Source organism: Pinus tabuliformis, chromosome 1_2 (genome assembly GCF_031772625.1).
Source record: "Pinus tabuliformis cultivar Carrire ecotype Pingquan chromosome 1_2, CPIR1, whole genome shotgun sequence".
Classification (NCBI taxonomy): Eukaryota; Viridiplantae; Streptophyta; class Pinopsida; order Pinales; family Pinaceae; genus Pinus; species Pinus tabuliformis.
Window position 1 is genome coordinate 332,534,355 of NC_142298.1, and position 72,089 is coordinate 332,606,443.

The 72,089-nt window shown below is 37.5% G+C and overlaps 2 protein-coding genes and 2 pseudogenes across 3 annotated transcripts; 3 read left to right on the forward strand and 1 right to left on the reverse strand.

The window, feature by feature from the left end:
* Window positions 1-12,531: 12,531 nt before the first annotated feature.
* On the reverse strand, window positions 12,532-42,055 carry LOC149205712 (aldehyde dehydrogenase family 2 member C4-like). 2 transcript variants are annotated; one of them, XM_089393534.1, is made up of 11 exons: window positions 42,039-42,055; window positions 32,742-32,800; window positions 32,286-32,428; window positions 32,034-32,187; window positions 14,671-14,900; window positions 14,484-14,573; window positions 14,223-14,396; window positions 13,775-13,912; window positions 13,214-13,351; window positions 12,994-13,055; window positions 12,532-12,805 (listed from the first exon to the last, which is right to left on the reverse strand). In XM_089393534.1, exons 1-11 carry the CDS (start codon window positions 42,050-42,052, stop codon window positions 12,532-12,534), a joined length of 1,476 nt encoding a protein of 491 aa, XP_089249660.1. In that variant the 5' UTR covers window positions 42,053-42,055. The 2 variants fall into 2 exon arrangements, with proteins under 2 accessions (XP_089249660.1, XP_089249659.1); XM_089393533.1 differs by lacking the exon at window positions 42,039-42,055 and having other exon boundaries at window positions 32,742-32,835.
* Window positions 42,056-46,026: 3,971 nt separating this feature from the next.
* Window positions 46,027-47,313, forward strand: LOC149205713 (pentatricopeptide repeat-containing protein At2g13600-like). The gene is made up of 2 exons (XM_089397488.1): window positions 46,027-46,210; window positions 46,298-47,313. The coding sequence occupies exons 1-2, from the start codon at window positions 46,027-46,029 to the stop codon at window positions 47,311-47,313; spliced, it is 1,200 nt and encodes a 399-aa protein (XP_089253614.1).
* A 3,014-nt stretch (window positions 47,314-50,327) lies between these two features.
* Window positions 50,328-51,026, forward strand: LOC149205714 (pentatricopeptide repeat-containing protein At4g02750 pseudogene; annotated as a pseudogene).
* A 2,741-nt stretch (window positions 51,027-53,767) lies between these two features.
* Window positions 53,768-54,346, forward strand: LOC149205715 (pentatricopeptide repeat-containing protein At2g33680 pseudogene; annotated as a pseudogene).
* Window positions 54,347-72,089: the final 17,743 nt, after the last annotated feature.

Consider the following 72,089-nt stretch of genomic DNA (forward strand, 5'->3'; position numbering starts at 1 on the left):
TCCAACTATAAAGAAACTTGAGGTTTTGACCAAGAGGTCAAGCTGCCTCTCCAAGGATAAAACCTAACTTAATAAAGATCGATTCTCCAGCACAAGAACACAATGAAACTCGAGTTGTGCCTTCCTTACAAATTTGAACTTCAGAAAAGTGAGAATCTTGGCTTGTGAATGATGAAACTTGTTCTCCTTGAGAGTTGGTGTCTGCAACATCCAATGGTCCCTATTCTCATTCATAAAACTTCTAGGATTTTCCATGGCCATCACTTGTAAGAGAAGATTTATGAGAAAAACATTAGTGAATAAAATTAACTGATAATGCCTAAAAATATCATGGGCCAAAGGAAAAACCTAGAGCTATGGAATGGTGGGATAATGAATCATGTCTGATAGTGCAAACCATACAGGACAACTTTCCTAGAACTCACCTAAATCTTGATATTTCTCTGGCAAAGAAACATTCCATGCAGACTTCCTTGAAAATTTCACTTAAAATATTCAACCACCCCTCTGTACATAAGCATGTTCGTAATTTAGTCCTTGGTGTTAAAGAAAGTCGATTCCATTGTTGTTGTAAGTAGACTAGTTAGGTTGGTTATTTACAACATATTTTGACATATTAAATGGGAAAGTCTGAATAGTTGTGTATGATTTTAAGTAATTTGAGGTATCTTAATAATTAGTTAAATTTTGACTCCCTTTAAACTCTAATACAAGAAACCACCCATTCCCTTGATCTACATGTTACTGATGCTTTTGTGATACCCTATTGTCCTTTGTATGAATGTGTTTTAAAAGAGATAATTGGTGGCATAATTGTATTAGCTACAATATTTTTGGGAGCTACCTTTGTACGACTCTAGATTCTGAGTTGTTTTCCTTGGAGTCCTTAGTTGCATAGAATCCAGCCATTGACATTCTAAATGCTCCATATTGATAGTTTCTCCACTTTTAACCATTAGAATACAATTTTGATTTGCACCCTGCCTAAAACAGATTGACTCAAGCTTCCCATTAGACATGTATTTTACTACAGAAAGTGAAATTCTTTTAGCCTCATAGCCACTTTCAATGTTATCCCTATATAATTCTATGGATTTTTAGGAGGCTGATGATTTTGTATGATTCAGTAAGACTGTAGGATGTTATATAATCCATCTTTGAGAGTATGTTGCACGTATTGAGTGGGAATTAAATTCAGGATGTAATTGGAACTAATTTGATATCCATTCAAAAGTGAACTTGATAGTTGAAATTATACTAAAATATGTGAACATTATGTGATTATTCTCACTTGTACACCAATTGGAAATGCCAAACTGTCTAGTATGTGAATATGGTTTGATGTTCGTAAAATGATGTTGAATTAATAAAATGGGGGAGAAAAATAGATTCATTCTTCTTGAAGTATGGAATCTATATGGAAAATTTCAACAATATTGACATTATCTTCTTTCTTATGTGTATTCGATGTGATAGTTGTAAATGGCCATGGAAGATGCCTCCAGATGTGAAATATCTAGTACAAGCAGAATGTCAGGAACAATCCTTGTGCTATATCGCAAGTAAGGAGAGCTCTCAACAAATTGCGTGGAAGCAAGAATCTTAGTACTACAATGTGAGGAAACAAAAATCATTAAGATACATTTCCAGCAAGGAATGATCCTTGCACTATATTGTAAGGTAGGAAGGTTAATCAAAATACATTACAAACTAGGGAGGCTAATTGTGTTAAATTACAAACTAGGGAGGATAATTGCACTAAATTACAAACTAAGGAATCTAATTGTGCTCAATTTCAAGCTAAGGAAGCTAATTGCACTCAATTGCAAACTAGGAAAGCTTATCACGTTAGTTCATCACAAGACAATTACATTTGGTTGTTCGTTTTCCTTGTAATGATTAGAGGATATCTTAAAGCCTAGGAAACTTGGCAGTTAAGAAAGGGTTTGATTGACAAAATGATGAAGTATTTATATTTTCAGGCATACATGTATGTATCTTAATTTTTTCCATTATGTGGCGAATTTAAATGAATAAAGAAACTTGGTATTTATGCAAAGGTTTGATTGACAAAATGATGAAGAAGTATTTATATTTTCAAGCTCACATTTTGTATGTACCTTAATTTTTTCCATTATGTGGTGAACTTCAAACTTCAATCTTGAAATTCTTCGAACCTAGTGACATAGTCATGCATAAGTTCCATTTACAACACTTGATAGGAATGCTTGAGAAAATAAAAGAGCATGTAAGTCTTGAATTTTAAAAAGGCCAATATAGTGCATGCCTTCACTATCATGTATTTGAAACTATAAATCAACACAACTATTGTGTGTCGAAGTTAATATGTAAAACATAATATTAATATTTTTTAATAAGTTAAAGCAATAAGTTATAGTTCGTTTAATTTCATTGTATTTTATACTCTTGATATGAAAGTATTAAAGAGGAAAATAAAGCTAATACTAATTGCACTTGTATTCTTGTTCTATTAAAATATCATTTTCATCTAAGGTTATAAATTTAACATCTTAACAAAGAGACTTAAAGTAAGGATGGGTAGATCATTTTCAAAAGGAGGGAGAACAAGGACCATGTGCAAGCCTATGAAAGACTAATACACTTTTTAAGAATTTTTACGAATTTTTACTTAAAAGTTTAACTAAATAATTTAATATTCTATTTGTGGAAGACCTTATTTTTGTGAAAATTTCAAGCAAAATGAACCTTCCATATCACAAAATACTAAAAAACATCTTGCCTCTAAAGCTCAAGAGAACGTGAGCATTACAACACAAAAGTGCATTCTCACCACACATGTGTTCACCTTTTTGGGTGGTGAGGGTGTTTCTAGACAACTAGATGCCAAATAAAGGAATGGAAACTTATGGAAAAATTGTATTCTTTAAGGACCAAGTGTTAGTATAGGTTAGGTTTTCGTGCTCATTTTCTTAAAAAATATAAAATGGAATGGTAGTAATCTCATTACTTTTATTAAGTGAATTATTTTCTAAATGGTATTTAAGTGGGAAATAATATTGTTCTAGATGAATCACAATGCAATTTAAATCTTAGATGAAAAGGCCAAGAGAGGAAATATTAAAATGGGTTAAACAGTAGAGTGAATCAGAGCATCAATGATGTATAGTGGATGTATACAAGTCTTTTTTTATTTGGAATTGGATATATATTTGATTGTTTTTTTCCTTAGGAAATTCACGTGAACATATCCAAGTGACAACACCATATTTGTGGATGATTCGAATAATAAACTTGTAACATTGATTAATGTGTTTCATCTAGGAAGATTTGATTTTGGTACCTATTGGCATAAAACTAGCCAAATGTCCAACAATATTGGAAACAACTAGTTGAGTTAACCTCTTGGACTCATATATTTTTGAAATATATTTTTATATGCTTGCACATTAGTCATACATACCACATTTGATTTACTAGGCAACAATGGAAATGGATTTTTAAGTGGTCACACATTAGTCATGTTGTGAATTCGATGGCTAGCTTGGGCAATTAGAAAGAAAGAAGCACAAAAGAAAGGTGAAGTTGCAATGGTGATTATTAAGTTAGTTGTTAGAAAGTTGCACACTTAATGAGATAGACACCTATTGATATATAAAGATGGGGAATCTATCATCCTTCCTTATTAAGTGTTCCCCACTTCCTTAGTGAGAATTGCAACATGATTTTTTGTTTAAAACTAAGATCAATTGATCAAAATATTATCATCAATGTCATAAATCTCTCACAAGAGGATTGCTAGTTGACATGAATTATGCACCGATTGCTTAACTAGACAGTCCATGCACCTAGTATAAATAAAACAAGTAATAGTTAATCCCTTGTGCACTTTACAAAATGGTTTTTTTCTTGCCTAAATTTTTAATTATAATCTAGTGTAGTAAAAGTTCATTGGAAAGCAATGCATAAATAGGGGTTGCATGTATGATAGAAAAAAAAAATTGGTTGAATAGCCAGTTACATAATCAACACTGATATCTAGTGTTGGTTGGAAAATATAAAATCTTTAGAGTGATTAGAGAGAGAGAAATTCATATGCCCCCAAGGAGACGATCCTTGCAAAAGAAACAATAAGAGGATGAGTTTTTTTTGCTACTTTCCTCTAGGCTCTAGAATGAAGGTCCCATAACAATATTACTTCTACCAGCCATGATAACATCTGGATTTACATGTCTCAATTTTTCATCAGTGCCATTGCATGGATATTTTTTCCTAATTAAATCTTCTTCACTTGACGTAGAGAGTGTCAAGAATGAAAACTACGTAAGCAATAAATAAAAGCATGGAGAAAGAATATGTAACAAACACATGGCAAATTTGTTATTTATGAATGATATCCTGAAAACAAAAAACAATTTTAATACTCAAGGCTTTATCATTTTACGAAAAACAAGTTTAATACTCAACGTTTTTTTATTTTATATTATTTGTTAAAAGATAAAAAATGTGAAAGAATAAAATTAATAGATGAGATATTTTAAAGCTAAAGTGAATTGGTTTGTACCTATACAATTCTATTGAACTCATTCATTGTTTAGAAATAATAGCGACATGATGGTATACCAACATGAAAAAACAAATAAACGAACCCCATCCTTATTCTTCTATTGCTAGTATTATGGAAACCTAAAACCCTTCTATTGCTACGGTTTTGACCTAGGAATATACTTGTTTTAGTTTTTTATGGATTGCTTAACAAGGCTTGAAGTCATTACAAGAAATACTCATTATGAGTTTTGTTAGACCTTACAAACTCTTCATTATTTAGTGATATTTGTAAGTTCTTACAAAATTTTATAATTCTGTGAAATATTCGCCTCGATTTTATAAGATAATATAATCTCGTGAGATATTTGCCAAAAAAATTATATATACATATTATATTATTGATAAAATCACCCTCCATTTTTCCTATGTATCATGGGGATTCACCCATTTATTATACCTATAAATTTAGGACGGTTCTTAAAATTTTCCCTAATGCCACTATTTGTGATGGTGGGACTATAGATAACAAAACCATACAAAGATCTATATTCCTTTGATTCCAAAAGAGTAAAGTGCTTGGGAATGATTAAGGATATAGTGGCTAATTTGGCTCAAATCCGAACAAAAAGTGTAGTAATGGATATTGTAGTTGTTGACATCCCTGCAAGATTTGGTGTGCTTTTCTCGAGGTCATGGGAGATGAAAATTGGGGTGTCCATCAAGCTATATCTAGCATATGCTACAATTCCAGTGTTTGGTGGGGAGGAGCATCGATTATATAGGGAATCCATATTTGTGAAGACAATTACAAAGGACAATAGTTCAAACAATGCTCCTGTGTATGGTAGGGAGAAACATTTTTCTTGTCTGTTATTAGAAGAATATGATCAAATCATGGGAAATAGATAGGTGCAATTTCCTACCCAGTTGGGTAAACAACTATTTCATCATGGCCAGGGATGGAAATTATACTTCGATGGTGCTTATTCTATGGAAGGGAATGGAGTATGCACGTTGCTGGTATCCCCAGAACGTAATTTTATTCCTCTTTCTTTCAAATTTGAATTTGAAGCCACAAATAATGTAGTTGAATACAAAGCATTATTGTTGAGGCTACAAGCTACCAAAAACCTTATTATTGGTTGCTTGTCTATGTATGGGGACTCAAAATTGGTGGTGAAGCAAGTAAAAAATAAATTTCAAACAAAACACCTAAGATTGAAGTCTTATAGGAATGAAGTATGGGATTTTGTGGAAAACATATTCCTTGCTTTCAATATCCATTGCTTGCCTAGAGAGTGAAATAGGATGGCTGACACTTTAGCAATCACTACTAGTAATTTCAAAACCACTCAAAACCCTTGCTCATATATGAATTTGAGGTTAGGTATAGGCCTTTACTATCAAACAATGTGAAGTACTGGTAGGTTTTTGAAGATGATGAAAAGATCAAATTCGTTATCAAGGTTATTCAAAAATTCACAAAATCAATGATTGATTAGAAGGATGTGAAGATAATAAATGAACATCAGGTCAGTTGGGAGGAATCTATTGTTAGTCACAAACTATTGCAACTAAGGTTAAATATTATCCCATATGGTTGGTTCCATTGGAAAGGTTGTTTAACTCAAATGATGTGGTTGCTAAGCCAACCAAATCGGAGCTTGAGGAAGATGTGGAAGATTGTAATGCTGGCACAAAAACGTATCCTAGAGTCATCAAGTTAGCTAAAAGAGTCCCAAAAGAATACAAACAAATATATCTTGACCTTTTCAAGGAATATATGGATGTGTTTTCTTGTTCATATAATGGTTTGAAGACTTTTGACCCTAGTTTCATAAAACATAGATATTCCTTTAAAAACTTGAGTGAAGCCATATAAGTATAAGCTCAGGAAAGTTAATCCTTTTCTACTCCCATTAATTGAAAAGGAAGCGAGGAAAATATTACAAGCTAATATTATTGTACCCCTGAGATATTCAGATTGGGTTGAAACTTTAGTCCCTGTTAGGAAGAAAATGGGGAAACAAGGAAATGTGTAGATTCTAGACATTTGAATAAGGTCTCGCTGAAAGATAACTACCCTTTTCCTCAAATGGATTATATCCTGCAGAAAGTAGTAGGGTATGCCCGAACGTCCATGATGGATGGTTTCTCTGGATAAAATCAGGTCGTTGTACACTCCGACGATCAAAAGAAAACAACTTTTACTACACCTTGGTGAACGTTTATGTATGTTTGGATGCCTTAATGAAATGAAATGGAACATTTAAGTTTTATATTTATAACATCAAATGAAATGAAATGGAAAAATAATTGAAAATATAATAATGAGTAATATAAATGAGATAAGAGGTTGAAAAATTGTATAAATGACTTGAAAAAAATGTTATCTCATAAAACCACCTACTTAACCAAACATAAATATATCAAACTTTAATCTCCATAAATGTTGATTCAAAAACTAAATAAGGAAAATGAAAATCATTAAAGTAACTACAAATGATAAATATAAAAGGGCTCTAAATCTCTTGGGGTGGGTCTAGCCCAAGGATGCTTAGTGCCCTTGATGTACAACCAATCTATAAATTTAAATGAGGAACGACTTGCATTAACCTAAAATATATATTACATTAGGAATTAAAATACTATAGGACTTGCTCAAAAGTATTCAAAGCCTAATATATGTTTAATTTATTCCTTTCCTACTTCCTCAACAGACAAATCGAATCTCTAGTTTATATGTCAGGTGGGGTGCAGACTTCTTGAGAGGAGGACTACATTTTCCTCCAAAAATCCTAAAAAGCAGGGAAAATTTTAAGAACCCTCCCTAAATTTATAAATATAATAAATGGGCGAATCTCCATGGTATATAGGAAAAATGGAAGGCAATTTTATCAATAATATAATATGTATATATAATTTTTTGGCGAATCTCTCACCAGGCATGGTGAATATTTTACTCAATTATAAAATCTTGTAAGATCTTGGCGAGTCTTTTACTAAATAATAAAAATTTGTAAAGTCCTAGTGAATCTTAGCATAGGCTACATGCTGGTTTAATTCCCCCATTTAAATAGGCTACATTCTAGGTGAATACCATGGGTCAATACCATGTGCATTTTTATTAATTCTAATATTAGGGTTAATAATGGTTTTTTGCATGGTATTAATAACAATCTAGCCCATGGTATTTGTCCCATAGTATTTTGGCCATAGGTTTCACCTCAATATAACCCATTTTTTGAGTGTTCGTAAATATAACGTGACTTATGGAGTAAATATAAAAAAATGTTTTATTTGTTTACCATACTTCTCGTTTATTTATATTTTTATTAATTTACCATACCTCTTTTAAAAATATGGTATTTGGCCCATAGGATTCACTTAAATAAAACCTCTTTCTTGAGCCTTCATAAATAAAACGAGGGTTATGGACTAAATATAAAAAGAGGTTTTATTTATTTACGATACGTCTAGTTTATTTATATTTTTATTTATTTACCATATCTTTTGAGTAAGTATAAAAAGACGTTTTATTTATTTACCATACCTCCACTTTACTTATATTTTTATTTGTTTACACCCTTACATGTATATAAGGTGACTTATGGAGTAAACATAAAAAATGTTTTATTTATTTACCATACCTCTCATTTATTTATATTTTTATTAATTTACCATACCTCTTTTATAAATATGGTATTTGGCCCATAGGATTCACTTAAATAAAACCTATTCTTGAAAATGGGTGAATGGATTCACTTAAATAAAACCTATTCTTGAAAATGGGCGAATGGAAGGTTGTAAGTCCTAATTTCAAGGGCTAAATTTACCTTTTTTACCCTCTCCCTTAAAATAAGGTGGCCTATTTGAGGTGATTTGTAAAAATGTACTATGATACAAAATATTCGCCCACTAAAAATTTAAAACCCCTTAATTTCGCCAAAGGGCGAACATTCGCCCCTAAAATTATCCTTGCTAAAAAGAAGGGATATTTCCCCATATCTAAATCATAGCAACAAGAGGAGGCATCAAATTCTCTAAGCTAGTTGAATTTGAGTATTCCAACTCTAGGGAGGAAGTCCCTAAAATCTCTTCAATGTTTGATTCTTCAATAATATACTCAATATCTTTATAAATCCTATGGAATAGACATATTAAAGCACATAAAGCATGAAAACCACATTGAATCCTATAGGAGCTCATTAATCTAGGAAAATATACCATTAGGTGCAAAATGTGGGCTCAAACATTGTTTTATGTACCTAGGAGTCGACGGATGGGAATTACAATTTACATATTTCGAAGGCACATCAAAGTGCTCAGGAAGGGTGTTGAAAAAGTTAATGTTGTCAACTATGATCCACTCACTGCACACAATAGTCCCTCCTCATAAAGCTTTGGATTTATGTGTCCAATCCTCGACTCAATTGCTAACCATATTATGCGTTTAATTTTTACATGTTTGCTAGTTTAGTTCTAGACAGTTTTGAATCTCATGCTCATGATGCATAGTTATGTCCACATGCATGGGGCTGAATAAAATGTGTCGCTACAAAGAGGTCGTATAATCCACTTCTATAATTTATATTAAGCATTGTTGCCCAACAATATGTAGAAAATTCCACGCTTACTCAAATTTCCAAGATTACAAATCAAAATACAAAGACAATGGAAGTCTAATATAATCCCAAGTACACCCCTAAGTGTTGAAATTCTCATTGATTGATATTTCATTAATGTGGATGAGTAGTCTTTATGACACCCACCTTATATCAATTTCATAAGTGGGATGCTTTTTGAGGCTTCATGAATTCACACCAATTGATGTTGGTGGAAGTAACTTATAGTATTGGAAATAAAGAGAAGTAGGGTATAATTTTCTACAATATCTTGAATTGTAGGTATGACTCGCCCTTAAATTTAACCTCCCTATCATTAATAGAAATTATAAGAAATATACCAAATATGGATATCAAAATGGCGAAGAATATTGATTGATAAGATCATTCTATAATCTATTTTTGATCTATCTTACTACTTTCATCATCATCATTGAACAATGTTATTTACTACTATTCATATTATTCCTCATGTAACTTTTGGAGCAGTGTTCTTGATAGTAAATTTCAAAGGATCAAATTATTTTGAAATATGTAGATAATAATTATCACTTTTATTTTGATGTAGACAAATGAAATTCAGACCAAAATAGATCCACATTTATGGTGGATTTGGATTTATCAAATATCAAGATGGATCAATCCCTTACATGAAATCTTTTCCTCTTTTTTTTATCTTTTAAGAAAGATTGGCACCTCAACGGATTTGATCCCTCTCAACACTTGATAAACCCAGAGTTAAAATGGAAATGCAAATCTAATGTGAGAGAAAGGTGTAAGAATGATGGGAAATCATATCATTGAAACATTAAAAGCTTAAAAAAACTAAGTATAAGCTTCATCACTATGAAACCAAGATATATTGGCCTTTTGTAATCATGATCCTAGCTACAAAATATTTACAAAAAAATGTAGATATCTAACAACTAATGAAATGAAATGGAAAAATAATTGAAAATGAAATAATGAGTAATATCAATGAGATAAGAGGCTCACAAGTTGTATAAATGACTTGCAAAGAAATTTAGCTCATAAAACTACCTACTTAACCAAGAAAAAAGCTACCAAACCATAATTTACAGAAATGTTGATTCAAAAACTAAACAAGGAAAATGTTAACAATTACAATAACAACAATATAAATACAAAATAGCTTTAAATATCCTAGGGTGGACCCAACCGAATGATGTTGAGATTCCTTGATAAGCAACCAAGTTAAACATTGAAATGAGAAACAACTTCCATTAACTTAAGATATATCTTACATAAGGAACTACAATACTACAAAACTTCCTTAAAAGTATTCAATGCCTAAGATATTTCTAATCTATTCCTTTCTCTACTACCTCAAGGGCCAACTCGAATCTCTTATTTATAGATTAGGTGGGGAGTGGCCTCCTTGAGAGGACAGCTACATTTCCCTACAAAAATACTAAAATTAAGGGATCTTTCCCCATTTCTAAATCATAGCAAAATGAGGAGGCATTGAATTCCCTAAGCCAAACAAGTTTGAGTCTTCTTATTGTAGGAAGGAAGTCCCTAGAATCTCTCCAATGTTGGATTATTCCATAATCTACTCAATATCTTTATAAATCTTGTAGAATAAACATATGAAAGCACTTAAAGCATGAAAACCACATTGAATCCTTTAGGAACTCATTAAGCTAGGAAAATATACCACTAAATGAAAAATGTGGGGTCAAACATTGTTGTACGTCCCAAGGATTGGACTGATGGGCCTTACAATTTATCTAGTTTGAAGGAACATTAAAGGGCACATGAAGGGTGTTGGAAAATTTAATGTGGTCGATTGTGGTCTACTCACTATACACAATAGGCCCTCCTCATTAAGATTTGGAATTGTGTGTCCACTCCTTCAGTCAATTTCCAACCGCATTATGCATTTAATTTTTAAATGTTTTCTAGTTTAGTTCTAGCCAGTCGTGAATCTCATGTCGGTGAGACAAAATTATGTCCACATGCGTGGGGATGAAGAAAAAGGCTGCTACAAGGAGGTCATATAACCCACTTCTCTAATTTGTATGAAGACTAGTTACTTAGGAATATGTAGAAAAGGTAACAAGGACTCAAAATACCAATATGATAAAGTCAAAATCCAAATACTAAGGAAGTCTGCTATAATCCTAGGTACAACCCTAGGTCCTAAAATTCTCATTGATTGATATTTCATCAATTTGGATGAGTAGTCTTTATGATACCCACCTTATATCAATTTCATAAGTCGGGTGCTTTTTGAGGCTTCATGATGTCACACCAATTGTTGTTGGAGGAAGTAACTATTAGTATTGGAAAGAAAGAGAAGTAGCGTATAATTTGCTACAATATCTTGAATTGAAGGTTTGGGTGGCCCTTAAATTCAACCCCCCTATGATTGATACAAAATCATACGAAACCTACAAAGTATGGATATCAAAATGGTGAAGAATATTGATGGAGAAGAATATTCTATAAACTATTTTTGATGTTTCTTACTACTCCCACCATCATCATTGAAAAATGTTATTTACTATTATTCACATTATTCCTCGCATAACTTTTGAAGCGTCCATAGTAAATTTCAAATGATCAAATTATTTTGAAATATGCAGATAACAATGATCATCTCTATTTTGACGTATACAAATGCAAATCCCACAAACATAGATCCACATTAATGGTGGATTTGGATTTATCAAATATCAAGATAGATCAATCCCTTTGGTGTGAAATCTTTCCCTCTTTATTCTTTTTTCTTTTAAGAAAGGTTAACACCTCAAGGATTTACTCCTTCTCAACACTTAATAAACCAAGAGTTAAAATAAATCTTATTAAAAAATTGACAATGAAAAGTTCTTTATCTCAAAATACTTTATCTCAAAGTAACTTTATATAATAATTCCAAATATATAGATGACTATTGAACCTTTATAACTTCTTAACTCCCGAAACCCATAAATATAAGAAAGTTTCTCTCCAAACCATTTTAGTATATAAACAAAATGTTTAAAGAAGTAAAGTAATGTCCTTAATAATTTCTTAAGATCTAATTAAAAAATTATATCATTAAAATAAATTCAAAATCTTCTTCTTCATCAATAATATATTTAATGAATATTTTTAATTAATACCATGTATTTAACAAATTATTTATTAAAAAATTACATATCAATAATATTTTCTATATTTCAAAAAATAATAATTATAATATTATAAATAATTTACATAATAATATATCAAAATTATATATATATGATACAACAAACGTTACAAATGGCTGTATAAAATTTTTATTGGAAGTTAAACTTGAATACTAAGAAGGATGATATATAGTGCTATGAAGCATTTGACAAACACATTGGAAAGAGGTTAAAACATAGTTCTACAACCAAGGTGAATCATGGAGAGGAGTTATGACACACTTGACCGCCAAATAATTTTTAAGAACATCGAGACCCTGCTCTCTACCGATCCCACTCATCTTGTACCCTCCAATCGGAGCATCAGGAAAAAATGCGTGGTAGCAGTTAACCCAAATCACTCCTGCTCGAATAGATCTCGAAATCCTATTGACTGTATCTATATTCTTCGACACAATTCCAGCAGCTAAACCATATATTGTTTTATTTCCTAGTTCAATGGCTTCTTCAATAGTCCTGCAAAGATCATTGTAAAGTTGTGAAAAAAATTATTATTCTAAAGTTGTCAAAAAAAACTGTGATAACAATCCTAACAAAGAATTGTAAAATTGTAAAAAACAATTAACTGTGATAAAAATCATAACACATAAATTTTACTTTTATAAATCTTAATGTCAATTGAATATCGTATAAAGTTTTTTTACCTAAACTTGAAAACGGACATGACTGGTCCAAATATTTCTTCTTTGCCAATCTTCATGTCCTCCTAAAACATCCAAGCCAAAAGAAATCAAGCAAGCATAAAGCATGTTTCTTTTTATCATCCTTGTGTGTCCCACATGCTTGTTCTAAATCTAATTTTTTAAAAGTGTTGTCAAATTAAAAAATTATCGCATCTGGTTATATGGCGTTCAGTCAGTATACCTGCACGTGGGAGAAAATGGTCGGTTCAATGTAAAATCCTTGCTCACCCACGCGATTACCGCCTGTTAATAGTTTTGCTCCCTCTCGCTTCCCATGCTCTATGTATTCCAGTATTTTCTCGAATTGTGTCTTGTCAATCTGCTCATGAAAAAGGGAAGAGTATTTACATGAATATTGGGGATTTTTTTTATTTTTTTTTAATTATATTGCTCCTTTTCAATCCACGTAACCAAAATAAGAGAGAGTTACACCAGCGATTATTGCGAGAAATCATTGTTCTTTGAATTGTCAGATTCACATATTGCATAACTAGAGTACATTAGGGTTTTAGAGACTATGGAAATCATATGTAGAATGGGAATGGGAATTGCAATTTCAGATTTCAGAGGAATTGATGGCGAATTTCAACAAATATTGGTAACCCAGACTCTGATGAATACAGCTCTAAAAATGGCAATTCATTAAGCTCTTACCCTATTTCTGATATACACATTCAACTCACAGTGAAAACAATCCCACACACAAAACTGCGGACATAATTGCAGATAAACTTAGACTTACCTGAGGACCATGGTCAACTTCTAGCTTGAAAGGATCGCCTACCACCTGCTTCTTCGCTCTTTCCACTACTCTCTTCACAAATTTATCGTGGATGCCCTCTTGAACATATACCCGGGATCCTGCGAAGCATACTTGTCCCTGCCATCCAAATGAAATAGCAATTGCTTTGGATAAGGGATCCTGCGAAGCATACTTGTCCCTGCCATCCAAATGAAATAGCAATTGCTTTGGATAATGGAAGGATTTTTTTAACGGAAGAAATAGTGACTGGAGTAACTTTCAGGTATATATTGTTCCATCTCAGATTTGACTACAATCAATTTTTTTCATTTAAGTATAATTATTCAATTACTGTTAAACTACACCGTCCCACCGAACTCCACCTAAGTATTAAACCACATCCTAAAAACAATAAAAATTAATTGACAATGACTAGCTTTGAGCTTACCATGTTATAAAATATCGCCGTGTGGGCAAGATTCACGGCCTCCTCAATATCAGCATCATCCATGATAATCAAAGGAGATTTTCCACCGAGTTCGAGAGTTACAGGTTTCAAGTTGCTCTGGGCAGCGGCCACCATGACAATCCGACCTATTTCAGTAGACCCTGTAAAGGCAACCTACACACAAACAAATACTTCTTCACCAATATTGCTTCCATGGTACCTTGATGTTAAAAAAGATAAATTACAAATATAAAAGATTACCTTATCAATATCCATATGGCTGCTTATTGCAGCACCAGCCGTTTCTCCAAATCCAGTTATCACATTAAGAACACCAGGCGGAAGCCCCGCCTGTGGCAACACCAAAACAATGAAACATGGGCATCCAAACTGATTGGGAATAAAAAATCATTTCTGACTTGAACGGTAGAAACATGTAACGGCTTACCTCCTTGGCCAAATTCGCGCAATCAAGTGCTGTTAGAGGAGTTTGTTCCGCAGGTTTGATAACTACAGTGCATCCACAAGCTAAAGCGGGAGCGATTTTAATGAAAAACATGAGCAGTGGGAAGTTCCATGGTATAATCTGACCAACCAATCCAATAGGCTCATGGAAAGTATACGCCTGATATTGTCCTCCCATTTTTAATGTTTCCCCATGTATTTTATCAGCTGCTCCTGTAGATGAGATGAAATTTATGTATTATAATTATATATAAACCATTGTTAATTGCATTTCCGGAGCTGTGTAAGTAAACATGACATTGTTTTTCTACAGATCATTATTTCAGATGATTATTTTATTTCCTTGAGAGGTGCATTGATTCCATCCATACCTCAAGTTGACAGGTCCCCATTTTGAATAAATAAAATGAAGTTGTTCCATAAATTATATAAAAACAAAAATAATATGATAAAAAACAAAAATAAACCTACATTAAAATATTAATAATTTTTCAGTGGGATTATGCTGGCCTTTTTGTTCACATTATAAGTTGATGGAAATTTCTGTTGATTTCAAACACACAAAAATAAATAACAAAAAGAACAACGCTCTTTTTCTACTACACGATCTTTATTAGAAAACAACAAAGATAAAACTGTTACAAAATTTGTCTTCCTCTACTCACACGGATTTACAAGAGGAACTTCAGTTCCACAATCTTATTCCACTATCTCAGAAAATTATATCTTCGGCAATGCTTTGCGTTGCAGAGAAGAAAGAACTCTTCTTGCTAATACTCTTCACACGTCCCTCTACTCTTGCATTTTTTTTATATATAATGAGCAACACAAAATATCTTTACAATACGTGTTGCTTTTCCCCACTTCTCTGAAATAAAAAATAATAAAATTTAAAATTTCACCTACATTTACCAACCCTAGTAAATATCATTAATTACACGCCTCAAAATATCTTGCTGGAATTTAATGCATGGCTTATCACACCATCGCATCGCAAGAAGAGAAAGGATGTTCCACCGCTCTTATAACCTTTAAATCATGCGATTTGCGATATGCGATCAGATCGCATCGCAAGATCGCAATCGCAGACAATCAAAGGACACGGTGAAGGTTGACAAGAAGGGAAGTGCGATATGCGATGTGCGATCGCATAGCAGAGGAAAAATCTGCAAGTTTGAAATTACCATTCCAACACTCCCCTTTGATTTTAACTAGTGGGTTTTTTCTGCATACCCAGGCATTTCCTGAAATGATCAAAGCTTTTCTTTGCCAATGGTTTTGTCAAGATATCACCTAGTTGATCCTCTATTCTGCAGTGCTGCAAAACAATCTCACCATTGTTAACCAATTCACGTATGAAGTGGAATTTGGTGTCTATGTGCTTTGTCCTTTTATGAAAAACATAATTTTTAGACAATGGTATTGCTGAGCTATTGTCGCAGTAAATGGTTGTGGTCTTTTCTTGTTCATGACACAAATCTCTAAGAACTCTTCTCAGCCACACTGCTTGGCATGTTGCTACTGTTGCTGCCACATACTCTGCCTCTGCTGTTGACAAAGCCACAACTGGTTGCTTCTTGGAAGCCCATGAGATGGCTCTCGATCCCATATGAAACACATATCCCGATGTGCTTTTCCTATCATCAACACTTCGAGCCCAAGCCCAATCACTGTCAGTGTAACCTGTCAATATGAAACTTTCAGAAGAGGAGTATAAAATACCAAACCCCTTCGTTCCATTCACATACCTTAGAATCCTCTTGGCTGCCTACCAATGAGTCTCTTTCGGTCTTTCCATAAATCTGGAAATTAAACTCACAGCGTGCATAATATCCGGCCTAGTTGCAGTCAAGTACATAAGGCTCCCAACTATGCTCTTGTACAGTTTTGGATCAAAATATTTGCTGTTGTCTTCTTTGGTCAATTTTAACCCCTCTACAGTTGGAGTCACAGCTGCCTTGTTGTTCTGCATGTTGAATCTCTTCAACACTGCTTCTACATATTTATCTTGAGAAATGAAAATGTCATTTTTTCTTTGGTCTACTTCAATTCCAAGAAAATATCTTAAGAAGCCCAAGTCAGTCATTTCAAATTCACTTTTCATGACTGCTTTAAAATCAGCAATGACAGACGCATCATTGCTAGTAAAAATCAAATCATCTACATATAAAACAACAATAATAATCTTACCGTCATTCTGCTTTATGTAGAGTGTGGGTTCACCATCACACTTATCAAACCCATTTTCAACCAGATAAGCATCTATTCTGCTGTACCATGCTCTTGGAGCTTGCTTCAGCCCATAAAGAGCCTTCTTCAGTTTGCAGACATTATGCTCTTGGCCTTCAACTTCATAGCCTGGAGGTTGATCAACATAAACCTCTTCTTTCAATACTCCATTCAGGAATGCAGATTTAACATCCATCTCATAAATCTTCCATTTGTGTTGTGCTGCAATAGACAAAACTGTTCTGACTGTTTCCATCCTTGCTACTGGTGCAAAGGTTTCATCATAGTCTTTGCCTTGTTGCTGCTTGTAGCCTTTCACAACAATTCTTGCTTTGTTCCTGTCAATCTTGCCTTCAACATTGCTTTTGGTCTTATAGACCATCTTAAATCCAATGGCATCTTTTCCTTCAGGGAGATCCACTAACTCCCATGTTTTACTTTTCTCAATTGCACCAATTTCTTCATTCATTGCTTCAAACCATTTATCTTCATTTACAGCATCTTCAAAAAGGACTGGGTCATCAACATGACAATATAAAGCGAATAATGAATTCAGACCCGTATTGTTACTTACCTCTCCTTGTTCATAAATCTCATTCAGATTTCTGAATCTTGGTCTCCTTGGTGTGCTTGGAGTTCCATCCGAACTTGAGGGTATTTCTAATCCCTATGGTGTGCTTGAAGAAGCACTTCCTTGACTACTTAAGGCTGTTCGAATTCCAGATTGTGGTGTGGTTTGTTGTACTTGCTGTGGTGGAGGAGGACCCACCAAGGAAGGATTATTTGCTTCTGTCCCTTCCTCTTCTTCTTCGTGAGACACAATTGTCTTCACATTCACTGTCTTCTCTAAGCTTCCATCCCAAGCTTCATCTTCAATGAACTGCACATCTCTGCTTACTATCAATTTCATAGTGGATGGATTTTAAAGTCTGTATGCTTTTGACTCATCACAATAGCTAATAAAGACACACTTCTCCCCCTTACTGTCAAGCTTCTTTCTTAGCTGATCTGGTACATGTGCATATGCCACACAACCGAATACTCTCATGTGAGTGACTGTTTGCTTTTGACCACTCCATGCTTCTTCTGGTACTTTTTTCATGACAGCTTTAGTTGGGCATCTATTCAAGATGTAAACTGCGCAAGTGACATCTTCTGCCCAATACTCATGCGGCAAGTGTTTTGCCTTCAGCATACTTCTGACCATGTCAAGAATGGTCCTATTCTTTCTTTCAGCAACTCCGTTTTGCTGAGGTGTATACCTTGCGGTGAACTATTTTTGTATGCCATTCTCTCTGCAAAAACGCAGAAAGTCTTGGGAGATGTACTCTCCTCCTCTATCTGTTCTGAGCACTTTGATATAATTCCCACACTGCTTCTCAACAAGAGTTTTGAAGTGGCGGAATTTCTCAAACACTTCACTCTTCTATTTCAGCATATACACCCATGTCTTTCTGGTGTAATCATCAATGAAAGTTAAAACATATTTATTTCCGGCAAATGATGGTGTTTGCATCGGTCCACACACATCAGAGTGAACAATTTCCAAGGGTGCTTTTGCCCTTATACTCTTTCCTGCTGGAAAGCTTTCTTTGTGTTGCTTGCCCAAGATGCAACCTTCACAAAGGTTGTCTGGTTTCTCGATCAATGGTAATCCATTTACCATTCCCTTTCTGTGCAACAGATTCAAGCCTCTGAAATTGAGATGTCCAAATCTCAAATGCCACAACCAATTCACATCTTTCAGTTGTTCCTGAAAGACTTCTTCTGTTACATCCGCAATAGTTCTTCCTTCCTTCAAATCTGCTCTGAGTTTGAGAGGAAACATTCTATTGCTGGTCATCTGCACCTGTGCAATGATCTTCTTACTTGGAGGTATGTCTCTGATAGTACACAAATCATCTTTGAAGAACACATTGTAACCTTTGTTAATGAGGTGTCCAGTGCTCAAAAGATTACATTTCAGACCAGGTACATAGTATACATCTGGCACAATCATCTCTTCTCCATTTTTTGCTCGGATACTGACTCTGCCCTTACCCTTGACAGATATCGTATCATCAGTCCCTCTTGTTACCTCATATTTCACATTTTCATCCAGATTGGCAAACATTGCAATATTTCCAGTCATGTGATTACTACAACCTGAGTCTAAGAACCAAAAATCTTCTTGTTTGTCTTGTGCTATGTTACATGTTAACAACACGTTCTTTGGGTTCTTATCTTCTTCATTTGAAAAATTTGCATTCTGCCTATTATTCATGTCACTTTGCTTTTTCCTACATTCATTGGCATAGTGCCCATATTTCTTACAATAATGACATTGGACTTGGGATTTGTCATACCTTTGTCCATGAGCTTGTTGTTTGCTTGAACCTTCATCTTGGTTCTGATTGCAGCTCCTTCCGCTTGTGCTTGCAGGATAATTTCTGCCTCTGTTTTGGCTTCTTCCACGACCTCTGTTATTTGCTCTGCCTCGACCTCTTCCTTGGCCAAAAGACATCTGAGTCTTGAATGCTTGCTCAAATGAGGAATCTGTTCCTCTACTCAGTCTGTGTTCATGAGACAAGAGAAGCACTCAGTTCATCTACCGTGAACTGTGAGAGATCTTTTGTTTCTTCTATTGCTACCACAATAGATTCAAACCTTGAGGGTAAACATCTCAAGATTTTCTCTATAATCCTTCTATCTTCAAGAATCTCACCATGAGATCTTATCTGGGTTATGAAGCCAATAACCTGAGTGAAGAATGAATCTATTGTATCAGATTCCTTCATGCTGAGATTTTCAAAGTCTCTCTTCAACATCTGCAACATTGCAGTCTTCACCTTCTCCATGCTTTTATAGGCAGTTTTGAGAATATCCTAGGCCTCCTTGGATTTTGTTGCTGCTCCAATCTGCGGAAAAACGCTTTCATGCACTGATTGGAAGAGAAAAAAGAGGGCTTTGGCATCCTTCTTCTTATCACTCTTCAACTGGTCTCTTTCTGCTACTGTCAAAGCAGCCAGTGTTGTTGCATCTGCAAGTTCAGCATAGTCAGTTTCAACCAGCTCCCATATTCCTTGAGAAGCAAACAATGCTTTCATTGTTATGGACCAATAACTGTAATTTTTTCCATTAAACTGTGGCAGTTGGGGATTCGTCAAACCAGTTCCAACATGTGCCATCTTAACTTGTGAAAAATAAAGAAGAGATACTGACTGTTAAAAAAAAAAACAAGCAAAAAATTTCTCTGCTGGAAAAAATCTGCTCAATAAGATTCTTACAGCTCCTACAGTGAAAAAACAAACTCTTGTTTTTTTTTTTGACTCACTGAGTGCCTAAACTAGCTCTGATACCATGATGGAAATTTATGTTGATTTCAAACACACAAAAAAAATAACACAGAGAACAACACTTTGTTTCTACTATAGGATCTTTATTAGAAAACAACAATGATAAAACTGTTACAAAATTTGTCTTCCTCTACTCAGAGGGATTTACAACAGGAACTTCAGTTCCAAAATCTGATTCCACTATCTCAGAAAATTATATCTTCAGCACTGCTGTGTGTTGCAGAGAAGAAAGAACTCTTCTTGCTAATACTCTTCACACGTCCCTCTACTCTTGCATTTTTTTTATATATAATGAACAACACAAAATATATTTACAATACGTGTTGCTTTTCCCCACTTCCATGAAATAAAAAATAATAAAATTTAAAATTTCACCTACATTTACCAACCCTAGTAAATATCATTAATTACACGCCTCAAAATATCTTGCTGGAATTTAATGCATGGCTTATCACACCATCGCATCACAAGAAGAGAAAGGATGTTCCACCGCTCTTATAACCTTTAAATCATGCGATTTGCGATATGCGATCAGATCGCATCGCAAGATCGCAATCGCAGACAATCAAAGGACCCGGTGAAGGTTGACAAGAAGGGAAGTGCGATATGTGATCTGCGATCGCATCGCAGAGGAAAAATCTGCAAGTTTGAAATTACCATTCCAACATAAGTAAACATGACATTGTTTTTCTACAAATGATTATTTTATTTCCTTGAGAGGTGCATTGATTCCATCCATACCTCAGGTTGACAACTCCCCATTTTAAATAAAATGGAATTGTTATCTAAATTATATATATTAAAAAAGAATATGATAGGATATAAAAATAAACATACTTTCAAATATTAATAATTTTTCACTGTGATTATGGTGGCATTTTTATTGATATTATAACCCAGACTTAGGACATCTAAAAATATTCACTAATATCGATAATTTCACTGTCATTATGGTGACAAGTTCCCGTTTTAAATAAAATGAGGTTGTCCTCTAAATTATATAAAAAATTATGATTAGAAAAAAATAAACATATTTTCAAATATTAATAATTTTTCAATGTGCTTATGCTCGCCTTTTTTTTTATATTATAACCCGGACTTAGGAAATCTAAAAATATTCACTAATATCAACAATTTCACTGTCATGATGTTGGCTCCTTGGTTATTTTTGTTGATATTATAACTCAGACTTAGGACATTTAAATATTCACTAATATCAATATTTTCACTGTCATTATGTTGGCTCCTTGGTTGATATTATAACCCAGACTAAAGTACATCGAAAAATATTGACTCTCCTTTAAGGGCACAAAATTTTATATAAATTTGGAAAAAAAAACTAAAATATATTTTTTTTAATTTCAAAAAATAAATTATTTAAATATAGATATTAATTTTATATAAATCATTATTGTTTTGAGAGGAATATTTTATAGCTTGGTATTTGTGACATGTGTAATTCCATCTATATTCAATCTCAATTTCAAATTGACAAATATCTATTTTAAATAAAATAAAGTTGTTTTCTACATTAAAAAAAATGTAGTATATGATACAAAAATAAAAGAATAAAAAATAAAAATAAACATATATACTTAGTTTGTTTTAATTAAAAGTATTATAAACATCAATAATTTAGTTGTCGCTATGTTGGATCCATCAAAGTAAAGTAATTTTTCGAAATTTTTTAAATAAATTTCAATATAGGACTTGAATAAATTATTTAAATATGCACAATAATTTACTACAAATCATTATTGTCTTGAGAGCCCTATTCTATATCCCGGTATGAGGGAGATGGTCATTCCATCCATGACAAGTGTCTTTTCTAAATGTTGACACCTAATCCTCTGTGATTGGGTGAATTTGGAATGTGAACATTCATCAAGAAGATGAACTGATCAGTCACATTCATGTATATAACAATAGCTACCTAATGAAATAATCGAATCAGTTTTTCTCAGTTTTTCTGCCAAGTCTGGAGTTACTCCTGGCTTGACATGGTATCAGAGCCAGCTCCTTTTTTTAACCTTTGTGTCTTCGTAACTCCTGGTCTGCTCCATTGCCATCCTTGAGTTGTACCTGCGCTCTGCTTCATATTCTATTACCTGCACCATACAGTGCACTGCCCTTACTGTCTCATCTGCCATCTGAATGAGCCTGAGCCTGTCGGTATCGGATCTGGTCTCGCAATGTATTGCTTGAATGCTTCGAACACGTTGCCAAACGCGGTTTGAAACAAGTGGTCCTCGTATATTTCTTGGTTCTGAGCCATTTTAACTATACCACTGTTCAGATACCCTAGGAACTTAGAAACGCTCGAGCCAGAGGTTTTTACCTCGGTTTATGGTAGCCAAGAGCCATCCCTCAACTCTTGATTCAGTGTCAGGTATGGCTCCACAGAAGCGCATCGTGGTTTCTTAGGGACAACCTCCACCCTCATTTTGCCGAGACTTTGGAGGTCGATTAATCGTTGTGGTCTCCGAACGACAGCCGAGACTTTGGTGGTTTTGAAGCGCGGTGGTGACATGGCGCCCACCGTGGGGCACAAGTAGAGTGTCTTTGGTTCAAAGCAATCCTGACAACCTACGATATATCTCTATTGGTAATGGTATCAAAGCATATCAAAATATTTTATTTTGCTTCATGCTTGTTGAAATTCCATCGTCCCCTCTCCGGATTTGTATTGTTCGCACCAATCTAATCCAATTTCCCAGAGCTCTTCACGGCTTTTGAGGTTTTTTTATCTGTCTTGCATTTGAGAATCATCGTTCTAGAGACGTGTATCCACTGCACCAAGAAAATTAGAATTCCCCATTTCCCAACCTGCGATTTCAAGCTCAAAAAAGCCATGGATGCCAACGACCATTCGCATCACTTTTCTCAGGCTCAATCTAGCCCTACCTATTGCCATTAACAACAAGGTTCTTACTATATTTACCCCTGGCCTAAGAAACGTCCAGCAAATGCATTTAAAATCTCCGTTTAATTAAGCTCTCCGTCAAATCCTTTCTCGTTCCTCCAAAACCCTCATCAAGATCTTAAGCATTTCATAGCAAAGAGCTTATCAGTGGCGTTTTTCTGACAAAGCCATTCCTATTTTCTAAGTGTAACTCCATTTCCTCGCCGAATTTGCCACGACCGCTGCATATTATATAATTTGGTGAATTTCTGTGGAGATTAAAGTTGTGTGGCGATGCAGAATGAGATTTCAATGCTGAAGGGTAATTGTCGGTCTCTGCGTTTTATTTTGTGAACGGCAATGAACCGACCTCGTTCACAACAGCCCCATAATCAAAGCATTTGTGGAGGTGAATAGCCGAATTGCGCTGTTTTGTTAAAAATCTTTCAAAGCATTTGTGGAGGTGAATAGCAGAATTGCGTTGTTTTGTTAAAAATCATTCAAAGCATTTGTGGAGTCATTTGAATGGTAATGCTGCGTAATATATAGATATATCACATTTTAAAACATTGAAGTGATATGTACATGCTATTTAAATGAAATGTTGATGCTTCTATCAAACATTAGAGGGATTTGAAGAAAATATAGTGCATGAGGCTGTAACGTAAGGAAGTTTTCTTTTTAGCAGAAGTAATTTTTTTTTACAGAATGCATTCAATCATCTCTATGGTAGGAATAGTTCTCACTGGCAAGGAGAACTATCCTGAATGGTCCCGGATGGTAAAACACACCCTCATCTACAATGAGTTGTGGAAGGGAGTGTGTGTCGGAGAAGGAGACAATGACCCAGTACAGCCTACATCAGACAAATAGCTCGTCATTTGGGAAAACAAGAACAGCAAAGCCTATGCATCAATCGCAGCATCTGTAAATGAAGAAGTAAGTCGCCATATTTCATCATATTCAACTGCCTTTGAAGATTTACAAAAGCTGAAAGAACTCTATGACTCACATTCTGCACTTGAAGTTATTCAGCTCATGATTAAACTCTTCACTCTTGAACTGAAAAAATAATGATCCTCTTGCTCTTGCATCTGAAGTAAAATCCATAATGCATGATATCAAATCCACTAAGGTTGAGCTGGATATCCCTCTTATTGCTTTTCTCAAGGCACTCTATCCTACTTACTCCAATTATCTTGAGTCTTTACAAGCAAATGGAAATCTTAAAGATATAACCTTTGACTCTCTTGTGAAAAAGTTTGCTGAAAGAGAGAAAGCCTTTGGAAAGAAGACAGTCCCTGAATCTTCTGAAGAGACTGTGTGCCTTGCTCATAAAGAAAATCATCCTGCTCAAGACTCTACAAGAGGAAGAGGTGGACGAAGAGGAAGAGGAAGATATTTCAGAGGCAGGGGGGCAGACATTCTCAAGGAGAAAAGGCAGATCTGCATTGCATTCGCTGCAAATGAAATGGATCACATGATGCTTCTACATGCAAGCTACCATGGGACAAAATTGAGCAGAGAAGAAACCAACAGAAAGGTAAAACTGATGATACAGACAAAGGTAAAGCACGTGAATTCGCTCACTATATTGAGGCACAATGTAACATTGGAGTAAATGAAGATTTGTTTAATGCTTCACTTGCTTCTTCGAAAAATGATTGGTTGCTTGATTTAGGAGCAACCTGTCATATGACTTATAGGAAAGTTTTTTTTGAAGATTTCACTGACAATGTTGATGGAGCAGTATACTTTGCAGATCAGTCAAAAATCAAGCCATCAAGGCTTGGCACAATCAGGCTTAAACTGCCTGGTCTTCCAGAATTTCTTCTGGATCATGTTCTATATCTCCCACAGCTCAAGAGAAACTTGTTGTCCTTGGTCCACATCTGCCAGCAAGGTCACTCCATTCATATGTTTGATCGCAAGCTTGAGGTAAGAAAAGCATCTGACCACTCACTTGTCATGAGGGGAATAGAAGAAGAAAGGCTTCTCAAACTGCAAGGAACCTCTGCTCATGCACAACATTTCTCATATATTTCTCATCATGAAGAAGGTACACTACCATCAAGTTTATTATGGCATGCTAGATTTGGACATTTAAACTATGACAGTCTCCACTTATTGAAGAAAAATGGTGTTGCTGGTTTGCCTACAATTCCTAGGAAATGTAAGCAATGTGATGCTTGCATTCTAGGAAAGCATAGCAAACAATATTTTCATGATTCACATTCAAGAGCACATAGGAAGCTTGAACTCATTCATTCATATTTATATGGTCCAATGCCTGTTCCTTCTACAAATGGAAATAAACATATCATGAAATTTATTGATGATTACACGAGAATGTGTTGGGTTTATTTATTGAAGAACAAATCTGATGCTTTTCAAACATTCAAGAATTTTCATAAATGGATTGAAAATGATGCACAATCTCATATTGGATCTATTCGCACCGATAATGGAAAAGAATATACATCAAATGAATTTGAACACTATCTTCGCCAACATGGAATCAAACATCAAACAACTGTGCCTTATAATCCCCAACAGAATGGTGTAGCAGAAAGAATGAATAGAACAATTTTGAATATGGTACGATCCATGCTTTTCTTCAAAAATGTAAAGATAATGTTTTGGGTTGATGCTGTTCTATGTGTTGCATATATAAAGAATAGATGTCCATCTAATGCTATAAGAAACAAGACTCCTTATTAATTGTGGTATGGGCATGTTCCTTCGGTAAAACACCTCAGGATTTTTGGTTCCACCTATTATGCTTTGATACCAAAGGTACATAGAAACAAACTTGGTGCTAGAAGTCATAAGTGTATCTTCCTGGGGTACTCAAACACCTCTAAAGCATACCGCCTCTATGATGAAGTAAATAAAAAGTTTGTTGTATCTAGAGATGTCATTTTTCTTGAATCATCCAAATCTGACAATGTTGTTGAGCGGCAACTTGATCTCTTGGATAGATTCACAAAAATGAAATCGTTTCAAGAGTTTGATAATCAGATTCCACATCTTGAAGGGGGGATTCCTATACTAGATCAACATGTGGAATCTTCTTCTGAAGAACAATCTCCCCTGCATGAAACTCCAACAACGGATGATTCTTTAAGTGATGTAATTGATAGAATTGGGAGACTCAATCTTGATTCAGTCCCAACTCAATCAACAGAGCAGCCTGGACCATCTTAGAAAGGTCCCCCAAAGTGGCTGACAAAGACACTTGAAAGTGTTCATCCTGATGAAATTGGAAAAACGGGAACCAGAAATTCAAACCGACAAAATGGAAGTGATGTAGATGACTCTAATTCACATGATGATATGGATGTTACTTATGATTGTGAATTGAACTTGTGTACAGATTTTGAACCAACTTCCTTCAAAGAAGCTACTTCTCATGATGAATGGAAAGAAGCGATGAAAAAGGAGTATGATGCCCTCATAAAGAATGGCACTTGGAAGCTGGTTGATCCTCCATTTGGAACGAAACCAATTGGTTGCAAGTGGGTCTACAAGAACAAATACAAAGCTGATGGCTCACTTGACAAGCACAAAGCTAGGCTTGTGTCAAAAGGCTTTGCACAGAAGGAAGGGGTCGATTATGAGGAAACTTTTGCCCCCACAGAAAAATGGGCCACCATCCGGACTCTCTTTGCACTAGCTACTCAGAATGGTTGGAAAGTCCATCAAATGGATGTAAAAATTGCATTCTTGAATGGAGATCTAAAAGAGAATATTTTTATGTCCCAGCCTGAAGGATTTGCTGTGAAAGGACATGAACATAAAGTATCCAAACTTGTGAAGTCCTTGTATGGCCTCAAACAACCACCACGAGCCTGGTATGAAAAACTAACTGAGCATCTTCTGAAACTCAACTTCAATCATTTTGATCTTGATGATGCAACTTTATTTCTCAAGAAAGTTGGCAAAACAGTTGTATATCTTGTGGTATATGTAGATGATCTTTTAATGACATGGAACAATGAAAGCTATATTGCATCCATAAAGAAAGAATTAGGAAAAAGTTTTGAAATGACTGATTTGGGCTATGTTCATTACTATCTTAGCATTGAAGTAACCCAACATCCAAAATCCATATTTCTTTCTCAAAAGAAATACATTGGAGATTTGTTAAACAAATTTGGCATGACAAAGTGCAATCCTCTTTCTACTCCAATGGAACAAAACTTAAAGCTCACATCTATTGAAGGAAAGGAATTTGAGGATGCAACAAAGTATAGACAGCTTGTAGGAAGTCTCGTCTACCTCACTACTACCAGACCAGACATTTCATTTGTTGTTGGAATCCTCTCCAGGTTTATGCAACAGCCTTGTGAGGGACATTGGTCTGCTGCAAAAAGAGTTCTAAGGTACTTGAAGGGAACTCAAGACCTTGGAATCAAGTATACACAGGTGGACGACTTCAGCTTGATTAGATACTCTGATTGAGACTTCGATGGAGACAAAGGAACTGGGGTATCTACTTCAAGATATGCTATGAGTCTTGGATCAGGAGCTGTCTCCTGGAGATCACGCAAACAATCAGTTCCAGCAGATTCCACAACAGAAGCAGAATACGTGGCAGCAGCTGAAGCAACGAAAGAAATTGTGTGGCTCAGGAAAATTCTTGAATATTTGCAGGTAAAACAAGTACAATCAACCCCACTCATGATTGACGACACCTCTGCAATAAAGTTGGCCAAGAACCCAAAGTTCCATGATCGTACAAAGCACATCAATACTAAATATCATCTTATCCGACATCATGTTGAGGCCAAAACAATCCATCTCTGTCATTGTTCCATAAATGAGCGAATTGCAGACATCTTCACCAAAGCGCTTGGAAGAGAAAAGCTTGAAAGATTCAGAACGATGCTTGGACTCACCAACATCCCTTCAGATTAAGGGGGGGAATGTTGACACCTAATCCTCTGCGATTGGGTGAATTTGGAATGTGAACAGTCATCAAGAAGATGAACTGATCAGTCACATTCATGTATATAACAATAGCTACCTAATGAAATAATCGAATCAGTTTTTCTGAGTTTTTCTGCGAGTCTGGAGTTAGTCCTGGCCTAACACTAAATAAAATAAAGTTATTCTCTAAATTAAAGAACAATGTAGAGGATAATAAAAACTAAAAATAAAGATCCATATTTGCTTTGTTTTAATTAAAAGTATTATAAAACATCAATAATCTAGTGTGCCTATGCTAGATCCATTATTCATATTACAACCCAAACTAAAAGAAATGTAGAAATATTTTAATGACATCTAAAATAACTCAATTTTATGTAACTTAAACAAAAATAAAATATTCTTTTCCAAATTTAAAAACATATTTATATATAAGACTTAAATAATTTTTTTTTCCCCTAGGAAAAAATCGTAATTTTATTCATAATTGATAAAATTACATTTTGTAGATGCCATAAGCATATGCAGATGGCTGATCCTGTAATAACAGTCAGTAGAACAAAGAAAATAACACTAATTAGCAGATGAATAATTCCTGTAAGGACAGGATCCAACAGAGTAACAGAAAAAGTAAAATAAAAAAAGTTCCAGCAAGCCTATTATTTTCTTCCCTTCTTCTTCTCCACCCGGCGCCATCCTCCCGAGTCAACTGTGGGTGTAGTTGTAACTAGCTGGTTCCCCATGGTGATCATTTTTTGTTCTTTGTCTGATTCTGAGCCCTCCGAGCTATGGGTTCTCTTTATGCCGCTTACTTCCATTTGCAACTCTTGATGTAGATCTGTAATGATCAGCCCCGTATGAGTAGAAAGGTTTTTTTCTTCCCGAGTTTGTTTCTGTCCCATTTGAGGTTCTGGTTCCATGTGGTTCTCTGGAGGGTCCTCCTTGATGTCCTCTTCTTCCAATGGCTCTGTGTGTTGCCAGCCTTTGGGCTTTTTTTGTTGTTTCTTGGTTTTCCTAGGTTCCTTTCGAGCTGATGGACAGTCATTTTGGAGATGCCCTGTCTGCAAACAGTTCCTGCACCAGAATGTTGTGTTTTCATAGTCAAGTTGTTGTATCCATTGGGTATTGTTGAAGTTTAGATTGATGTGGTCTGGTAGCCCCTGACTCAAATCCACTTCTACGCATATTCTGGCGAATGTAAAGACACCCGTGACTGCTCTGTCTTCATCCATTTTTAGGAATTTCCCTAGAGAATTCCCAATGGCGGTTAGCACTTTATGATGCCAGAAATGCAGTGGGAGCCCGTGAAGCCTCACCCATATAGGCATGGTTGAGACTATCATTGTAGTAGCATCAAATCCCAAGAACCAGGGGGTTGTGAAGAGGCCAGCACTGCCCCAAAACCAAGGCCCCTGTTTAATAATATTGTCTCTTTCATGTTCTGTATCAAAGCTAACTATAAAATAACCCTTTAGGGCAGAGGTAAATTTCGCAGTTAGATGTCCATGTTGAGTAGATCCATTGATGCAGGGCATCTGATTTTGGCCAGAAGCCATTGAATCTACATATTACTGCAGTATTTGATAAATCAATGTATAGGTTAATTACCTCTGGCATAGATACCTAAAGAGTTGGTGATTCTGGCTTTTGTTCGACGATGTAGGGTCCTGGCAATTATGTTGTTGGTGCTGCTTTGTTTCCCATTTTTTCTTCCTTTCCTTTTACTGCATCCCAAAAGGAACCTGTAATTTTAGAGCTGGTTCCAGAGCTTCCGCCACGCAGTCGGAGGGTTAGATTAATGGTTGAATCATTTGCTATGCCATAATGCTGCAGGGTTTTGTTGTCTTGCAGATTGAACCCTGAATAAATGAGGTTTTGTAATCGTTCTGGGATTCCATGGCGGCCCTGTATTTCCTTTTTTAACTCCTGGATGCTTGTTGCCTTCCTGAGCCGCATGCAGTAGTGTTTTCCTTCAAGCGATTTGATGAAGATCTGAATCAGATCTGCATCTGTATGGGTTAGATCGGTACTGTGGAGCCTTTGTTGAGCCAGATCTGTACCCCTGCGCAGTGGATCGCTCCTGTGGAACCCTGTCTTTGCAAGGTCTGGTCGGTTGTGAGGCGTGTCATTCTGTGCGGCATTTGTTGGAGCATCCGTTCCCAATCTGGGCGCTTTGTCTTGTGCAGATCTAATTGGGGGCGAGTTGAAACCCCTGTAAGAAGGCCGATCTATCGTGAGGATTCGGTCTGACCTGAAGGATTTGTTTTTTGGCCCGCCTCGAAGTCGTCTCCATCTCTGTGCAGGTGCTCCACTACCCTTAAACGCGTTCAGTGGATGCGAATCAAGGTGGGTTTGCGTTATCATTGGTAGATTTGAATATTGGCGAAACTCTGACCACAACGCTCCATACCTACCCTTAAATGCACTCAGGGGGTGCGGATCTAGGTGGGATTGCACTATCAAAAGCGGATCTGAACATTGACGCTCTATTTCATCGTGGCCGTGACCTGTTACAGTAAGGGGAGGGGTTTTACCGTGAAAGTAACCCTTAATCAGTAGAAGAGAAAATGACCATGACCTGTGAGCTGTCCGTTCTTCAACCGAGGCTCGTTTTGTTGCAGGGGCTTTGTGTTCTTGTTCTCTGCAATACCCGATCTAGCGCAGCAAATACAGTTCGATTGGATCGGCGTTCAGTCTCCAGGGATTCTTCGTTAATTCTGCCTCTTCGCAGCGCACTGTGACGACGGCTTCCATGTAAACCCTAGCCATTCCTGCTTCAGAGCCGATTCTTTTTTCCAAGACTTAAATAATTTATTTAAATATACATTTGTTTAGAAAAATCTTTGGCGAAATCACATAATTGATCATTTGTCGACGCGTTTCGAACCAACTAGTGTGGTTCATCGTCAGGACAAGTTGAATATACATATTAAATAAATTATTTCAATAGCTATATAATAATAATAATAATAATAATAATAATAAAGTTAATTGATATTTGATATTGATAATCTATTTAAAAACATATTAATAATAATAAAATAATTTAACATGAAAAATCTCGTTTGTAAATAAAATATTTTTGTAATCAAAAAATAAATATTTCTGTAATTCATCAATAAAATATTTCAATTTTCATGTTAAATAAAATACTTAGTTGTTATTCATATATGGAAATATATAAAAAATATTTCAATATGCTCAATTAAATAATATTGATGTGTATTTAAAACTATATTAATAATAAAAATTATTTTAATTTTTAATATGATTTATAAATAAAATATTCATATAATCTATAAATAAAAAATTTCAACATCCATATTAAATTACATCTCAACTTAACAAGTGTCTTTTCTAAATAAAATAAAGTTATTCTCTAAATTAAAGAACAATGTAGAGGATAATAAAAACTAAAAATAAATTTCCATATTTGCTTTGTTTTAATTAAAAGTATTATAAAACATCAATAATCTAGTGTGACTATGCTAGATCCATTATTCATATTACAACCCCAAATTTAAAAACATATTTGTATATAAGACTTAAATAATTTATTTAAATATACATATTAAATAAATTATTTCAATAATAATAATATTTATTATTATTATTATTATTATTAAAAGTTGATTGATATTTGATAATGATAATCAATTTAAAAACATATTAATAATAATAAAATAATTTAATAGGAAAAATCTAGTTTGTAAATAAAATATTTTTATAATCAACAAATAAATATTTATGTAATTCATTAATAAAATACTTCAATTTTCATGTTAATTGTTATTCATATATAACGAAATATATAAAAAATATTTACTATAACGGATTCGACCATGAACCCTCGTTGACATACACCGAGATATATATGAAAGACTCAAAACTCCTCTTAATCGGCGATAATTTAAGCATGGATATCACGGAATATAGACTGTAGCGTACCTGCAAGGTATCTGAGAGTCTGGATACACCCCGGCAAATCGACAGCACGAGCATGGGTGAGTGGTTTTCCATTATCTAGGGTTTCAAGAGCTGCTAGTTCATCTATATGCTGCTCTACCAAATCAGCGTACTTATTCAGAAAGCGACCCCTCTCCTGCGCACAAAAAGGGAAATTCTTCATGAGATCCAAATCACAAGGCAAAAACACAAGGGAATCTATGTATGCACAAGGTGTTAAAATTTTGATATTACATAGCCAGACATTCGAGGCCAAGGTCCCTTATCAAAAGCCTTCCGAGCGGCCTTCACAGCCAAATCCACATCCTTCTTTTCGCCTTTTGCGACCCGCGTTATCAAATCTCCTGTTCGAGGATCCAAAGTTTCAAAAGTCTTCCCTGCACGACAAACACCAACAACTTTCACCCATTAATCCGCAGAAATGCCAAACTCAGAATATTTTAGCATGTCTGACCCTGTTGTTAATCATGGTTCTGCTTATATTTGTCCAGGAATAAAGAAATAACCATATTCCCTATTATATTCACATTTTATATCTAAAAAAGAAATAAATATGCATATCGATCATTCATGTACACATTTATATCAACCCAAAAAAATGAAAAAGCCAGAATATTTGACCATGTACACAATTTATGTCAAGAAAGAAACGAGCATAAGTCAGAATATTTCAAGATAACATATAAATACCTGAAATTGCATCCACAAATTCTCCATCGATAAAGAGTTTGGTGAATTTCACAGACACGATACCATTACCTACCCCATAATCTGAGCCGGCCATTCTTTCACGCAACTCCAATTTCCTGAATCGTTCAAGACTGCACACCATTCGTTATAATTAGAAAGTGTTAACATTGAAGTCAGACACAGATCCATAGGAAAAGCCATGCACCCAATACTTAGAAAGTTGAAAAGGAAATTGAAATTGAAAGAATTCCATTCTAAGCAATACCTTCAACGCAGGAAGCTCAGACAATTTGATGGATGTATTGATATCCTATTTATAGGAGTCTAATGACTGAGTGACAGAGCAGAGAATCTCTCTAGGGTAAGGCCATAGACACGTGTACGTGAGAGCGATAGACACAATCTCAATTTTACCTCCGTTACTCTACAATCTCACGACCAGAAACTTTTGAATGTCATCTGTGATTAACATTACTTCTGAGCTGAACGAGTCAAACCTTCGAGTTGGCATAACGATCTTTCTTAGATTCCAAAATATATGTGATTCTTCACCGTTCGTTGTTAATATTATTTCTCAATTATAAATACTTCTTGAATCTCTCCGATAGCCACTTAATCGTCTCCTGCACTTGATTTATTAGATATCACTTCAAAGTCAACAAAAACAAAGTAATGAAATTCAAGTAACGGATTGTTTTCTTCCTGGGAATCTATCAGGTAGTGACCCTATTTGTCCTTTCTGATTTTGGGATTTGATCATATGAACATATAGCATGATGGTAATCTGTTTTATATGATGTGTTATGTTGCTTATTCGTATATGATATGTTATGTTGCTTATCCCTAGTATTTATGAGTTTTCAATCTCATACAAAACTATCTGAATATCTCACCCTCAATATAATATCATGATTTTTTTTCAAAAAAAAAATTCAAATAACGGGATTGTTTTCTTCCAGGGAATCTATCAGCTAGTGACCCTATTTACGGGGAAGCACGCTGGAGAATGACGCCTTCCAAATTAAATTCAAATAATCATTGACCCTATTTACGGGGAAGCACGCTGGAGAATGACGCCTTCCAAATTAAATACAAATAATCATTCGCGCACTTGCAGGAAGGATTTAGCGGAAAAATTCATTTTTGGCAATAGCAAAAATTTTAGGAAATTTAGATTTTTTTGTCGAAGGAAAAAAAACAAAATTCCATTAATAAAATGAGTTCTTACATGCTTCGTCAACAGAGAATCAAAACCAAAAGTGAGCCATGTGAAGGGACAGAGCCTACCAAATTAAACAAAGGAATTACAGAACACGGAATTGTCCTGAGCAAATCGATGGATTAGAAAAAAACAAACACTAAGTCAAAATCCAAATAAAGCCACAGCAATATCCTGGAAACTAGACGGACTAGAATCTATATTATAACTATCAAGTTTTTGAGTGCCCAGACATTTAAAATTTTTAGTAATGTTTAATGAATTTCCACCAAATTCAAACACTCAATCTATAGAATTTAAATAAAAATATGATCACAGGAGTAACAATGAAGTCTACACACGAATAACTAAGAGAGGACATGTGACCCCATTATTATTAATTTTATATACGGAGACAGAGACATGAGAGGACAAGTGACCCCATTATTGTTAATTTTATATACGGAGACAGAGACATGAGAGGACATGTGACCCCATTATTATTAATTTTATATACGGAGACAGAGAGATGCCAGATTACAATTCGTAGGAAAGAAAGAATAAATACATAAACTACTTTCTGACCAAAGTTTTGACTTTGTCGATCATGCACGGAGATCATGCACGGAGATTTTTGCCGGAATTCTGGATTATAGCCTTATTAATCCAGACAACAAGTCAAGATAGAAGAAAGGCCTTAGTATAATCCAAAAGTTGCAAAAATCAAAATATAATGTAGTCCATAGCATCTCAAATAAAAATATTTTATGTAGGATGTAAAATTAAAGATGCAAAATAAAGAAAAATAGAAAAGACTCGAGAAATCCCACATAAAGTCTTGATGCGGAGTGTCGAAGCTATTCATGGCAAGCAGAGCCGACCTTCCTCCAGTAACGAGTAGTCAACCTTGTATCGATAGTGCAAGAAACCAGAGGATACGCCAAGGCCAACCTTTGAAATTATCATCCACCGTGTTACATTCCTGATATACATTAGAGATGGTATATGTAGAGAGATCCCAAAATGTGCATGATCCTCCTAAGCCAGCCCAAAAGAAAAGGGGGAAATAATCTTGTAGTTCCCTTGATACCATCCATAAGAGCCTTAGAGTCCCCATAGATATTCAGTGAGCTTATTTTCTTGTGTTGTGCAAACCATAGCAACCCCCACAAAGCAATAATCTCCGCTCTAGTGTTGGATCCAGAGCCACCATGCCACCACAGATGATATTGTTTTCCCATATCAAGGCGTAGGAGAGAACCACAACCACAACTACCATGATGATCAGCACCATCAAAGAAGCCAGCGGGGAAATGAATAGTGGGGACCTCAATCTATAGGAGTGATCAACAACTTTATCTGCAATATGTGAGGTGGCGCTCATCCAATATAGTATCTTATGTATAATCCAACAATAATCAATTTTCCGACTTCAAATAGGCACTGATTACGGGCCTTCCAAATTTCTCATATGGTGAATAGGGGAAGTGCAATAATTTTTTTCTGAACATTAATCCAGTCAATCATAAACTCTTCAAAGTTGTTCATTTGCTGAAAAGTAATCTAAAAGTTCGTTGCATAATAGTTCCAGATCTGATTTGTGTATGGGCACAAGAAGAAAATATGTTGTACAGATTCCAAATCTGGCTTTCAAAAGATACAAATACTTGGTCCCAAATGTCCCCTTTTCCCAGATTATCCCAAGTCAGGACCTTCTTTCACCGGACTAACCAGGAAAATAGAATGATTTTAGTGGGGAGTTTTCATTGCCATATTTTGGCAAACCACGATCTATTCATCTAGGCGTCTTTCTGTGCCAACAACCACCTATATGAGTCAGCCACAATGGGTGCATCTTCAGCCATCATTCCAATCCAGTTGATACATTCACCACTTCTGTTGTAGCACAGTGCCACAACGCTCAATATATTTACATAAGCCTCCCATTCAAGAGCACATATGCCCACCACGTTCAGCTCTATCGCATTTTTCCATATTGGACAACCAACCTCCCATCTTTTTATGATATGAGATATGAAAAAGAACCCTCCACGTTGAATCATTAACAAGGTGTGATCGCTGAACATAGAATCAATGTCAATCCCCTTAATCGAGTCTGAGAAGATTAAAATCTTATGTGCATTTCCAAACTCCCAGACCATTCCGTGCCGCCACCAGTCCCAGATTTTGATAAAAGAACACCATGTCAATGATCCTCTCATCAGTCGAATGTTTGTGTCCCTGTAAATAAATTCCATATCCCGACCCTTCGTATACTTGTTTTTGAATATCTCTTACCAAATCACAATACCATTTATTGCCTGCCACAGAGATTTGATAAGCAATGCCTTCTCAAAGATACATTGATCTAGCAAACCCCATCCCCCATGTTCCTTGGGGATCGTAAGACCATTCCATTTACACAGGTGGTACTTAAATGCAAGATTGTTCCCAGTCGAGAGAAAATTTGATGTCATAGCTTGGAGCCTATTAGAAATTGTGGACGAGATGGAGTATAATTACTGTATAAATGTGCCTAGTACACAGCTAATTATTTTATAATATCTTGTGTGAGGTTATATATGCCCCCCAAGGAGAGAAATCGGTTTGTCCAGGTGCATAGTTTCTTCTTATATTTATCAAACAGCCACATCCAATCCCCCGAAACATACCTGTTGGGTTTGAGCCTGAAACCCAGATAAGTAAAGCTCGCTTGAATAGGAGTTGTATGCACATTAAGCAAATTAACAATATATCCAATATCCTGCATATCCCCAACTGAGTGATATATGAACGATTTACTGTCATTGGGTATCAAACTTGTAGCTGCACCAAATATGTGAAGAATATTATGTAGAACTAACCACTGGGACCTGGAAATAATACCAAAAGTGAAGATGCCATCTACAAAAAATAGATGAGTGATGTTTACATGCCTGGTGATGTTGACGCCCTGAAGCTATCCAAGCAATCTAGCCTCCTTGATATTTAAATTGAGACCATCCGAAACTAGTATGAAAATGAGTGTTGGCTTGATGGGGCCTGACCCAGGTTCGGAGTTATTTAGCCAAAAAAATCCCTGTACTACTGGCCCTTTCGGCAACAGCCCGCTGAGCATAGACTGAGGTCTCACCCGAAGCAGTATGTGGGGGTGCTCGAACCAATATTTCGGCACCCTCGAGATGTCTAACGGGTTGATTTATTCCAGCTATGAATACCTTTGTGTGGGTTACTTCGCGCACTTTCCTGACTTGCGAGGCCTTGGCGCCCTATTGTATTTGCATTCGTGCAACCCTAACAAGGTGATGTGGAGCTTTCGTGCTGCTAGAGCAGCGATCTATGTTATTTCCCCAAGTTACACTACAGATCTTACATATCTTCTTATAATAGTTAGTTATCTTCTCGTAAATAGATACTTTATCTTATATCCACTTATTCAACATATTCATATAAGTTTGCGCAAAAAATAAACAGTAACCTTACAATTCATGCTCAATATACTTCAAAGCATAAAACAGGAAACAATACACAGAAATAATGTAAAACTTCTCTTTATTATTGCTTAAATCGGTTACAAACTCAACCTGCCCTACGCACTCAACTGTGAACTACTATGCCTCTGTGCACTCAACTACAGAACCTTCTCCTACTCTACGACCCAACGACTCACCCTATACTTATGTTAGTGTCAGTATTTTCAGCCTTCCTCCAGTGATCAAACATGCTCTTACGCAAGTGATTTTAAGGTGTCAAGGTCAAATTTTATCATTTCAGTGAGTCTTTAAGTAAAATTTGGTCACTAGGCATTAGGTCTAGGGTGTGATTTTACCCTTGTCAAAGTTGTCCAAATGATGTTCCATGTCACCATTCAGTTGAGTCTACTATCATTCAGAGGGTTGTCATCGTCATGTCAAGTTCCATTGGGTCATTTCACACCTTGTTCATGCTTCATTTGCGCCTAGGCAAGGTTCATTTGCCTCTCCTAGGGTTTTGAAGCTAATTTCTCTTGGATGGTCAAATCATCGGAAAAACTTGTATCCTGATGTTCATACACCTTCCCCTATCCATAATGTACCTTATCAAACTCTTCCCATCACTGAGATCCCCCAAATTCCTCATTTTCGCACAAACCCTAGTTTCTTGCTACAACCTGGCAATTTTCTATGGTTGGGTCTGTGTTTTGCCTTTTTGGACCCCTTCCCCTCACTCAATTTCTAAGATTCCACTTTCCCCTACTTCCTAACATCCCTCCATACTTCCCAAAATTTCCTCAAGAATTTAGAAACTCCCTATCCCCTTCATTTCGCTTCATTTCGGCAAATCCCTTGTCCCACACATCGGGATATGTTTCACTCAAATGATGTTTCTGAGCAATCAAAGATGAATTCGGGAAAACTGAGAGATTTTTTTGTCCACAACAGACAAAATAAGAAAAACGTCCTTCACTTTTTACACAGGTGTCATGGTTTTGAAGAAATGTCAAAAATACAATTGCCTCGAGAGAATTGATGCACCTCTGGAGCGACCTCGAGAAAATCAAGTTTTCTCCTAGCTGGGTTGTCCAAATGACTTGCTTAATAATAAAACTGATAACTAGAGACAAGTATCTTTCCAATGAGCTATCATGAGCTCAATTTGGAGTTGAGGAAGGCATTCAAAAGTTGACTGTAACAGCACTCTGCCTTTAGATAGCCTGATTTGGCACAATTCGACCAGTCTTGGGCAATTTAATTTTTGACAGGGAAAATGAGCTCCAAATTGAAAACTTCCAGTTGGGATGGAAACTAGACAGGATACGGTTTCCAATAAGCTATCACAAGCTTAATTTGAGATTGAGTAAGGCATTCAAAGGTTGACCGCAACAGCACTCTGCCTTGAGGCAGCCTCATTTGGCACAGTTCGACCAGTCTTAGGCAATTTCATTTTTGACAGGGCAAATGAACTCCAAATCAAATAATTCTGGTTGGGTTGGAAATTAGACTCAAGGACCTTTCCAACAAGCTATCCTACGCTATATTTGGACATCGGGTAGGCTTCCAAAAGTCACCTGGAAACGAGCGCGATGCACAGGAGGAGGAGCACAACGGTTTTATAAATATTTTCACTCCATATGGTCAGTTATACAAGTAGCAAAGGAAGGAAAAGTGTCACCCAAGCCAGGTGTCATGCTTTTGATGCTACACCTGTAGCGGATTCTTGGCTCTCCACCTTCATTTTGTGACCCTTGGGTGTTCTATCTCTTCATGGCATATTCTATATATTGTATGCAAACCATTTGCAAAGCAATTTTTTTTGGTTGGTTGGCTTGTAACTTCTGGGAGACTGTGGGAAAGAAAATTTGTTTCTGAATTGTATATTTTTACAGATAATTAGTGAAAGGCAGCGGCTCTGTTTCATGAGATTCCTGTGGTTGTGAGTATAGCAAGTGTGTCTCTTATGTTTCATATGTATCTTGTTATGTTCCATATTTCATTTCAATTTCATTTCTAGTGAAATTTTTCTAATGAGATTAGGTAGAATTCAATTTTATTGCTCTACCTGTGGGAAAATTTCATGTACGGTGTTCATTCTTCTGTTGAAAAGGATTCATGTTGTCCCTGCCCTTTTCACCTTCTTAATCAATCTCCCCATTCCGCCATATCTTAAAACTAAAATTTCTATACTTTCTGCCTACCTTGCCTCACGAAATAATCTGCGCCTTTATGTTAAGTTCTTTGTTCATTGAGGTCCAGTGGTCCCATAACATCCCAGAAACACAGTTCATAAAAATCCCTCTTTATGTTCATTTTCACTTACTATTCTAAGATAAATTGTTTGTTGGAAAGTCATCTCAGTCCTTTTCGTTCATCTATTCACTAAGTGTGATTCAGAGAGAGCCCTCTCTTGTTCTGGTAGGGCTAGCTACCACACTGAGCGTGGTTTGTGGTTACCCTAAATTTTGCCTTCTTTTAGCCTGAGGCGGATTTAGGTGCTAACATAGTGGCGACTTCGTTGGGGACGAAAATGGTTTGCTTGTAGTTTGTCTTGCCCCATGACATATCTCAAGCTCAAATCTGATGGTTGATGGTGAACAACGATCAAACATAAGAAGATGGCTGAAATCATTCACCTGGCGACTCCTTTCACTGAAGAATCCAGCAATCGGCGCTTCATGGTGACTCCACTGCAAAGAGATCAGTAGATTTGAGATTCTAAAAATGGAGCGGATTGCAAGAAGATATGCTCCCATGAGCCGAGATCACATTCCAGGCTTTCCAAATAATATTCTGAAAGTAGATTGGTCAAGGAATTTGCCTACGTTTAAAGATGATGGTAAGGAGGACGTTGCTTTACATCTAGTTCGATTTCACATGCATATTCGGAAATTGAAGGTTGATTTTCCTGAAGATTGCTTAATGAAGATATTCATGGCCACTCTAGAAGGTGAAGCCCAATCTTGGTATGAAAGTTTTCCACCTGCTTGTATTTACAGTTTAAAGGATTTTCATGCCATGTTCATTGAAAGATATAAAGACTCTTATCCATCATTGAATCTAGTTCATGATTGTTGCAAGCATGCTTATGGTTTTATTGAGAGCCTTGAAAAATATTATGAGGATGATAATTTTGTGGATGATGAAATCATGGAAGCCCTGTATGAAAATACCTTTCAGCAGTTTAAAGACCATCAAGAAACTTTGCAGCAGAATCAAGATCTTTGTATGGTGGAAAATGAAGGAATTTTACATCTTGACAGTCAACATTAATTACATGAAATAGATCATCAGGTTGGAGAGTTCCATATGGCTGAAAGTGATGAAAGAAAAAGTGTCGTTTCAAATTGGTCCATAGAAGAAGACAAAGTTTTGGGTCCAAATGTTCTCATGTCATCAGAACAAAGCCTTCATGAAGAGGTAATCCAGTCAGTTCATAAACAACAAGATGAGATCTGCAATCAAGTAAGTGAAAAGCTTTCTCTAGATGAATTTATGGTAGATGATAAAAATGTTAATGTTGGGTTTCAAGAATCATCCAAAGTTGCTTTTCTCAAGATTGATGAATGTGATGAATGTAATGACAATCTGGCTATCATATCATGTCAAGATGATCATAACTAGCATTTGCACTAGATGTTGCAAAGAAAACGCCGTAAGGCATAAAGTGCGGAAATCCATTATCCATGTAGTGTGTGCATTACTCAACAAGGTGGATCTCTTTAAATTTGTTGCAAACATTTATGTTATTGCATTGCTAATTTATTTAGAATCTACTACTACCTCGTCTTCTTGGAATATTAAATTTCTTATCACCCCATGATGACAATCCCTCTAATCATTGGAATCACAATTTTTGCCACTTTAGTGGGTTTACCGTCAACCTAAATAAACATGAATTTGAGTCACTCAACTAAAAAGAAATTGCTAAATTGCTATTTATCATGTTTTGAGTAAAAACAATTAATAACTCATATTTACAACCCTTGAAATATTTACAACCTTTTAAGTCTTGTATTTATAACTCATATTTATAACCCTTTAAAATGAAACTATCTATATTTTTATTAATAATAAAAAGAATCTTCTTTATAAAACCGACACTCACATGCTACTCCTATTGAAAAGGAATCAATACTCTTTGATAAGCAAGGAAAGCATTATACTCGACCTCAGGGAACTCAGTGGGAAAAATTATCAATAACTAATTAATATTGATTTGCATCAATTTCTTTTGGTCCAACCAACAATTAAAATCCATCCCCTGCCACTACAACAATAATACACCATATATCACCTTCCCATTAAAACTGAGAATGAGCTGCAAGTAACTGTGAGAACGTGGATGCCTTATAAGCATGGAGTTAAGTTTGATCCCTGAGCTTTGCTACAATCCTCAACTGTAGAAATATTGAAATTTTTAAGAAGACTGGCCATTTCATAAGCAACTGAGTTGACAACAGAGTTTGTCTGTTGTTGAGTCCCAATCATAGAGATGTCTATATGAGTTATGTCAATGTCTAAGTAGAGTTGTTGAATATGGAATGTCGGTGTAAGTCCTCATCTCTGTCCAACTTATGTCAAAGCAAGGATGCTACATAGGAAGAAAGAATTGGTTAATTGGTTGTGGATGATGGCATTTTTGCTAGAAAATGCAATATCTCCTTCATTGATTTCAAAACTCCATTGCTTCACTTGCACCTATCTTCTCAAGCTTTCATATTGATAAAAACAATGTAGAAAATTTTGGTTGAGTTAGTTTCAAACCATAAAATCTACCCCAACTTCATCTAATGGGCTTGTAATATAGCCTTCTTTCCCACATTTTTTTGATTATAAAATAATGTCAAAGTAAAACGAGAGTTAGAAATATTTTTCAACAATAGTCACTTGCATCAGATGATTATTATCTCTCTTGGTTTTCATCCTTATGGCTTAATATGGACGGACCATTTTCTGCAAGATTAGGAAAGCCTACTGTGTCTTTGAAAGATCGATTTGATTAATGGACATAAGTTAAAAACGCAGTGATCATCCTGTAAACAAATATATATACTCTATATATATCAAAGCAGCAGACTGAAGGCACTGAATTTGCCCATTTCAGACTCATATATGATATATCTATTCAAATGTTTACATAAACCAATATTTCATCCACAGTGGCTAAGAGTAGTATATATCAAAGACTGAAGGCACTGAAATTGCCCAATTCACTCATATATCTACTCAAATTCCTACACAAACCAATATTTCATTTACAGTGGCTAAGAGTATATATCAAAGTAGCAGACTGAAGGCACTGAACTTGCCCATTTGAGACTTATATATCTATTCAATTTTTTAAACAAACCAATGTGTGATCCACAGTGGCTAAGACTATCTATCAAAGTAGCAGACTGAAGGCACTGAACATGCCCATTGCAAAATTCAGACTCATATCTATTCAAACTTTTACACAAACCAATGTTCATCCACATAGGCTAAGAATATATATCGAAGTAGCAGATTGAAGGCAGTGAACTTGCCCTTTTCAGATTCATATATCTATTCAAACTTTTACATAAACCAGTCTTTCATCCACAGTGGCTCGTGATTTTCAAAATTTTTATGTATGCCATAATAAGCACTTCACGAATCAACTAGGAATTGAAGGCACTTGCACAAAGAATATAATAACAGAAAACCAACGTATTCTTGCACAATAATATTATTGATGATAACACTATGCATAAATTGCTATTGCTTTGTTGTAAGCCACAACAGGATCTTGATCTTCCTTGGCACAGATGTTACTGTCAGATGGACTGAGATGAATTTTTGCAGCCCCATTCTTCAATCCAACTTTATTCCTTTTCAATTTTGGGGCGATGAGAATCTGATAGCAGCCAACAAGTTTCTCCTTCTCCTTCTCAACCATCTCACCACCATCTTTTTGCTTTTCTTGATCTTTGCCCTGTTCCCTGCATGCACTACTGTTGAAGTCTTGACAGCGGGATTGCTGTTCTTGGGCATCAACAACATTATTAGGTTCAATGGACAGTAATTTTCTCACAAATGAAGGCCTGGGTTGGATAGGATTCCCCATCAAATCTCTGAAACCCATAGCCCCCCAGTTGCAGGGATGAATCTGTTCATTCTGTGAAGATCTACTCCATCAAGAATCATGGTGCCAAGGTTGAGAATGCCCCGTGGGTGACCAGAAGGACGACGGACCTGCAGTGCCAAGAAACTCATCCCATTGAAATCTGTGCTCCCTTAGCCCTTGAGGAGAGTGGAAAGAAAGACCCTCACAGTGCCTAGCAGGGTATCCCTGAGGCAACCCACGCAGTATATCTCCATAATCACAGCAGAGGTTTCACAGCGGAGCAAACTCTCTTCCACTCTGAATATGGCCTTGTTGTTCCAAGTAGGGTTTGCGCCCCCTGTTCTGTCAATTTGCGTCGTCAGTTTTTTCTTGAAATTGATCCATACAACACAGTAGGTCTGCATCATGCCAAAAAGATGCATCTCCTTCAGATCTTGAGTTGAGATGATGTTAAGCTCCAGCTGTGTGTAAGCTTCCCCCATGATGTAGAGTGAATTTACTGCACAAGGAAGCGCAATATTCAGAGACCACCCTGATTGAAATTATAGGAGCAGAAACGCCATGAATGAAATCTTTTGAAATCTGAACATTGTATAGAACTGACTTATAAGACAAAACACATCATAGACTCTCTAGCTCATGATGATGAAAGCAGATGGAAATCAGTGCAGAAGGCCACCCCAAATGGTCATGATTGAAGCCAAGAAGCAGAAAAACCATTCATAGATACAACAATAATGGAACAAACAAAAAAAAAATTGTACCAAATCCATTTGTTGTTTCATTTTAGAATTTTATTGTTGTGATTTCCATTTCAAAACTCCATTACTTCACCTGCACCTATAGTCTCAGGCTCTCATATTCATAAAAACAATGTACAAAATTTTGCTTGAGTTAGTTTTAGATTATAAAATCTACCCATTTCAAAACTCCATTGCTTCACCTGCACCTATCTTCTCAGAATCTCATATTGATAAAAGCAATGTAGAAAATTTTGGTTGTTAGTGTTAGACTATAAAATATACCCATTTCAAAACTCCATTGCTTCACCTGCACCTATCTTCTCAGGCTTTCATATTGATAAAAACAATGTAGAAAATTTCAGTTGAGTTAGTTTCAAACCATAAAATCTACCCCAACTTCATCTAATGGGCTTGTAATATAGCCTTCTTTCCCACATTTTCTTGATTATATAATAATGTCAAAGTAAAACGAGAGTTAGAAATATTTTTCAACAATAGTCACTTGTATTAGCTGATTATTATCTCGCTTGGTTTTCATCCTTATGACTTAATATGGGCGAACCATTTTCTGCAAGATTAGGAAAGCCTTGTGAATTTTTTAGCTTCAAAGTAATTCTTTCAGATCACTTGCCTATCTATCTGGAGTCTAGACCTCTCAAACGAAGAGGCCTAAAAACATACCATTTTCATTTGAACAGCTGCAGTTTGGCAACCCAGACATAGAAAATAAAATCCAGTATTAGTGAAATGAAGAAACTCACATTACATGAACAAAAATGTGAAGTTTCAAAGTAATTCTTTCAGATCACTTGCCTATCTATCTGGAATCTAGACCTCTCAAACGAAGAGGCCTAAAAACATACCATTTTCATTTGAACAACTGCAGTTTGGCAACCCAGACATAGAAAATAAAATCCAGTATTAGTGAAATGAAGATACTCACATTACATGAACAAAAATGTGAATCCTTTCTAAGAAGCTTCAAAATGTAAAGAAAAAAGCGGAACAACTAGGTTTTTGTAAACATATTCAAAAGAAACATGAACTGGAGATAGAGATGGTTAGTGTTGTAAAAGAAAAGGAATTGATATTGTGGCTTGAAAACGACAGATGCTTCCTTTATACTTTTTAAGTGCCAAGCATAAACCACCTTCCAATCTAAGGAAGGATAACAGTAAGTACAAGGAAGACCACAAATGCTTCCTTTATACTTCAATTGTCAAGCATTAACCAACATTCATAAGGTAGGTGCTTCCATAGACTCTATCTCACCATGTGACCAACCAGCCCAACTTAACAGCCATGACAACATCAGCAGATCAGTGGCCCCTTGCGGGGCCACACCAACCCAGCTTAACAGCCATGACAGCATCAGTTGATCAATGGCCCCTTGTGGGGCCACACCAGCCCACCTTTGGGCAAACTACTATGTAAGAAAATGAAAACTTGGTGGAAACTATAGCAGCAAGCCACTTTCACCTACCCATCTTGTCTCTCATGGCTAGTCTTCAAATGAATAGAGGAAAGATTACCGAGTCATGAACTTTTAAATGAGGGCATATTATCAAAAACCTTGAATGAGACTCATGAGAATCTATAAAAGAAAAGAAGAAGTCAGACATGCCTAACTTAGTGGTTGATACAGTGCTTAACCACATTAATCACCCTCGTTCAAATACTGGAAGGCATAAAGCCCTGCGTTAGTAAAAAGTTCAGGAATGCGATTCTAGCTGCATATGTCAGGAATAGTAAATTAGAGGATGGCCAAAAGTTGTTTGACAAAATGCCTGAACGAAACGTAGTTTCATGGAATACAATGATAGCAGGATATGCTCAGATTGGACGCATGGAGGATGCACGCCAATTATTTGAGAAAATTCCCAAACGAGATGTTGTTTCATGGACTTCAGTTATTACTGGATATGCCAAGAATGGATGCTTTCAAGAGTCATTGGATCTCTTTTCCTGTATGCATGAGGGGTGTGTTTACCGGAACTAATTTACATTCACCGGTGTTTTGAGTGCATGTGCCAGCCTTGAAGTCTTGCTACCAGGCAAGCAGGTCCATGCTGACAGTATTAAAATGGGTTTTCAATTTGATATTTCTGTGGGTAATGCAACAATTAACATGTATGCCAAATGTGGAAGCATAGATAATGCACGACAACTGTTTGATACAATGCCTGAACGAGATGTAGTTTCGTGGACTTCAGTGATCGCAGGATATGCTCGGAATGAGCATGGTAAAGATGCATTGGAATTCTTTGCCCGAATGCTTAGTACTGGTACAATGCCTAACCAGTCCAACCTAACTTGTGTCCTGGGCATATGCACGAGCCTAGCAGCCCTTGAAGATGGCAAGCAAATCCATGCTCACACTGTCAAAACTGGTTTTGTGTCAAATGTAAACGTGGGCAATGTCCTTGTTAGTATGTATGCGAAATGTGGAGAAATTGATGATGCGCGCCTGTTCTTTGAGAGGATGTGTGAAAGCAATGTGCTGTCATGGAATTCTATGATTGTGGGATATGCAGAGAATGGAAGAACAGATGAGGCACGACAACTCTTTGATGAAATGCCTGAAATATATGTGGAATCTTGGAATGTGATGATTGTGGGATATGCTCGGAATAAAAAAACATTTGATGCCCGGGTACTATTTGAGAAAATGCCCGAGGAAAATGTCATATCATGGACTGTTGTCCTTACAGGATATGTTCAGAATGGACAAGATGAGGAAGCCCTGCAGCTTTTTTCTCGAATGGGACAATCTTGTGTGAAACCTAATAACTCCACCTGGGCAGTTGTTTTAAGTTCATGTGCTGGCCTAGCAACCCTGGAACAGGGCAAACAGCTTCATGCTCAAATAATCAAAGTGGGATTCGAGTCAGATGTTTTTGTGAGAAGGGCCATAGTTGATATGTATGCTAAATGTGGGAACCTAGATTATGCACGGCTATCATTTGATAAAATTTACAAACCTGACACGGTCTTATGGACCACAATTATATCAGCATATGCTCAGCATGGACATGGCAGGGAGGCATTACTACTCTTTGAAGAAATGTAACAAGCAGGCTTGACTCCAAATCACGTTACATTTCTTGGTGTTCTGGCTGCATGTAGTCATACAGGCCTAGTGGACAAAGGCTGGCACTATTTCTTATCCATGAGTCAGCATCATGGTATTAGACCAAGAGTGGAGCACTATGTCTGCATGGTAGATATTCTTGGTCGTTCAGGGCACTTGGATGAAGCAGAGGACCTTATCAACTCCATCCCTTATGAGTCTGATGCTATTCTGTGGAAGGCCTTGCTTGGTGCTTGCAGAGTCCATGGAAACCTTGACATAGGCAGACGTGCAGCAGAACACCTTTTTGATTTGGAACCTCAAAATGCAGCTGCCTATGTCTCGCTGTCAAATATTTATGCTGCTGCAGGCAAGTGGAATGATGTTGCAAAGGTGAGAAGAATGATGAAAGATAGGGAGATAAAGAAGAATCATGGATATAGTTGGATTGAAATCAAGAATGTGGCGCACAACTTTATTGTAGGAGATAGATCACACCCACAGTCAGAAAGAATTTATGCAATGCTGGATCACTTGTCTAAGCGGATGAAGGAGGCGGGATATATGCCTGACACAAAATCTATACTGCTTGATGTGGAGGAGCAGCGCAAGTAACAGCGTTTCGTTGTCACCACAGTGAGAAGCTGGACGTTGCCTTAGGGCTTGACAATACAGTTCCATGGTTGCTTACTTGTATAGTCACAAACCTTTGAATTTGTTGTGATTGCCACAACAAATTCATCGGGGGTGAAATTGTTGCTCTCGATGCATACTGATTCCATTATCTCAATTGTGGAATTTGATTTTCGGGGGATTATGATTTATCTATGATAATAATTTAAACTCCCCTCATTCATTAATTCTTCATTTATGATGTAATATTGGACAAATGACAACAGGTTCAAAACTGCAAAATATTATCTGATATATAAACGGTGCCATCAACAACACAAACCTGTTTATTTTTAAGTCAAGGTACAAGATTTATGTGAGAACACTTCTCAAATGGCATGTCACCTTTAGGACAACTTTTCATGCCATTCTTAGTATAAACATATTAGAAGAGCTTGATTTCTATCACATTAACAGGAAACAATGAAACAGCTGAATATCTTTGATGCCTAGGTATGTCTGCTACTTTTGACAGAAGCTCTTGTATTATTGGGTTCTTCTCTCATAGATTTTTGGATCTTTGTTAAACACCATTGTTTTTCTGCTCATGCATCTTAAGCCTATCTAATAATTTCTATTAACAGAAGAAAGCTTGTGGCTAAACATTTTTGAAAGTGATCAACTTGAACTTTTAAGTTTTTCTGATTTGAGTTTTGGCACATACCAGGAGAAAGTCACAGAACACAGCATCATATTTTCTGATCTTGTGTCGAGTACTCTATGAACGGAGCTTTCCCAAAGGTAAGAGACAGACATTTTAAAGCAAGTAGGCTGACAAAACAAATATAATGTCCAACTAAATAGATATAAATGGAATTTGAATTTATGCATCACATTAGGGTAAAGTAAACTAAAGGTACACTTACAATTTATTTTTTTTGATGTTACAGGGAAGACAAACCTCGCTAGGATGCATCCATCAATAAGCAGCTATATTGTAGGTTGATAAGAGTTCAAAACTTCAAACTTTCAAAACAAGCTAAATTCAAACTTTTGATCAATCTTTCTGTAGGAACACGGTTTAGGATGCATCCATCAATAAGCAGCTATATTGTAGGTTGATAAGAGTTCAAAACTTCAAACTTTCAAAACAAGCTAAATTCAAACTTTTGATCAATCTTTCTGTAGGAACACGGTTGACGAACATTGTTAAGATTCACAATCCCTCATTGCTGATTGCTTTTTCTTATCCTTCTGCAGGTTATTGCTTTTTCTTATCCCTCATTGCTTATTCGAATTTATGGTCCATCGTTTGTATAATCCATAGGAAACAAATGTGAATAGGATAGGGATGCTTTCAAGAGTCATTGGATCTCTTTTCCTGTATGCATGAGGGGTGTGTTTACCGGAACTAATTTACATTCACCGATGTTTTGAGTGCATGTGCCAGCCTTGAAGTCTTGCTACCAGGCAAGCAGGTCCATGCTAACAGTATTAAAATGGGTTTTCAATTTGATATTTTTGTGGGTAATGAAACAATTAACATGTATGCCAAATGTGGAAGCATAGATAATGCACGACAACTGTTTGATACAATGCCTGAACGAGATGTAGTTTCGTGGACTTCAGTGATCGCAGGATATGCCCGGAATGAGCATGGCAAAGATGCATTGGAATACTTTGCCCGAATGCTTAGTACTGGTACAATGCCTAACCAGTCCAACCTAACTTGTGTCCTAGGCATATGCACGAGCCTAGCAACCCTTGAAGATGGCAAGCAAATCCATGCTCACACTGTCAAAACTGGTTTTGTGTCAAATGTAAACGTGGGCAATGTCCTTGTTAGTATGTATGCGAAATGTGGGGAAATTGATGATGCGCGCCTGTTCTTTGAGAGGATGTGTGAAAGTAATGTGCTGTCATGGAATTCTATGATTGTGGGATATGCAGAGAATGGAAGAACAGATGAGGCACGACAACTCTTTGATGAAATGCCTGAAAGATATGTGGAATCTTGGAATGTGATGATTGTGGGATATGCTCGGAATAAAAAAACATTTGATGCCCGGGTACTATTTGAGAAAATGCCCGAGGCAAATGTCATATCATGGACTGCTGTCCTTACAGGATATGTTCAGAATGGACAAGATGAGGAAGCCCTGCAGCTTTTTTCTCGAATGGGACAATCTTGTGTGAAACCTAATAACTCCACCTGGGCAGTTGTTTTAAGTTCATGTGCCGGCCTAGCAACCCTAGAACAGGGCAAATAGCTTCATGCTCAAATAATCAAAGTGGGATTCGAGTCAGATGTTTTTGTGAGAAGTGCCATAGTTGATATGTATGCTAAATGTGGGAACCTAGATTATGCACGGCTATCATTTGATAAAATTTACAAACCTGACATGGTCTTATGGACCACAATTATATCAGCATATGCTCAGCATGGACATGGCAGGGAGGCATTACTACTCTTTGAAGAAATGCAACAAGCAGGCTTGACTCCAAATCACGTTACATTTCTTGGTGTTCTGGCTGCATGTAGTCATACAGGCCTAGTGGACAAAGGCTGGCACTATTTCTTATCCATGAGTCAGCATCATGGTATTAGACCAAGAGTGGAGCACTATGTCTGCATGGTAGATATTCTTGGTCGTTCAGGGCACTTGGATGAAGCAGAGGACCTTATCAACTCCGTCCCTTATGAGCCTGATGCTATTCTGTGGAAGGCCTTGCTTGGTGCTTGCAGAGTCCATGGAAGCCTTGATATAGGCAGACGTGCAGCAGAACACCTTTTTGATTTGGAACCTCAAAATGCAGCTACCTATGTCTTGCTGTCAAATATTTATGCTGCTGCAGGCAAGTGGGATGATGTTGCAAAGGTGAGAAGAATGATGAAAGATAGGGAGATAAAGAAGAATCATGGATGTAGTTGGATTGAAATCAATAATGTGGCGCACAAATTTATTGTAGGAGATATATCACACCCACAGTCAGAAATAATTTATGCAATGCTGGATCACTTGTCTAAGCGGATGAAGGAGGCAGGATATATGCCTGACACAAAATCTGTACTGCTTGATGTGGAGGAGCAGCGCAAGTAACAGAGTTTCGTTGTCACCACAGTGAGAAGCTGGACGTTGCCTTAGGGCTTGATAATACAGTTCCATGGTTGCTTACTTGTATAGTCACAAACCTTTGAATTTGTTGTCATTGCCACAACAAATTCATCGGGGGTGAAATTGTTGCTCTTGATGCATACTGATTCCATTATCTCAATTGTGGAATTTGATTTTCGGGGGATTATGATTTATCTATGATAATAATTTAAACTCCCCTCATTCATTAATTCTTCATTTATGATGTAATATTGGAGAAATGACAACAAGTTCAAAACTGCAAAATATTATCTGATATATAAACGGTGCCATCAACAACACAGACCTGTTTATTTTTAAATCAATGTACAGGATTTATGTGAGAACACTTCTCAAATGGCATGTCACCTTTAGGACAACTTTTCATGCCATTCTTAGTATAAACATATTAGAGGAGCTTGATTTCTATCACATTAACAGGAAACAATGAAACAACTGAATTTCTTTGATGCCTAGGTATGTCTGCTACTTCTGACAGAAGCTCTTGTATTATTGGGTTCTTCTCTCATAGATTTTTGGATCTCTGTTAAACACCATTGTTTTTCTACTCATGCATCTTAAGCCTATCTAATAATTTCTATTAACAGAAGAAAGCTTGTGGCTAAACATTTTTGAAAGTGATGAACTTGAACTTTTAAGTTTTTCTGATTTGAGTTTTGGCACATACCAGGAGAAAGTCACAGAACGCAACATCATATTTTCTGATCTTGTGTCGAGTACTCTATGAACAGAGCTTTCCCAAAGGTAAGAGACAGACATTTTTTCAAACCTTTCCCATGTTTTCAAGCAATCTCTATATGAATCTACAGACATTCCAGATACATATTTATTAAGGATGTCTATAATTTATGAACCTAACAAAACAAAAAGCCAAAAATGACTTGCCTTGGAAAAGTTTGTTTGAACTCCGATCATAAATCCAGAATGGCTCAATTAGTAACACGAATAAAAAATTAAATAAATTAATATGGTCTTTTTTGACTCTGAGCATAAATCCAAATAAAAAATTAAGTAAATACATTAAAGAAATTTAATGGGGTCTGTTTTGACTCTAGCATAATCCAGTGTTGTTCAATTAATGATACAAATAAAAATATCAAAGAAATTTAATGTGATTAAACTAAATTTAAAAATGGTACACTTCCAATTTTTTTTTTTGATGTTACAGGGAAGATTAATTCTTCATTTATGATGTAATATTGGAGAAATGACAACAGGTTCAAAACTGCAAAATATTATCTGATATATAAACGGTGCCATCAACAACACAGACCTGTTTATTTTTAAATCAAGGTACACGATCTATGTGAGAACACTTCTCAAATGGCATGTCACCTTTAGGACAACTTTTCATGCCATTCTTAGTATAAACATATTAGAAGAGCTTGATTTCTATCACATTAACAGGAAACGATGAAACAGCTGAATATCTTTGATGCCTAGGTATGTCTGCTACTTCTTACAGAAGCTCTTGTATTATTGGGTTCTTCTCTCATAGATTTTTGGATCTTTGTTAAACACCATTGTTTTTCTGCTCATGCATCTTAAGCCTATCTAATAATTTCTATTAACAGAAGAAAGCTTGTGGCTAAACATTTTTGAAAGTGATGAACTTGAACTTTTAAGTTTTTCTGATTTGAGTTTTGGCACATACCAGGAGAAAGTCACAGAACGCATCATCATATTTTCTGATCTTGTGTCGAGTACTCTATGAACGGAGCTTTCCCAAAGGTAAGAGACAGACATTTTAAAGCAAGTAGGCTGACAAAACAAATATAATGTCCAACTGAATAGATATAAATGGAATTTGAATTTATGCATCACATTAGGGTAAAGTAAACTAAATTTAAAAATGGTACACTTACAATTTTTTTTTTTGATGTTACAGGGAAGACAAACCTCGCTAGGATGCATCCATCAATAAGCAGCTATATTGTAGGTTGATAAGAGTTCAAAACTTCAAACTTTCAAAACAAGCTAAATTCAAACTTTTGATCAATCTTTTTGTAGGAACACGGTTTAGGATGCATCCATCAATAAGCAGCTATATTGTAGGTTGATAAGAGTTCAAAACTTCAAACTTTCAAAACAAGCTAAATTCAAACTTTTGATCAATCTTTCTGTAGGAACACGGTTGACGAACATTGTTAAGATTCACAATCCCTCATTGCTGATTGCTTTTTCTTATCCTTCTGCAGGTTATTGCTTTTTCTTATCCCTCATTGCTTATTGGAATTTATGGTCCATCGTTTGTATAATCCAGAGGAAACAAATGTGAATAGGATAGGGATGCTTTCAAGAGTCATTGGATCTCTTTTCCTGTATGCATGAGGGGTGTGTTTACCGGAACTAATTTACATTCACCGGTGTTTTGAGTGCATGTGCCAGCCTTGAAGTCTTAGATTCACAATCCCTCATTGCTGATTGCTTTTTCTTATCCTTCTGCAGGTTATTGCTTTTTCTTGTCCCTCATTGCTTATTGGAATTTATGGTCCATCGTTTGTATAATCCAGAGGAAACAAATGTGAATAGGATAGGGATGCTTTCAAGAGTCATTGGATCTCTTTTCCTATATGCATGAGGGGTGTGTTTACCGGAACTAATTTACATTCACCGGTGTTTTGAGTGCATGTGCCAGCCTTGAAGTCTTGCTACCAGGCAAGCAGGTCCATGCTGACAGTATTAAAATGGGTTTTCAATTTGATATTTCTGTGGGTAATGCAGCAATTAACATGTATGCCAAATGTGGAAGCATAGATAATGCACGGCAACTGTTTGATACAATGCCTGAACGAGATGTAGTTTCGTGGACTTCAGTGATCGCAGGATATGCCCGGAATGAGCATGGCAAATATGCATTGGAATTCTTTGCCCGAATGCTTAGTACTGGTACAATGCCTAACCAGTCCAACCTAACTTGTGTCCTGGGCATATGCACGAGCCTAGCAGCCCTTGAAGATGGCAAGCAAATCCATGCTCACACTGTCAAAACTGGTTTTGTGTCAAATGTAAACGTGGGCAATGTCCTTGTTAGTATGTATGCAAAATGTGGGGAAATTGATGATGCGCGCCTGTTCTTTGAGAGGATGTGTGAAAGTAATGTGTTGTCATGGAATTCTATGATTGTGGGATATGCAGAGAATGGAAGAACAGATGAGGCACGGCAGTGGACAGTTATTGCAGGATCGAACGAACAGTCGCAGTTAGTGCAGGATCGAACGAACAGTCAATTCAAATCAACGGATAAGAATTACCTAATCGTCTAACACTAAAATCCAATGGCACATGTTTTGACACAAAAGCAATTTGGGGAGTTAATCTTAGAGGGAAACGCCTTACGGCGTAAATATATTCAAACTATAGCCGACCAGACCATTATGTATTCCATTTCATGTTTTGAAGTGTTCTTTGAAGCGGAAATCCACTCATCTGCTTGTTCAGAATTTTTTGGGGACCAGGAACATACTTTTTCTGAAGTACATTATGAAGGAAGATCAGAATCAAAAGAAAAAGACATCTTGTTTGTTCAGCAGGAGGTAAATCTTCATGTTTTTCATGATCCGATGGCAGATTTGTTGCAGATAGCAGTGAAGGTCATTATTCTAGTATTAAGTGATGAAGGAGATCATGGCCAATTATGTTTTTGTATGCTTGGTTACCGGCATCAATTGTTGACCAAAATATCTGATCGGAAGAATCAGTCAAGAAGCCATCTTCTTGATTGGTTACATTGGCAATTTGATATAGTTTGATGATATATAGTCTTGTAAGAAATAAAGGTGGTCATGTTCTACCACCAAGCTTTAAGTTTTAAGTTCAAAGTCAAGTTTTTTTTAGTCATGTCAGTTTGCATTGAGCCAGTTTGAGTCAAGTTTCAGCTAATAAATTGAGTCATGTTGGTTTGTTAGAATAATGGACTCCATAGCCCAATGGACAAAAGGCACTGTCTAGATCTTCCAGAGATCTGTTGTTCTTGGCACCTCCAAGGAGCTACCATCCCCCATTGGAGCCAATGTTAGTGTCAGTATTTGCAGCCTTCCTCCAGTGATCAAACATGCTCTTACATAAGTGATTTTAAGGTGTCAAGGTCAAATTTTATCATTTTAGTGAGTCTTCAAGTAAAATTTGGTCACTAGGCATTAGGTCTAGGGTGTGATTTTACCCTTGTCCAAGTTGTCCAAATGATGTTCCATGTCACGATTCAGCTGAGTCTACCATTATTCAGAGGGTTTTCATCATCATGTCAAGTTCCATTAGGTCATTTCACATCTTGTTCGTGCTTCAGTAGCGCCTAGGCAAGGTTCATTTTCCTCTCCTAGGGTTTTGAAGCTAATTTCTCTTGGATGGTCAAATCATCGAAAAAACTTGTATCCTGATGTTCATACACCTTCCCCTATCCATAATGTGCCTTATCAAACTCTTCCCATCACTAAGATCCCCCAAATTCCTCATTTTCGCACAAACCCTAGTTTCTTGCTACAACCTAGCAATTTTCTATGGTTGGGCCTGTGTTTTTCATTTTTGGACCCCTTCCCCTCATTCAATGTCTGATATTCCACTTTCCCCTACTTCCTAACATCCCTCCATACTTCCCAAAATTTCTTCAATAATTTAGAAACTCCCTATCCCCTTCATTTCGCTTCATTTCAGTAAATCCATTGTCCCACACATGGGGATATGTTTCACTCAAATGATGTTTCTGAGCAATAAAAGATGAATTCGGGAAAACTGAGAGAGGTTTTTTTCCAAAAAAAATAAAGGAAGAAAACACTCCTTCACTTTTTACACAGGTGTCATGGTCTTGAAGAAATGTCAAAAATACAATTGCCTTGGGAGAATTGATGCACCTCTGGCGCGAGCGCGGGAAAATAAAGTTTTCGCCTAGCTGGGTTGGCCACATGAATTTTTTGATAATTTAAATGATAACTAGAGACAATTATCTTTCCAATGAGCTATCATGAGCTCAATTTGGAGTTGAGGAAGGCATTCAAAAGTTGACTGTAACAGCACTCTGCCTTTAGGCAGCCTCATTTGGCACAGTTCAACCAGTCTTGGGAGATTTGATTTTTGACAGGGAAAATGAACTCCAAATTGAAACATTCTAGTTGGGATCGAAAGTAGAAAGGACAGGCTTTCCAATAAGCTATTACAAGCATAATTTGAGATTGAGGAAGGCATTCAAAGGTTGACCGCAACAACACTCTCCCTTGAGGAAGCCTCATTTGGCATATTTCAACCAGTCTTAGGAGATTTGATGTTTGATAGGGAAAATGAACTCGAAATCGAAAACTTCTATTTGGGTTGGAAAGTAGACTCAAATACCTTTCCACCAAGCTATCCTGCGCTCAATTTGGACATCACGAAGGCCTCGAAAAGTCATCTGGAAAATAGTGCGACCCACAGGAGGAGGAGCACGACGGTTTTATAAATATTTTCACTCCATATGGTCAGTTATACAAGTGGCAAAGGAAGGAAAAGGGTCACCCAAGCCATGTGTCATGTTTTTGGTGCTGCACCTGTAGCTGATGCTTGGCTCTTCGCCTTCATTTTGTGACCCTTGGGAGTTCTATCTCTTCATGGAACATTCTATATATTGTATGCAAACCATTTGCAAAGCAATTTTTTTTGGTTGGCTGGCTTGTAACTTCTGGGAGAATGTGGGAAAGAAACTTTGTTTCTGCATTGTATATTCTTACAGAGAATTAATGAAAGGCAGCGGCTCTGTTTCTTGAGATTCCTGTGGTTGTGAGTGTAGCAAGTGTGTCTCTTATGTTTCATATGTATCTTGTTATGTTCCATATTTCATTTCATTTTCATTTCTGGTGAAATTTTTCGAATGAGATTAGGTAGAATTCAAATTTATTGCTCTACCTGTGGGAAAATTTCATGTACATTGTTCATTCTTCTGTTGAAAAGGATTCATGTTGTCCATGCCCTTTTCACCTTCTTAATCAATCTCCCCATTCCGCCATATCTTAAAACTAAAATTGCTATACTTTCCGCCTACCTTGCCTCATGAAATAATCTGTGCCTTTATGTTAAGTTCTCTGTTCATTGAGGTCCAGTGGTCCCATAACATCCCAGAAACACATTCATTCATAAAAATCCCTCTTTATGTTCATTTTCACTTACTATCCTAAGATAAATTGTTCGTTGGAAAGTCATCTCAGTCCTTTTCGTTCATCTATTCACTGAGTGTGACTCGAAGAGAGCCCTCTCCTGTTTTGGTAGGGCTAGCTACAAGACTGAGCGTGGTTTGTGGTTACCCTGAATTTTTCCTTCTTTCAGCCTGAGGCGGATTTAGGTGCTAACAACTTAGATCAAACTCATTTCATTGTCATTCATTCCATTATATTTCATTCATTCTTCTTCTTTTACAAATTAGAGCCTCACGCTATTTATACAATCCCATGGTCCGCAGACCATGGGTGGAACTCTCAAGCCGACACTACATTGTTAAAATAAGGGCGGACAACCCTATGACTCAATCACAACTTCATGGTCTGTGGCCAGAAATCATGGAGTCTTTACATTGGACTTAGTCAAAACTTGGGCTTCAAGCCCCAAAACTTGCCTGGGGGGGATCCCACGCCTAATAGGCCCCCAACACAAACAACGTGACTTGCCCTCGAGTCACTCTGTCAGTGCAAATATCTTTGTGCAAAGACCTCCCAACTCTGTTTGGACTGCTACAAGGTCGGCAGCACACTAAGCAGCTGCATGCTGTATCTCTTGTATGCATTGTTCTGAGACTACGGTGTCAGAACTACTCCCCTATATCTGTTCCTACGTTCCCTGCATTTGTGATTACGAAGGCCTCGTTGATCCAAGGCTGAACATGCGCCTTCAAAACCGCTTATTTTTGTCACGCTGTGTCTACTTACTCCTTGAGTGCTTTGGCCTACTGCATTCACATGATCCTGTGTGTAAGGGCAGTTGTCTGCACAGTCCCTTTGACGTTGTCATACTGTTGTTGTAGCTCACGTGCCTTTGTCTCTAAGCACTGTACGTTTGGTTCCTCCTGCATATTTGGAGAACCTCGAACAATTCTTCCAACATTTTGGTGCAGTCCCTTACTACACTGCTGATCTACTACTGTCTAGAGGTTCAACTCCAGCTGAACCTTGGCAATTTCTTCTCGCGCCTCATGTACCCCTACTACTAACCTCTGGATGCACACGTCTACTATGCTTCTTCTGGGATGGCCATCTCAGGGACCTTCTAGAAGGATTCTTCAATTCCCTATTCCATATACCTGTTCCGAGACACGACCTCGTCGCGCTACAAGCTCAACTGCTCCATGTTGATCCTCTGTTTACTCAACACCTGTAGCGCACAGCTCTCCCTAGCCCACAATTCTACAGTAATTCCATCCTGCAGAACATAGATCATCTCCCGAGGGAGTGCAGCCATGTTAATCCCTATTCCTTTCAATGCACTGACCGTAGGCTTGTCGACATCAATTGTTGTAACCAGTGCCCCTTCTCGCAGCACTATTGTGTTGGTCATACAAGCGCATAGCATTTCCTCAGTTGCGGTTGTTCCTACTGCGAATCTGGTCAAGAGAGTACCAACCCAAGGGGAATGCACCTGCAACGGCTGAATCTATGCTCAGAGGGCCCCCAACATAATCTGATTCTCCTCCACAAAGTTCTGGAGGGCCTTTGTGGTGGTGTCAAGCACCATCTCTCCTATATCGTGCAAATCCCCCTCAGTAAGGGTGATTGGGTAGATAGACATCTTAGACGCATTTACCTTCTTGCGTGACTACATCTGCTCTCTCTGACGTTGGTGCATCAATTGTGTCAGCGTTGTCTGTGGGTCCATGTCACCCTCCTCTATCTTTGTTTCCATCTCTTGCTCCTGCTTAGGAGACTTTTGACGCTCGCACTCTGTTTATGCTGCCTTTTGTGCTTCTGATATGGCCTTTTGCTATTCTACTACTGTCTGCGTAGTGTCCAGTGCCTCATGTGCCTTTGCTGCTGCTGCTTCTTATTTTCTTCTCTTTTTCGCCAACTCTACCACGTGCAGTTTTTCCTCCTTCTTTTTCTACACAACAATTTCCACCGCAAAAATGTCTGGAGCTCGCCATTCTAGCGGCCACGTCTCAAGTACGTTGAAGACCACATCTGTGGCCATATATTGTAGTTCGTTCCACTTCTTTGCAGGGTCCTTATGCTCCCTGAGGTAGATGTGATAAAAGTCTGCTTTAAACTCTGCCAAATTTTGTAGGTTATTGTAGATAATGGGTGATAACCGTGGCTTTCGGTTAATTCCCATCCTGATGTTCATCTCCATAAACACCTATAATATTTTATTGTCGCGGATGTAGTGCACGTCTTTAGTAGCCCATAGCGAAGTGTACTTCGCGACCTCCGGGAGATCCCTTGCAATTGTGTGGGATTGGTTGTCCTCAGGCAAGTCTCGAGCCACCAGCACTATGGATAGCAGAAGTAATGCATAGTGGAAGATTTTTCCTTGTTTGTGTGCCTCGTGGAAATTCTACAGGAACTCCATGCAAAAGAATTCATACCAATTAAACTGGACCCCCTCTGCGCACTGTTTGGCAAGTGCAACCACCAGCGCAGGCACCTCATCCATGCGACAGTTTCGCATGATCTTACCTGCCAGTATCTGAGTCGCAACTCTGACTGCCTTGTTGTTGATACTGGAGATTGCATAGCCCCTCTTTTTCTTCTGTAGCTAGTATTTCTTTCTCATGGCCTTTGGGATGGCCAAATCATTGCTTTTACCCTCTGAAATGTCTGTGGGGTAGAGTAGCTACCTAATGATGAAGATAGTTACTGGGGCGCGATGGTAATGCAACACCCAAAGCAGGTTCAACAACCTTACCTTTTCTACCCCACACAACCATTTGCACGGCTCCAACTTTATAACTCCTATCGCGGTGTGTTTCTTTCGCTTCATGAGGTGCGCGATCACCAAGTGAGGGAATTTATTGTGGTCAGTGTGATCTCAATCTTCGAACTTTAAGCTCGACACTGTTCCCAAGTGCACTCCCTCGAAAATTAGATCATTAGGTAACAGCGGAGTCTACAGAGGGCTTCTACTGTCGTCCATGTCCTTGGGCACCTTTTCCTTTCCCTTTTGCAGAGGGACATATGTGGGAAGCTTGGTTAGAGGGACCGTGCCCTCAGTTTCTTCCTCCATGCCCTCATCCTCATCCTCTTCTATTATGATATCCTCAACGTCTTCTTCCTCCTCATCGATTTCCAAGTTAACCGCATTCCCTTTTTCCTCCATTGTTAATCTAGTTCACAGCAGGTTTCGAGGGGACACACGCACCGGAATCATGGGCTATTTATCTTTCTTTGGTCTTGGCGTGCACGGGGATTTAGGAATTTCCGCAACAATCCCAGCACTCTCAGGGGCATCTTCTATGGTCATGGCTTGTGTGGCTTCTGTGGCGGTCATTTCTACAATTTCCTTGGATTCTTCAGATGCTGCCATCTTGTTTGTCTAGAAATATCTCAACTATTCACTCAGGTGTTCAAACAATGCTCTCCACAAGGAAAACCTGTCTCGGTTCAGAATACTTAGGGTGTGCAACAGCTTAGTTCTCAAATGACCAAGTGTTGTGTGCTGGGGAGTCCTTTGTAATTTATAGTGCCTTTTGAATTCGAATTCGACCGTTCCCCCCAATCCGATCCATTAATGCTCCCTTAGCGAGAGATTTTCCCAAATCTTGCCCATAAAACTCACCTTAAATGTATGCCTCCCACTCCATTTGGTCTCAAACCAAGCATCACATCGTGAATAGTGGCTATAACGGTCACTTTCCAGCTGATTCGCAGAGTAGCATAGCTACCCTCGCGTTGTCGCAGACCCTGTGACACTTCTCTCTTGTGTGCAGCTCTGACATCGCATAGCTCTCGGGCAGAGTAGTTTATAGTCCTACGTCTCCTTCAACTACCTGGAGCATTAAGACTGTGCTTCCTACGGTTAGTCAAGTGGTCGTGCCACCTGTATAGGGTTTCAACTGGTCATCCATCACTTTTCCTAGAAAAAATATGCCTTTTATTTTTACTGTCTGCGTCACGCACTTTACCATATGCATCACGCCACCATGGGTGATCCCTCTAGCAATATATGATCCAATTCAAGGCATCAAGCTGATCAAATCTCGGTGGTAGTCCCCAAATTTGTCAATGTAATCGTGCACACCCTGTTTTATCACCCTGATTTTCTTATCGAGAAAATCCTTCTCTATTTCTTCCTCAAGCTTCTTGACTTCTGCTTCCACTAGAGTGCTTTTGTCTCTTAACCGCATTCTTTCTTTCGTGATTTCTTGGAGCCTAAGATCACCCTATAGAATTTCTTCCTCAGGTCCCAAGTGTTCTTCTTTGTTCAGCTACGCAATCCCTTCTTCCAAGGCTCTGAGAACTGTCATATCAACTGATGTTGCTATGCACGAACTAGGCATAATATACTCTATTGGGACTATAGCAGTTGCTCCATAGGTCAGCGTAGAAGGCGTCTATCCTGTCAGTTTCTTGTACGTTGTCCTATAAGCCCATAAATCTGCTGGTAGGCGCAGGTCCCAATCACTTCGTTGTGCATTATATACCATGTTCAGTGCTTCACACACTTCGTTAAAGGATTTTGCGTGGGTAACCTTCTTCACACTCGTTCTTTCCATACTCTATCATCCCAACTAGAGGGACCATTCACACAATTACCCCGCCAACACATGCTTGTTGACCGTGTTCCCCAATGCGAAGTCCATGTGCATCGGCGCAGTTTGTTTACCATATGCCTATACCCACCTGGACAGATGCGCGGGTGGACCATTTTGTACATTGTATTTATCTGTTAGCCACATCTGAGGCTTCCCAAAATTCATGCGCATCATTCTCGTGCATTCATGCTTGTCCTCAATGCTTCCTTGGTGCATACCCCACCACCTCACAGGTATAGCGTGTAGTACACATTTGAAAGCCTCGAAACGTTGTGGTCCTGGCACCCCCCTTTCAAATCTATTTAAGAAAGCATCTACCTCACTTAACCCATCATAAGTAGGCAGATCACTCACTTCCGTCGATACGTAGCGCGACGATCTTGTCATCATGTTACAGTTCAGCGTGGTTACCTCGTGTAAACGGTTCTACCATCGCTCTATCTCTTCATCTGAATCTGATGTATAGGAGCTTTCACACTCCCATGAGATCTGTCCATCCATGGTGGGATTTACCCAGTCTTGCTCTCGCATGGTTATCTTGTAGATGCAGTCCAAATTGTTGTCGCTTTCATAGTCGCGGATCGGCTCTGTGTAGCGCGATCCTTCTACAGGGTCCAAAGGTACGACTACACACAAATACTTTTTCTCAAAAATCTTCTTACGCTTCTGCAGATTAATCACGCCATTCATGTCAGTGGCCCAATCGATTCCTAAGAGCACGGGGTAGGGATTTTTGTCATCGACAATCTCTATCACTTCAAAGTATGCTAGCACGCTTGCCCCTTCAATATCCACGGTGATTACCTACAATCTCCCCATAGGTATGAGCTTTTGCTGCCTCGACATTCGTAGCTGGATAGGTGACCATTGCAGCATATGCCTTCCCATGCTCTCCCATGTCTGCTTTGGCAGGACGTTCGCGTTTGACCGTACGTCCAGAATTACTTGGTCCATCTCATATTCTCCAATCTACACGGTCAACCTCATTTCTCTTCTCGCCCTCATCGCATTCTTTACAATCTTCCCAACTACGCGTAGTTCTCCTGGTGCAGTTCCAACACATCTATCTTTGCTTCCAAAAGTGGAGGTATCATCGAAGCTCTTCCTAGCTTCCATGAAGGTTTCCTTAGCACACTCCAAATCAAACTCTGGTTCTTTCATTGGAGCCTTGCGAACCCAAGTACTATCTTCAAGTCGTTTTCCTTTATCATCTCTTGTCGTAATTCCACTTCGAAGCACAATGTTCACATTTGGGTCTTCCTCACGCGCCTCAGACCTCATCATCTACAGTTTCTGAGTCGGGGGAGGTTGGAGTGCTCCCTTATCACGCAGCCTAGCTATCAGCGTGGGACAATCCTCCATCTCATGATCAAACAAGGTACAATACAGACATGATGGACATGTTGGATTCATATAATCATGAGCATAATGTCCTGCCCCCCCGCAATTGTAACATATCAGCTATCTGTGACCTCTTCCAGGTCCTCCTCCCCCTCAACCTTGTCCACACCCCCTAAATCTAGTTCGCGCCACTCTTGTGTTATGGTCAAGGGGCCACATTTCAGTGTGAACTCTGTAGGTGGGAGTCCTATCAATCATCAACTCATAGCTTCTATAGGTGTGCTCATCGTCTCCAATTGATCTACAAAAGTTACAGAACAAATGTTGCGAAATCTGTGTGTACTTCTGTAATATATGGTAGTTTTTCATAACATGCTTTCCTCCTATTTGACAAATCGCACCCCACAAAGCAGGCACCGCGATAGGTTCTACTTATGTCTCTACTCTTAGCGGCATCGACCCTCCTCCTACGAGGTAATTTGCGAACATCAGCCAGTGGTCCTTGTCATGTCCCTCACCCTTGCATTTTACGCACCATACTTCTTTGCACGCTTCCAGGCGAGTTGTCCTCTCCTGTTTCAGACTCTACATCTCAAGGAATAAGTTTTTCAACTACGTGTGGATCTGCTGAACTCCCAAGTTAGGATCCTGTATCTAGGTCTCATGCAGCCTCATCACAATCTCCAAGGCCTCTTCCTGGGTTGTTAACCTTTGTTGCGATAGTGCATTCCTCAAATGCAGTGTTAGCAATGCTACAAACCATTCATAGTGATGTCCATCCATCAAAGTCATATTAGCTTCGGGAATTGTGCACTTCAGTCTCTGATCGAACTCCCATGGAGTCTCGCCTGGTAGCATTGTGATCTATTTGAATCCAATGATCGACTATGCCTCTGACTTCGGCCTGCTAAATTCTCTGTTCAACACAATTTGGATATCCATGATCCCCACATTCGTATTGTCCTTAGAATGCTTAATATACCAGGTCAGCGTGTGATCCTATGGAGCGCTGACCAGCGTCGCTTTATTTATATTATCATCTGTAACTCTTTGTGCTTCCTATACAGCCCTTATCATGAACCAAAACTGGTCCAGATCTTCATTTCCTACTCCCTTGAACACATGCAATTTTATTGTGCTTTCCATATTGACTCACCGGTGGTGGCGGAGGCAGTACGGGCGAAGTTGGGGGTGAAGGCGGTGAAGCTGGTGGTGGCGTGGGTGGGGGTGGTATGCACTGAATCCTCTGCCTTATCACATTGATCGCACTTCTTGGTGAGACCTTCGTGAACTCTTCCTCGTCCCTTCGCGGAGGTGAAATCAAAGGGCTATTCTCAGGTCCCTTACTTCCTTTGTTTCTGTAGGTTTTTCCACTTTGCGTAGCTCTGAACATCAAGGTGACAGCATAACCCTCTTTTCACACAATAAAATTTTAATCCTAGTATTCAGAGACTTTACTTACTTACCTCGCGGTCCTTTGAGAAAGCGTCGCTCTGCCTTGCTATAGTTGACTGAAGTATCTACCGTGAACTCAGTAATGAATCCTCCTATAATCTAATCGAGCCAGTGGTCAATAGCGCACATGATCTTATCCTCGGATGCCTCCAATCTACACACCAACTCTGGGGTCCACACAATAGGATTATCCAGTTTCCACTTTCCTTGGTTATCTTCTAGCTTCACGATACACTCGTACAACTAAATAGGGAAATATGCAAAGAAAATTTCATCGATATCCGTGTACAAGTAGCAGTCTAACCACTCTTCCTTTGATAGTCGCGGATTCCTGTTCTCTTGCTTCACGAACTCATGAATTCTCCTGTCCAACCACCCTTTAATTTCTTTCTTAGTTGGATTCCAATGATACGACAGTAGACATATCTATGCAGATTCTGATCCCGGCAACGGAACCATTTGTTGGCTTGTTGGGGCCTGACCCAGGTTCGTAGTTATTTAGCCAAACAAATCCCTGTACTATTGGTGCTTTTGGAACTAGCCTGCAGAGCGCAGACTGAGGTCTCACCAGAGGTAGTATGGGGGGGTGCTAGAACTAGGTTTCCGCACCCTTTAGATGTCTGAGGGGTCAATTTAGTCCAACTATGAGTATCTTTGCGTGGGTTACTCTGCACACTTTCCTGACCTACGAGGCCTTCACACCCTATTGTGTTCGCCTTCGCACATCCCTAACAAGGGGTTGTGTAGCTTTCGCGCTGCTAGAGAAGCGATCTGTGCTATTTCCCGAAGTTACACTGTGGATCTTACTTATCTTCTTATAATATTTAGTTATCTTCGCATAAATAGACACTTTGTCTTATATTCACTTATTCAGCATATTCATATAAGTTCGTGCAACAAATAGACTGTAACCTTACAATTGATGCCCAATATACTTCAAAGCATAAAACAGGAAACAATACACATAAATAATGTAAAACTTCTCTTTATTGTTGCTTCAATCGATTACAGACTCAACCTGCCCTTCGCACTTAGCTGTAGGGGTCCGCACACTCAACTGCAGACTACTAGGCCTCTACGCAGTCATCTGTAGAGCTTTCTCGTACTCTACGACCCAACGACTCACCCTATACTTAGATCAAACTCAATTCATTGACATTCATTTGATTTTATTTCATTCATTCTTCTTCTTTTACAACTTAGAGCCTCTCTCTATTTATACAATCACATGGTCCATGGACCATGGGTGGAACTCTCAAGCTGACACTACATTACAAAAATAAGGGCGGACAACCCTATGACTCAATTACAACTTCGCGCTCTGCGCCCACAAATCGTGGAGTCTTTACATTGGACTTAGTCAAAAATTGGGCTTCAAGCCCCAAAACTTGCCTTGGGGGGATCCCACGCCCAACAATGAGATGTCAAAGTGAGCAGACTTGTTTGAGGCCTATTTAAGCATGAAAAAACAGAGTGGGAAGGCTTTGATCCGAACAACAAAACTAGCAGATGTGTTACAAGCCATGATCCATTCCACATTTTGTATTTGGAGTCCAATCTTATGCAGCAAGAGGTGGGTATAAGACCAATCCATGCAATCATAAGCCTTGTGAAGATCAATATTCATAACCATAGCCTCTTTTTTGTGTTTGAATGGTGCGAATAACCTCCTGTGTCGAAGCAATAACATCGTGTATTAACCGGTCACTTAAAAACATAAAATCCTCACTAGTAATGTGCAGGGACAATATTATTTTAATTCAACCCACAATCGACATAGAGATAATCTTATATAACATGTTTGAGATAGATATGGGTCGGAAATCTCCAAAATTAGTGGCATTTGAGGATTTGGGAATAAGAGCCATAAAAGTAGAGTTGATGGCACCGAAATCTTACCCGTAGTCCTGGATTCCTCCACAATATCCAGGATGTTTTGTCCCATGAGATCAAAGAAGTGTAGAAAGAATTCCACCATCCACTCGTTGAGTCCCGAGCACTTATCCTTGGCAAAGGATTTTAAAACTTCCAATATATCCTCCAAATTAGCAGTAGAGATCCCCATTAGATTCATCAGTCAACATCTAAGGGTGCCACTCCAAAGCCCACATCTGATCTTCGAAACCCACATCTGATCTTAAAAATACCTTATAGCCTCAACTTGTATCTCTTCCATAGTGTGATTTGTCTCCCTATTCATATTGTCAATCTGCCAGATTGTATTAATTTGTTTCCAGTGGTTTGCAAATTTGTGAAAACATTTGGTGTTGCGATCTCCCTCTCGCAGCCAAGTTTCCCTACTCTTGAGCTTCCATGTGACTTCCTGTATGTGGAGAATCATGTTCTTCCAGTCCTTTAACATTCTGAGATATTCCCATTCTTCCTTCGTCAAGGATTTCTACTCCATCAATTCTCCAAAACTAGCTATCTCCTTTGTAATCTCTTTATGGTCCCAAAGCATCTGTTTCTTCTCATTATACTCCGATAGTTTGGTTTTTTTCTTAATAGAATTGAGATTTTTCATCATAATCCCCATCACAGTTCCCATCTGAGAATGAAGCATCTCATTCCATGCTGATCTCATATAAAGAACAAGAAAAATTATGTCAGCATGCTTTTTACATCATTATTTTGTAAATTTCACTTTCTATGAATATGGTGAGGTAAATTAACATCCAGTTTTCTTATAGGAAACTTCCCAATTTTATAAGAATAAAATAATCAAGGCCATCCGCTTATCTCTACTTTTGATGCTGCCTAATCAACGAGCCCACTGTTTTGGGATGAATATTTCCCAGGCTATAGGTTAAATAATGTGTGGTTGATGGTAGTTGTGTATGTCTATTGTTGGATAGTGTATTTTCTTAAATCCGATTGTGGACGTATACAACCATGCCCATTAATAAACCTATAGCCTGATAAATATTGGTGGTGTTGGAGGTAGTAAACACAATCTTCCTCGAAATTTTAAATAGATCATCTTCATGTTGGATGTAACACATGCTATTAAGTGATAAGATGGAAAGCCATAGACGTAAAAATAAATAAAGTATCAGACGCAGAAGAAAGTATTTGAGAGGCATCAAAGAGTAAGAAATCCAATGGCAAAGGAAGAGGAAGGCGATCTAAGGTAAACACTAGTTGTCTCTCAGTCTTGATGATTGTACACCGCAGGTTTTTGTGTACAGAAGGCTTTGAATCACTAATTGTAGTGGTGAAGCCTGCCGCAACCTCCTCCAAAACCCCAGATGCCATGTCTTCAAAACTCACAGCATCTCTAATAGGTTGTGAATAGTATGAAAGTAGATGATGGAGGAGGAAGAGGAAGTAAACCTAGGGTAAACGCTAGCCGTCGCTAGTTCTTCATTCTATACGATTGCACAGAACAAAATTTTGTGTGCTTTGAATCCCTTGGTAATTAATGTTTTTGTTGAAAGATGTTATGGCCCTCAATTTGGAGTACAATTGGGGACTAACCAGGAGGATGATGGAATTTTGGAATGTTAAATTTTTTTTTAAAGGCAACGAGTATATTGAGTGTATGAAAAAAGTCATAGGAGATGGCAAGTAAAAAGGGTTAGTCCTATGTGGAAGGTTGAAATCAGGTCATAAGAAAGTCAAGATTTTATCCAAAGTCTAATTTCATTGAAAGTGACAAGTTTTTAGTGCAAAATTTTGTAAATGAGTTTCAATGGGAGGAAATATGTAATGAAGGGTTTGTGCCAAGATTCTCTTTAAACCCTAAGGAGGTTAAGGTTGTTAAGGAAGGGGACCTAGATTTAGCTACAATATCCAAGGAAAAATTCCATCAACTAAGGAAGCCTAGATGTTTGTGGGCTCGAAAAGGAAGGTTTAAATGTATGCTAGGATTTGATTATTGTTGATTTTGCATTGTTTCTATTTGAGGTTGGTCTCATTGGTAGATTTGTAGATAATAAATTTAATAGGAAAATGTTGGGTCCCTATAATACTAGTGATTACCCCATTACTATTGTAGTTATACCCCTTATTTATATTGTTGTGCCCCTATTACCCCCATATTGTTATTTCTGTGCCCCATAGAATCCCTCTATTGTTATTTTTGTGGCTTTATATTATTATTGTTAGGTCGACTGGATTATATTGTGACTCCTTAGACTCCTATATATAGAAAGGAGGTTTTGTCATTTGTATTGTAGGAATTTACAGGGTAAGTTCCACAGAAAGAATACCAAAAGGACACCGCTCACAACCAGATCTCAAATCAATACACCAGTATTTTTGACGTGGTTAAAACCCTCAGAGTGCAAGGAGGGAAATAGTCCACGGCCTGTCCCAACGTGGGCACTACAGGCAATTTATTAATCAAAGAATGAAAATTTACATAAGCTTCTCTCATGCACGGATTACCCGAACAATGACCCTCCATGCGCTTTAAATAGAACTCATGGACCAATCGAGTGTCAAGCCACGGATCAAGTGTCGGTAATACCGAGGTGAGAGTGAACCGTCGGATCACTACATATCGTGACCGTCGGATTGTAAGTTACAAAATGTACAACGGTAAAGAAACACACTTTACCTAACTCTAACCTAACTCTATACTAGACCAAGTTGAACTTAACTATATCCTATGTGTTGGACTATCCTAACATGTATCATCCAAGAATTGTTCATTTATGTATTGTAAAGGAGGTTTCTCCCTCGAAGAGGCTGAATTCTAAGGCGTTGATCTATCTTTTCTATCTTTTCTTGAGCTAGTTTCATAACATTTGGTATCAGAGCTTTGGATTCTAGGGTTTCGCTGCTCCAAACAGGTCATCGTGGAATTTTCGCTATAACTTTTTTTCTGTGACGTTTCAGAAGTTGCAAAAAAACCCATTTGAGAAGCATTGGCGCTGAACCTTTGGTCCGAATTGCAGAGCCGTTCGCGCGATATTTTCGGAGATATAATCTGAGTAAGTTGGCATTTTTGCAGACTTCTGAATTACATTCAAAACAGGTGACCTGGGGAAAATTGTCATAACTCTCTCTCTGAGGATCGTATTGAAATTTCATAAAAAGGTACAGAAAGAGGACGGACTGTAGTTTCTTGTATGTGTGTTTCAGATTCAAAGGTTGAAACAGTGACTCGTGGCACGTCGTACAAGTTCGCTCTACTGAACCAGTCTAAACGCAAGTCACTGTGGGAGATTTCACATAACTCTTACTTGGAGAATCCAACTTGGCTCAGACTTGTGGCATTGGAAAGAGGACGCAGTAGGCTACTATAGGTAGCAATTTTAGAACTGGATGATCCGAAATTATAGAGATACATCAGATTCAATATCAGGCTTCTATAAAGTGAAAAAAGGTGTGTAGTTTTTTTAAAATTTTTTATCTAAGCTTGGTTTAACGGAATTCAAAGGGCATAGTAAAGCATTATTATAGGTAACTGATGCCCCGAGGAAAGAAAATGCAAACACCTAGTAAGGTACCTGAAAGCTCTAGCATGACTCATGAAGAGGAGGAAGAAATGCTACATGATATATCAAAATTACAAGAACAAGTGCAACAAATGTCACGCTCACAAAAGCTAAGAGAAGCTAAGATAAGTGGCGTGGAATCTAAGATAAATGGCGTGGAATCTAAGATAAAGGGCATGGAAGCTAAGATGGAGGATTCAATGGTAAATTTGAAGATAGATTTGAAGACAGATATGGAAGAATTGAAGAACTTGCTACAAGAAAGGGTTCGTAATGGTGAAAAGGTAGTAAAGGAAACTCATGATGAGAACAAAAGAAATGTTAATCATGATTCCATAGACTCTAATGTTGGATCGAAGACTCACCATGTTCCAAAAATCGATATGAGGAAGTTTGATGGCAAGGATCCCGCCACATGGATATTACAGATGGAGCAATTCTTCGATCTCAATAATGTGCAAAACACACAAAAGGTACGTATGACAACTTTATATTTGGAACCAAATCAGTTTGTATGGTATCAATGGCTTTGTTCTCATAAACAATTTATCACTTGGGCAATTTTTACGGAAGAATTGATAGCACATTATGAGGATACAAAAAGCAACACTTTTTTTAGCCAATTGATAAGTCTCAAACAAAAGGGTTCAATAATGGAGCACATTGAGGAGTTCCAAAAATTGAACATAAGGGTAAAAGATATTCCAGAGGAGCATAGGATTGATGTGTTCATAGGGTCTTTAAAGGATAATATCCAACATGATGTGTGCCTTTGGGAACCTGATTCATTAGAGAAGGCATTCAGGTTAGCAAGAAAAATGGAAAGCAAAATTATGGCAACTAGGAAGCATACCATTCACAACTATAAAGATGGAAGTGTTGTTGCCCATAGTCTTCCACAACCTACAAGGTTGACACCACAACAATTGGAAGAAAAAAGAGCAAAAGGGCTTTGTTACAATTGTGATAGCAAATACACAAAAGGTCATAAGTGTGCTGAGAAGAAATTATTCTACATAGATTGTGAAGAGGAAGAAGAAAAGGAGCAAGAAAGGTCAAAAGAAGAGGATATATTCCAGGAACAAAGCCTAGATGAAGAACAAATAAATCCGACCATATCTTGTAATGCATTGGCGGGAATTACCACTCCTCAAACCATCAAGATAGAAGGACAAATCAAGAAGAAAAAGGTAATAGTGTTGATTGATTCAGGAAGCACCCACAATTTTATTCATTGTAGGGTAGCAAAAGAATTGAATTGCTTCCTATATCCAGCACCAGAGTGTCAAGTGATGATTGCAAATGGAGGAACAATAAATTGCTCTGGAAAGTGCCATAATATCAAGCTATCCATGGGAGAATATGTATTGACTAGCCCAATGCTTTCCATTCCAATGGGAGGTGCGATGTTGTACTAGGAGTCCAATGGCTACAATCCTTGGGTACAATAGCTTTTAATTTTCAAGAACTTTTCATCAAATTTTCTTCGGAAGGAAAGGAAGTTGAATTAAGGGGTATTGCAGGGAAACCAGGAAAGATAATCAGCTCTAATGGTATGACAAAGCTTCTAAAAAAGGAGCAAAGAGGTGTAATTGCACAATTATGTTCGCTAGATGTTTCCACATTGGAATCATCTATTTCTCCAGATCTCCAAAAAGTCTTGGACAATCATTCCAAGGTATTTGAGACTCCCAAGGGTCCCCCACCTATGCGTGATCATGATCATGCTATTCATCTGATTCCAGGAAGTGTTCCTCCAAACATCAGGCCGTACAGATATCCCTATGTCCAAAAAAGTGAAATTGAATGTATGGTTGCAGAAATGCTAGAGGCTGGTATAATTCAACCGAGTCAAAGTTCTTTCTCAGCTCCAGTAGTATTGGTGCACAAGAAGGATGGATCATGGCGCATGTGTCCAGATTATAGGGAGCTCAACAAGCTCACTATTAAAGATAAGTTCCCCATTCCTGTTATTGATGAATTACTGGATGAATTGCATGGATCAATTTACTTCACCAAGTTGGATCTTCGTTCGGGATATCATCAAATCAGAATGAAGATTGAAGACAT

What these genes read in the sequence shown, in the direction of transcription:
- LOC149205713 (XM_089397488.1), top strand. Translation starts at nt 46,027, where the DNA reads ATGCCTGAACGAAACGTAGTTTCATGGAATACAATGATAGCAGGATAT. An exon ending in GTCATTGGATCTCTTTTCCT is followed by an intron (nt 46,211 to 46,297) that starts GTATGCATGAGG and finishes TCTTGCTACCAG; the next exon opens with GCAAGCAGGTCCATGCTGAC.
- LOC149205712 (XM_089393533.1), bottom strand. Translation starts at nt 32,835, where the DNA reads ATGGCCGGCTCAGATTATGGGGTAGGTAATGGTATCGTGTCTGTGAAA. An exon ending in ATTTGTGGATGCAATTTCAG is followed by an intron (nt 32,429 to 32,741) that starts GTATTTATATGT and finishes TTTGTCGTGCAG; the next exon opens with GGAAGACTTTTGAAACTTTG. An exon ending in GACTCTCAGATACCTTGCAG is followed by an intron (nt 14,901 to 32,033) that starts GTACGCTACAGT and finishes TCTCATCTACAG; the next exon opens with GAGCAGCTGATAAAATACAT.